At 44.2% G+C, this 72,089-nt stretch overlaps 1 protein-coding gene across 2 annotated transcripts; it reads left to right on the forward strand.

The window, feature by feature from the left end:
• Positions 1 to 26,930: 26,930 nt before the first annotated feature.
• CD34 (CD34 molecule) lies at positions 26,931 to 50,025 on the forward strand. 2 transcript variants are annotated; one of them, XM_067032522.1, is made up of 8 exons: positions 26,931 to 27,414; positions 37,289 to 37,471; positions 38,127 to 38,380; positions 39,410 to 39,490; positions 46,941 to 47,091; positions 47,325 to 47,377; positions 47,698 to 47,862; positions 48,413 to 50,025. In XM_067032522.1, exons 1-8 carry the CDS (start codon positions 27,336 to 27,338, stop codon positions 48,425 to 48,427), a joined length of 981 nt encoding a protein of 326 aa, XP_066888623.1. In that variant the 5' UTR covers positions 26,931 to 27,335; the 3' UTR covers positions 48,428 to 50,025. The 2 variants fall into 2 exon arrangements, with proteins under 2 accessions (XP_066888623.1, XP_066888618.1); XM_067032517.1 differs by having other exon boundaries at positions 27,008 to 27,414; positions 48,566 to 50,025.
• Positions 50,026 to 72,089: the final 22,064 nt, after the last annotated feature.

Here is a 72,089-nt window from a genome sequence, read left to right on the forward strand (position 1 = left end):
ATATATAAATATAAATATAGATATAGATATCAAATTTAGAATCAGACTGCCTAGGTTTGAATCCTACCTTCACCCTTTACCAGCTTTATGTTCCTGGGCAGGTTATGTATCATCTCATTGTCTCAGGTTCATCATCTCAAAACTGCAGATAAGGACAGTTGAGATACTTAGGATATGATGAGCTCTCAATAAATACTTTTAGCTTTTACTCTTACAACTCCCTTTTTCTCACAGTGCTCCTGACAACGTTTGAAAGTGCCGTATTCAGAAGTTGAACAATAGGCTTACATCTTTTTAGGCAGGATCAGGTATCTTCCCCAAATGCAAAAGATTAGAAAGTCCTTGATTTTGCCTCCTGTAGATGTTGCCTCACTTAAACTCCAGTGATCTGGAACATATGAAAATCTTTAACAGGCCCATCTGGCCAGGGCAGGAGCAGCTGTGATCATGGAGAGTGGCTCAAGGCTTGGGAACCCATAGGATCAGGGAGCCATGCTGCCCCCTTCCTTGACCATCCCTCCCCCCAATCCCCACCACAGAACACTAGGGATACAAAGGATAATGTGGGGAAAAGGAGATCTCTTTCCTTGCTTCCAAAACAATAGCTGATTGAAGGCTTGATCTTCTGTTTCCTCCAAGCTCACCCATGAGTAAGGTCCTCCACTCAGTGGCCTGCCTTCCCTGTGGTCAGAGAGGAGGGGGCCTAGCAAGATACCAGCTTGGGGGGATGACCTCATGTGGTGAACAAACTCCAGACCCTGGCAGTCAAGGGATGGGGTCAAGGGTTGGGGAGAAAGATGGTGACAAGGACACCTGCTCCCTTAGAAGCCCAGCCTCAGCTCTCAGCCATCACCTTCGGTCACCCGCCCACCCCCAGCAGCAGCAAGAGCACTAAACTCTTAGGGCTCAAAATCATCATCAACCAGATGACAGAGGGGAAAAAAACAAATAAATGTGTAGCTTATTATGCTCCAGGCATTGTGTTAAATGATTTACATGGACTATCTATCTAATGTAATATGTAATATAAACAGAAATGTGGAACATGTGAAAGCTAGATTTCTGAAAGGTGAGATTTTTAAATTCTTAATGTATATTATTATTTCATTACATCCTTATTTAGAAGAGTCACAATGAATTATAGCATAAGCATATGTTTTAAACATCTATTCATGTGTGTTTTTAAATATTCACTTAGGGAAATGGAATCAAAATCCCTTTATGGAGGGTTTTTAGATTCAGCTAGGTGTCTACCAGGTCTAGTTAGTGATAATCTGAGGCTGCATTATCTAGTACGGTATAACCACCAGTCACATGTGGCCAATGAGCTCTTGAAATGTGTTACTGTGATACCACACTTTTAATTTTTCTTAATTGTAATTTTTCTTAATTGTAGTAATTTACATTTAAAAACTGAAGCAGTGTGAAATATTTTTCTAACAATGCAACTTGATTATTTTGGCAGGACAACATTTCACCTTCACCATGAAACTTTACTCTCACCTTACTGGTATCATATGCATTGTTTCTAGTATTGCATGTAAACACTTGACTGACAGAGTTAGTGTCCATGCACTGATCTCAGTTCCAGTGATTTTTTCTATACACCATAGTACAATTATAATGTGTTTATTTGAATGTTTCATACAGACAGCACAAGTTCCAGTGATACCTATATAAGTCACAATTGGTAATTAAATCAAATATTATTATTTTAATTGTAGCACAATTAATTACTTTTCTAGTTAAAAAAATAAGAAAGAGCAAGTTTTTTTAATTCAAAATGATGGCAGATTACTGATGCAGAATTGCATACAGGTGCAAAAGCTGGTACTTTGATGGGAACTCTAAAAAACGATTGGAAAATGTATATTGTAAATTTCACAATGAATGACCATTGTAATTTGCTGACATGGAGCAAAATGAAAAAGATTGTTATACAAAAATTTTTAGAGAAAATAAAGTATACAATTTAAGAGACTTTTCAGAAAATACATACTGAATTAGATACATTTCCTCTAATATTTGAAAAAGAATTGATGAAATTATTTACCTGAAATCAGAATCAAATATCTAAGATTTTTTCTTTTTTTTCTCTTTGTGGACAATTTATTTTCACTTTCTCTTTTACAGCTTTATTGACGTATAATTGAAATACAAAAAAAACTGCACATATTTAATGTACTCAATTTGTTGAGTTTGGACATATGTATACATACTTGCAATACCATCACCACAATGAAGGTAATAAACATGTCTATAACCTCCAAAAGTTTCCTTGTATCCCTTTGTGTGTGTGTGTGTGTGTAAGTACACTTAAGATCTACCCTCTTAACAAAGTTTTTTAAGTGCACAATACCATGTTGTTAACTATAGGCGTTATGTTGGATAGCAGATCTCTACAACTTATCTGTCTTGTATAACTGTAAATTTATATGAGTTGAACAGCAACTCCCCATTTTCCTCTCCCCCCACCCTCTGGCAACCAACATTCTATTTTCTACTTCTATAAGTTTGATTAGTTTATATATCTCATATAAGTAGAACCATGCAGTGATTGACTTATTTCACTTAGCATAATGTCTTCCAGATCTATCTATGTTGTCCCAAATTTTTAAGACTTTTAATAAAATCTGAGCTTGTCACTTTGACCAGATATAAAATTGCTTTGATTTTCATATACACATACACATAAATTTTTAGATGGAGAGATGGTAAAAGAAACTATTATTTCAATTAGAGAAATTTTTGTTAGAAAGTTAAGAGAAAAATACTAAAAAGATATTTCACAAAAAGTAAGAACTTCAATTAAGCCACCAAAACTATTGCTTATAAAATACAAGATCTTTTTAATAATATCAAAGATCAGTTGATTCAAAATCTGAAAGATTGCAAAAAAATGTTTGGAGGGTAGGGTTAGCTTTAAAGGAGTCACAAGATATAAAAGACACTGTCCACTTCGTACTTTGGGTATGTTATGTCTCCAAAGATTTCTTAATTTACAAGAAGTATTGTCCAATCGTGGCGTAAAATATCAAACTCATGGTATACATATTTTTTAATATTTTACATATGTCAAAGAAGTTTGGCTAGATATTAAAAAATTAGTTTCTAACACAACAAACAGTTTTTCACCTGTGTTAGGCCAAAAACCCAGTTTATTGGAATTTTTAAAAAGGAAATGATGTTTCCTTTAAGTCTTTGTTTCACTGTATAATACATCTTATGAATATTTGTGCTCAATTTTCTGAAGCAGACTCCATGAAATTTGTCATGGATACAGTTGTTAAAATTATTCATTGTATATATGCTAATACAATGAATCATTACAAGCGAATAGAACTGTTGAAAGAAACAAAAGACAGTGAATTTAATGGTCTCATGACTTCTTTGCCAAAGCTCTTTGGTCGAGTTGTGAGGGTTTTGCTGTGCTGTTAACTCTAATTCAATATTTTCTTGAAAATAAAGGAATATTTGCCAAATATCCAATAATCAAAGACAGAAAAAACAGCAGTGTGATTTACATTCTCACACTAATATCACACTGCATATGAATGAGCTAAATTTGAAGTTCCAAGAAAAAGAAAAACTTATCTGTGACCTAGCTAGAGCAATACAAGATTTTAAGTTGAAATTGAAACTTTTCATCATATGATTAATTAATAATGATTTTACAGTTTTCTTATATGTGTAAATATGAAGATGATTTTAATTGTAATTTATAGCATTAGGTGTAAATAGACTACAGCACTACAAGAAAAACGTGAAGAACTGAACACTGATAAAGAGTTGCTTTTCAATCTGTCAATACCATTTTGAGTTTAATGTTAATAATACTGAGCTAACACAAGAGTTAATGAATTTACTAAACTTAGACCTAAATCTGAAATTGATATCTTTTGCTTTGAAGTCAAAGCAATTACTTTTAAAAAGATAGACCAGTTTTGTCAATGTGGCTGCAAGTATTAAAGGACAATGATTTTTCGGTTAAGGGAAAAATTTAATTATGTTTGGAACACCTTAAATATGTAAATATATTTTTCCAACTGTGAATTACATAAAATCATATACTTCACCTATTCCTCATAAAAACTGAGCATCCAAATTTGGTGTGCTATAAGTGTAAAGTACACTTAGTAAGAAGAAAAATAAGTAAAATATCTCATTAATATGTCTTATATGGATTATATGATTGAGTATATTGTGTTATATAAAGTATGTTATCAAAATAGTTTACCTGCTTATTTTTACTTTTTTAATGGGGCTACAAGAAAGTTTTAAATTACATATGTGACTTACAATACATTTCTATCAGACAGCGGTGGCCCCGGGGGAGTCTGCAAACTGCCTCCTCAACAAATACTGCACTTAGGTGCCTCAAAGGCGAGGAGGGGAGGAAGTCAGCCTGGGTGAATTACAGGTCCCCCGACTACTGGGAGAACTTTTTGCCCTGTTGGGTATATAAGCGTTTGTCAGTGTTTGCCATTGTCTTTCTGCTCTTTCCTCTTCTAACCACAGAAAGAAAAGAAAGAGGAAGGTCACTTCTGGAAGCTTAAAGCCAGATTTCCTCTGGAAGTCTATCTGGCCAGTTAAAATACGTCAGAGTCTATTCAGAGACCCAAGGAGTGAAATAGAATACCCTTACCCTAGTTAGTGTGAGTAAATAGCTACAGGCTTTTTGACCCCAGATCTGTCAGAAGCCCTGAAGCAGAGAAAGGGAGAAACTCTGAGCTTCTCAGACCCTTTTTAACACTGGAAACTTCATCTAGGAAAGTAAAAGGTTGTTTTTGCAAAATAAGAAAAGTGGGGTAAGGTGAAGAAGTGATTAGGACTAAAATTGAAGTTTAATAGGAGAAGGATATTTAACTTGCCCTTGTGTATTTTTTATTTCTTTCTATTTTTCTCTAAAATATACAAGAATCATACACAATGATTAGTGATTTTAGTCATAACCTAATAATTCATGCTCTTATTTTAATAATCACATTTTGGAGGAAGATCAGTATAAATGATCAGATTGTTTGCCACTTTGGCATAGTTAGGAAAAGGTTTTGTTTGTTTGGGGAGGTAGGGTGCTTTGGAGAAATAACCCATTTACCTGGTGGCAGATACATAGAATATGCACATGGAAACTGGGAGGAAACAAGCACTTTCTGAGCAAGTTTACACACTCAGCCATGGTGCTCCGTCTGTGTCATAATCAGTTCTCTGCCTAGCGCACTGCCTGCCACCATGTAGGTAGCCAGCATCATTTGTTGGATTGAATTTTAAAATGAGGTCATTTCCACAAAGAGGTTTGTTGTCTAATCAGAAGACAGAATGCAAACCATGAAAAATTAAATAAATACAGTTGGTTTTATTTTTGTGTATTTTTGTATTGTGTTTGAATTTGTTTTCTTAATTATAACAACGTTTTTACTGTTAGGGTTTTTTTTTTTTTTTTTTTTTAGAAAAGACAGTGGGTACACAGGACATAATACAGACATTGCATTTATTACCTGAATTCTCACTCTCCAAATATTCCCTGTAATGACTTGGAACCATTTCTACCCTACATACATTACTCTAATTGAAAACCTTCTATAAAGTATTTGCATGCTTGGGCCAGTAAAAACTCATCATTTGAACACAAGTCTGGGCAAGAGGACTCAGGATGCCCTGCAGTCTATCTTAGCTGTTTCCCCTGCAAGACCTTTCTCTCCTGCTTGCACAGTTGATTGCATTGTTTAAACTTGTTTGTGTTATCGCCATCATCTTCCCTACATTGTTAAGCAAAAATGCCTTCTAAGAAAGTGGAAAAGCCTCTGAACCAAGTACATGAACCAAAGAGGCCTAGAAAAACCCAATCACTAAAAAGAGAGTTGAGAGTGAAAAAGCATTTTGAGAGAAAGAGAATGAATAGAAAACATAAGCATGTAGAAAGGACAGCGTAATATGTATAAGCTATTGAACAACATGGTTGCAGAGTGTTAGTCTATACTCACTAACGAGTTCATTAAATGCAATTGTTGTTTTAAATCCTTTATCTTTATATTTCAGAAATCCTCCATGGATTATTATATAGATTTCTAAGAGGGTTTTAGCGATAAATGGGGGAAATTGGTTGGGGTTTCAGGAAATGCTTTTTTAAATTTTTCTCACTTAAAAATCATAAAATATGGGCTCAAGCTATTTGAAATTTCAATATTCAAAATATTTTCAGGAATAAATTGTGTTTTTTAACACAGGATGCCTGAGGTCACAGAGTGAAAACAGAATTAGATGGTGTTATGAACAAATCTGTTTTAGAATTTTCTTATCTAGAAAGGTCTTTTAAACTACAAAGAACTTAATATTTTTATGTTACTTAGAGATATTTGGCAAATATATGACTCTAGATAATTTCCAAACAGAACTTCAAAGCAGTCCTGTGATGTTGAAATAAAGTTGGAATTCTAAATAAAATTTTTTTAAAATACATTTGAAATTTTTGATATCTTTATAAACTCTTCTCTCCCTAAAAGAAAAAAAATTGAGTGTGGAAGCCATAGCTGGTCCATGGACCATTGTGGCTGTTCCTAGCTGGTTTCTTTATCTCTAGTTATCCCTATCCCTCCCTGTTCCAGTGGTCAGCACAAAGCTCTCAGAATTTTCTAGCAAAACACTATTTAATCATAATAGCTTCTGGCTGAGGAAACATCAACTTCCCATTTCTTTTCATGTTGGATTGAAATGTTTCTTTCCAATCATCAAGTTCCCACCACATTGCCAAGTCTCCCCTCAACGTGGGACTGGAAATGAGACCCCTGGAAAGCACTATTGGTGGAAACATAAAGGCTATTTTCTTGGTGAAGGAGAATCAGAAAAAATGTACTCTACTCCTGGGTGTATACGGAGGATGAATACATCATTTACCGGTAACCTTTCTGAAACTCAACTAGAATTAGAAAAAAGAGAATTTTTAATGAACAAACTACAAGAACAATGAGTGAAGGAAAGAATCAGTAACGGTAAAATATTGGAAGTTTGAAAACATATGGAAAAGTGGTAATTGACTAGGAGATCCTTAGAAGACTGAGTCCTAAACCAGCCTTAAGGAAAACTGAGAAACAACAGAATTTTTACTTCAAAAAGCCTCCAAAAGCTCAGAATTGGTGTGCAAAATCTCTAGGAAGTGCAGGGTAAAGTAGAGGTTAAAAATGAAATGATTGAAAATACCTAGGGACAAACTTAACCAGGGAGGTAAATATCTATACGCTGAAAATCATAAAACATTAATAAAGGACTCTGAAGATGATTCAAAGAAATGGAAAGCTATCCCATGCTCTTGGATTGGAAGAATCAATATTATTAAAATTGTCATACTACCCAAAGCAATCTGCAGATTTAATGCAATCCCTATCAAAATACCCAGGATATTTTTCTCAGAACTAGAACAAAAATCTTAAAATTTATATGGAAGCACAAAAGACCCCAAATTGCCAAAGCAATCCTGAGAAAAAAGAGCAAAGCTGGAGGTATAACCCTCCCAGACTTCAGACTATACTACAAAGCTACAGTAATCAAAACAGTGAGGTAATGGCACAAAAACAAACTCATAGATCAATGGAACAGAATAGACAGCCCAGAAATAAACCCATGCACCTATAGTCAATTAATCTACAACAAAGGAGGTAAGAATATACAAAGGAGAAAAGATAGTCTCTTCAACAAATGGGAAAGCTAAACAGCTACACATAAAACACTGAAATTAGAACATTCCCTCACACCATATACAAAAATAAACTCAAAATGGTGTAAAAACCTAAATGTAAGAGATGACACCATAAAACATAGGTGAAACACTCTTTGACATAAATTGTAGCAATATTTTCTTAGGTCAGTCTCCCAAGGCAAAAGAAATAAAAGCAAAAATAAACAAGTGGGACCTAATTAAACTTAAAAACTTTTGCACAGCAACAAAAACCATCAACAGAACAAAAAGACAACCTACAGACTGAGAGAAAATACTTCCAAATGATGTGACCAACAAGGGGTTGACATCCAAAATATATAAACAGCTCATACAACTCAACATCAAAAAAGCAAGCAATCCCCCTGGTGGCGCAGTGGTTGAGGGTCCGCCTGCCAATGCAGGGGACGCAGGTTAATGTCCCAGTCCAGGAGGATCCTGCATGCCACGGAGCGGCTGGGCCCATGCGCCATGGCCACTGGGCCTGCACATCTGGAGCCTCTGCTCCACAGAGAGAGAGGCTGCAGTGGTGAGAGGCCAGCATACCGCAAACAAAAAAAAAAAGCAAGCAATCCAATCAAAAAAGGGCAGAAGACTTGAATAGATAAACATTTTTTCCAAAGAAGACATACAGATGGTTGACAGGCACATGAAAAGATATTCAACATCGTTAATCATTAGAGAAACACAAATCAAAACCACAATGAAGTATCACCTCACATCTGTCAGAATGGCTATCATCAAAAAGTCTACAAATAACAAATGTTGGAGAGGATGTGGAGAAAAAGGAACTCTTGTACACTGCTAATGGGAATGCAAATTGATGTAGCCACTATGGAAAACAGTATGGAGGTTTCTTTAAAAAACCAAAAATAGGGCTTCCCTGGTGGTGAAGTGGTTGAGAGTTCGCCTACCGATGGAGGGGACACGGGTTCGTGCCCCGGTCCGGGAAGATCCCACATGCCACGGAGCGGCTGGGCCCGTGAGCCATGGCCACTGAGCCTCCGCGTCTGGAGCCTGTGCTCCGCAACGGGAGAGGCCACAACAGTGAGAGGCCTACGTACCACACAAGAAAACAAAAAACAAAAATAGAACTAACATACAATCCAGCAATCCCACTCCTGGGTATATATTTACAAAAAGCAAAAACTCTAATTCAAAAGATACGTGCACCCCAATGTTCATAGCAGCACTCTTTACTATAGCCAAGACATGGAAGCAGCCCAAGTGCCCATCAACAGATGACTGGATTAAGAAGATGTGTTATATGTATATATACACAATGGAATATTACTCAGCCATAAAAAAGAATGAAATATTGCCATTTCAGCAATGTGGATGGATCTAGAGAATATTATGCTTAGTGAAATAAGTCAGACAGAGAAAGACAAATACTATATGATATTGCTCATATATGGATCTAAAAAATAGTACAAATGAATGTATATACAAAACAGAAACAGACTCACAGACACAGAAAACAAAACTTATGGTTACCAAAGGGGAAAGGGAGGGAGGGAGGAGGGACAAATTAGCGGTATGGGATTAACAAATACATACTAATATACATAAAATAGAGTTTTTAAAAATGAAATGATTGGTTGAAGATCAATTTGGTTGAAGAAGCAACCCCAAATTTTAAGATTCCCAAATTTTTATCCTGCCCCCCTTGTCCCATCCTACCATACCATGAGATACTGCCCCTTCTAAACCACAGCAAGATGCCTGGAGATTTGGTGAGTGAAGGATATAAAACAAAGAGTCTCTGGACTGTCAGACACCAGCCCTTGTTCAGGACAAGTGAATCATTCTGAAAATAGGGGCACGAATTGAATGCTGGAGTGCTCACCCAGCTCACTTCTCCCACTAGTTCCCAGGTTGCAGGTAGCTAGGATTAAACACTCTAGGCAGGAGGATGGAAAATCTTCTGGGGCCTCTTACAAACACAAGAGGGAAGGTCTGAAGCTACTGATGCCGGTATCTTTTGAGTTCTCCAAAGATACATCCCAGCCAGAACACTCCCACAGTAGAGACCACAGTTGACAAACCAAACCCTCTCTCTCACAGCTTACAATCAGCTTGCTGGTGCCCCACTCATATCAGATAGCAAAGAAAGCCTCTGTCATGAATGACATAAACCAAAACAAAAAAGCAAACAAACAAACAGGAAGAAAAAAAAAATAAAGGAACTTGGAGGAAATGGATACCATGCAGGAAGAAGAAAATTTAAAAAAATTAAAAAGAACAATTCCCTATATCCTCAGAGAAATAAGAGAAGACATTATGTCCATCAAACAAAAATAAAATGCCAAAAAACAAAAAGAAAAATAAAAGAAACAACATTTAGAAAACAAATTAAAAAGTACTCTGGGGCTTCCCTGTTGGTGCAGTGGTTGAGAGTCCGCCTGCCGATGGAGGGGACACGGGTTCGTGCCCCGGTCTGGGAAGATCTCACATGCCGCAGCGTGGCTGGGCGCGTGAGCCATGGCCGCTGAGCCTGCGCATCCGGAGCCTGTGCTCTGCAACGGGAGAGGCCACAGCAGTGAGAGGCCCGCGTACCGCAAAAAAAAAAAAAAAAAAAAAGTACTCTGGAAATAAAAAAAATTCTAGTAGAAATTAAAAATGTAATAAAAGAGTTGAAAATCACCCGGAATAGATTAAAAACATGAGATGGAAAATATTATTGAAAGGATAAAGCCAGAGGACTTGTTTCAAAGTCCAACATCGAAAGAACAAAATAATTCAAGATATTTTCCCCAAATGGATGTTACATGTTTCCAGAGAGAAAGGACTTATTGAGAACCCAGCATTATAGCTGAACATAGCCCACAAAAGGTGCATTAAGGCTTCTCAGAGTACTGAGGAACGAAGAAAATATCCTACGAGTTTCCAGGGAGAAAACATGTCACATCCAAAGATCAAGAATTGGAATAGCTTTGAATTTCTTAACTGCAACCCTGGGAGCTAAATGACAATGGAGCAGTGCCTTCAAAATTATAAAGGAAACCAGTTTACAATCAATAATTCTATTTGTAGCTAAACTAAGTGTGATAGTGGAATAATGACAATATCAAACATATAAGTGAAACATATGAACATATGTTCATATGAACATATATGAAAAAATTTGCCTCTAGTATGTCGATTCTCAGAAAACTGGTGAAGAATGTGCCTGTTACAAATGAGGGAGTAAACTAAGAAAGAGGGAGATGGGGCACAGGAAACAGGGAGTCCAGCACAGGAGAGGACAAGAGAATCCCTGGGGTGATGGTGAAGGGAGAACCTAGTAAGAGAGTTGTGCTTCAGGCACTGGGGGCAGCCAGTCCAGACAGGAGCAGATTCAACTTTAGGTTTAGTACAAGAAAAAAAAATCGAATTAAGAAAAAATGACCAATCTAAAAGAATGAGGAAAAAAAAAGAGAAAAAGTAGTATAAATAGAAAACATAATATAAGATGATAGAAATAAATCATAATAAATGTAAGTGGACTGAAAACTTACCAACTAAAGGGCAGAGGTTATTAACATGGACTTAAGAAAATTCAACTTTATACTGTTTATAAAAGGCACATCTTAAAGTAAAGACAGAGAAATGTCAAAAGTAAAAGGATGAAGAAAAATCTTTCAGGCAAATATTAATAGAAAGAAAGCTCATGTAGCTACATTAATATCAGGCAAAACACACTTCCATACAAAGTGCATTACTAAAGATTAAATAGATTAAATGTTTCATTCACCATGAAAATATAAAAATTGTATTCTTTTCTATATCTAATAATATAATTTCAAATATATAAAGCAAAAACTGATAGAACTACTAATAGAGCAAAATTCACCTACCCAGTGGAAAATTTTAGTACAATTCCCTCCAAAAATAATCAAGCAGTAAGAAAATTAGCTAGAAATAAAAGAATTGAATGACATAATTAACACACTTATTCCAAAGGCTGTATATAGAACTCTGAATCCAACCCTTGTCAAATACACATTGTGCTCAAGCACACATGGAACACTTATGAAAATTAAATTTGTATCATTAGGCTGGTAAGCAAGTCTCTATAAGTGGGAAAGCTGTCATATCATTGACACTATGTTTTCTGACTGAAATGGAATTATGTGTATTATTTTTTAAATAACATAACAAACCCAATATGTTTGAAAAATTCTAAAACAAACTTCTGAAAATTCCATGGATCAAAAAACAAACCAAGGTAGAAACGAAAATGCATAAATTCAAAGGACAATAAAATAGTATATATCAAGATATATGTAAGGAGTAAAGTTGTTACTAGTGAGAATTTTACAAATTTTTATGTTTATTTAGAAAATAAGAAAGAATGGAAATTAATGAACTGAGTATTAAAAAATTACAAAAAAACAACAGAATGCACACAAAGCCAAAAGTGGATATTTCTGAAAATCTTAAAACTGACTAGATTTATTTTTTAAAAAAAGAAAAAAGGAAAATAATATTAGGATTTAAAAATCATTCATAACTATAGATATGAGATAATTTAAAATATTAAGAGAATAATAAGAACAATTATATCCCTTTAAGTTTAAAAACAGATGAAAAGGAAAATATTACATACCACAACTGACTCAGGAAGAAATAGGAAATCGGCACACGACTCTATTAAGTAAATTGAATGAATCATTAAAAATTGACTCCCGCACATACTCAGTATCACTCGCAAGACTCACACATTTTAGTGGTGAGTTCTATAGAACAGTTAAGAAGCAAAAAATTCTAATTTTATACAAACACTTCCAGATAATAAAGAAAGAGGCAGCAATACTAACCAACTTACTATATATTTTTAATACAACTTTAAAGCAAAAGTATACCAGGACAGTAAGAAAAAGAATAATAACATATTAACCTATTGCTAAACAGAGGTGCAAAATTCAAGGCAAAATGCTAGCAAACAGAAGCCAGCAATGTATTAGACCTCACAGTTACATTCACACATACACATACACATAAATGGTACAAAAGGGGGTCTTCAATTGTATTAATAATGTTCCATTTCCTAGGGTGAGTGGAGGCTCACAAGTTCCTTACATTACTCTTTATAGCCTTTTTTATGCCTGAAATATTTCAAAATATATTTTTAAGCAGCTAAGGCTTTTGAGATATAACTGAGGATGTCCAAGAATTGGCCTATTTTAAACTGAAATGTTAATGCAATCGTTTCTGGAGACATTTAAAGACTCATAAAAGGTAGTTTATCCCATGTGTTATTCTCAACTCTTAATCTTTCTCCCCAGAAATACACCGAATTTCCTCTATCAATGTAATATATCTTCAATGGGATGTATGTTCTAATTTTTCCTCTCAACTTTCACCATTTCCTTAGCTTATAAACACACTCAAGCCTCCGCTATCGTTAATAAATTTAAAAATGAATTCCTATCACGGTTACCTGCTGTGAATTCCTTGCCTCCCCTCTTACCAGAGTTCTTGGAAGAGCAGCCTGCACTTCCGTTCTTTAACCCATCACTTCTCCTCACTCTGAAAACCACTGCAATCCGGTTCCCATCCACTTTGGCAGAAGAGCTCACACTCTGGTCTCAACAATTGCTTAAAAGTCAAATTCAAAATAACCTTCCAGTTTAATAGACCTCTGCTGTCCTCGACGCTGCTCATCTCTTCCTCCTCCCTGAAGCTCTTTCGTCCCTTGATTCTGTGATGCTCTACTTTCCTGGTTTTCACACCTCTCTCTTCTGCTGTTGTATTCTTCACAACCTCTGAGATGTCACCTTTGTTATAAATCAGGAGACCAAATGCGTGTGGGAGTATTTCTGAACTCTATGTGTTCCATTCATCAGTTTGTCTATCCTTGTTCCAAAACCACACTATCTTAATTACTGTATCTTTATAATTCATCTTGATCTAGACTAACATAAGGTCTCCAGCTTTATTTCTCTTTAAGATTGGCTTGTCTATTATTGTCTCTTCGAATTTTCACACACATTTTAGAAAATTGCTTTTTTTGAAGTCTTTTGACCCCTAAATCTACCCCAAAATTTTTCAGAAATTTTTGAAATTCAAAAGTCTAAGAATATCTAACCTAGTTATTCTTACTCATTTTAAGGATAAACTCAGGGGGCAGTTTCATCAGAAACCTTCCTGTCTTCCCCACCACAGATTGCTTAGCTTCTCATTTTATTATTATCCCACTTACTATATTATTAAGTGATATAAATATTTAATATATTATTAATATGAGACATAGAATAGTAAACCTGTCTTCCACACAACTGGCAAGTTTTTAATTTGGAATTCAAATCCAGATTCCAAAGCTTGATTTTCTTTTTCCAATATTTATTCTTCCTCATCTAGTGACATAATAGTTAATCATGGGATTTAAATTTAATTTGTTAGAGATTTGATGTTTACTTTTTAAAACCAAATGAATTATTAACTTTATAGAAAACAATATTTACTACCTGTAAATAAGGGTTCAAGATAAACTTTCATTTTTTAAACACCTTATCTATATTTTCTTATTCTAAATAAAAATATTTTTTAAGGGCTTCCCCAGTGGCGCAGTGGTTAAGAATCTGGCTGCCAATGCAGGGCACACAGGTTCGTGCCCTGGTCCAGGAAGATCCCACATGCCGTGGAGCCACAAAGCCTGTGCACCACAATTACTGAGCCTGCACTCTAGAGCCCACGAGCCACAACTACTGAGTCCGTGAGCCACAACTACTGAAGCCCGTGCACCTAGAGCCCGTGTTCCACAACAAAGAGAAGCCATCGCAATAAGAAGCCCGTGCACCGCAACAAAGAGTAGCCCCCACTCGCCACAACTGGAGAAAACCCACGTGCAGCAACGAAGACCCAACTCAGCCAAAAAAATAAATTAATTAAAAAATATATATATATATATATTTGAAATTATTTATTGCCCCAGAACACGTGGCATAAAACTAGTATTTTATTATATTCGTGAATTCTGTGGGTCAGAGCTCAGCCCAAAGGTCTTGTCTCTGCTCCACCAGGCCTGGGGCCTCATTTGGGAAGACTGGAGTGTCTGGACACTCCTTCGTTTATAGATCTGGTGCCTGACTGACAGGCGGGGCTCCACTGAGGCTGTCAACCAGAGAGCCTAGAACGGGCCTCTCCTTGTGGCTTGTGGCAGCTGGCTTCCAAGAGAGGGAGCATGTCAGGAGAGCAAGCATCCCAGAGAAACAGGAGGAAGCTGCAGGGCCCTATCTGATCCAGTCTCAGAAGTCACACAGCAGCTGTTCCATCATACTCTATTGGTGGAATGAGTCACAAGCTAGCTCAGCTTTAATGGGAGGGGACATAGAGCCTGCTCTCAATGGTAGGAGTGTCAACAAATTTGGGGCCATATCTTAAAACCACCAAAGTTTATAAAAATGTCTAGACTTGAATCATGTTTTTTATATCTGCATGCTTGTTTCTCTCTTTACTGTTAGTATTAGGTCTGAGAGTGATACCTTTGCAGTATCCATAGCTAGATCCTTTCTGCAGGAGAGATGTGACAGCTCCACAAGATTTCCCATCACCCTTCACATCAGGAGGATTTGGGGATGATATTAGAAACAAATTCTAAATCTTCCATTCCTCTCTTCTGGAATTTTCCCATTAGCATAGACTGTGTAAAGGACTGGCCTCGTGTGGTACCCAAGAGATAGAACAGGGAGTGTTTCCCTGACTTAAGAAATTTTCTTTTAGCTTATGATAATATGTCATATATGGGGAGATATCTAAATGAAGATCAATGAACATTTTAGTATTTCACTTGAATAGTAATAGGGCACATTTCTTGAGCACTTATCATTTGTCAGCTCTGTGCTCCGCACTTATTTGATCTTTTAGCATTCTATGCCCTTGCCATACAGAGTGTGGTTCTCAGATCAGCAGCACTAACATCACCTGAGAGCTTATTAAAAATGCAGAATCTCGGGCCCCAGCCCGGACCTCTTGAATGTGAATGTACATTTTAACACGTCCCCCAGGTGATTTGTGTACACTTTAAAGTTTTAGACCTACTGTTTGATGAAGTAGGCACTGCTGCTATCTGCCTGGAGAAAACTTGCTGAAGAGTGCACAATTCGTGAGTTAGCAGAGGCAGAATCCAAGTCCAGGTTTGACCGGCTCCAAAACCTGCGCTCCTAACAAATGCTCCAAAATGCCCCTCAGTAAATTTCATCATCGTATTAGCAAGGATTTTGCTGTCCGTTTAAAGGGAGGTTGTGAACGTCTTCAGTGATTCTGAGAAAGAGGCTCCTGGGACATATTTCTCTACCAAAGCAGTATTACTCCATCACTCCGCAAATTATGTGGCCCTCTGTTTTTCCTGCTAGATTGGGAGTTCCTTAAGAGGTGGGACTATTGCTCTGTTTGTACATCTCTAGAAACTAACACAGAAGCTGGCATGTAACATATGATTTGCTCCTTACCTGCTCATTAATGAATCAACAAATGGACCTGTCTGTTCAAGTGAGTTGTATAGATTATGGACACTTAACTGGGAGCTGAGGTTATTTTGCAGTAAAAGAAGATGCAGGGGTTTTCTCTGGGGTTTGTTACAATACCAGGGTTTCAGCTGCAGAAAACCAAAGCACAAAGCTGCTGCTCTTGGCTTGTCGGTGAAGCTTATCTCTCCATCCAGGCAGCCCCCCCACCCCAGCCAAGCAGTGGACTTCCTGAGAAAGTTCTCCTTTCTTTCCCAGCTTCAGAGCCCAGCTTCTCAGTGGCTATAATTAACCTCCGCATGATTTATGAAGGACAGGACCTGTGAAACACAGAGAAGCTTGATCATAATCCCCAGATTTCTGTGGTCCCTCAGTTTCTAAAGTTCTCTTTTATGTATTCCATCTCAACTCTTCTTATTGAGAAATCGAGAGAGAGAAGAGCATGGAGACACAGCAATGTCTGGTAGTTAGAGCAACCAGATGTCTGCTTTTTTTTTTTTTTTTTTGCGGTACGCGGGCCTCTCACCGTTGCGGCCTCTCCCTTTGCAGAGCACAGGCTCCGGATGCACGGGCTCAGCGGCCCTGGCTCATGGGCCCAGCCGCTCCGCGGCATGTGGGATCCTCCCGGACCGGGGCACAAACCCGCGTCCCCTGCATCGGCAGGCGGACTCTCAACCACTGCGCCACCAGGGAAGCCCCTAGATGTCTGCTTTTTGAGGGACAGTTTCCATTACTCTTGCTCTTCTGGCGTAATCATTAACAACATCTTCTTTCACTGTCAAAAACACTCATGTTTGGATGATAAATTATATGGTCCCCCTAGTCACTGGGACCTAGTGATGGTCCTGAAGTTACTTCAGGAACCAGAACAGGGCCAGCCCATCATGCAGGGAACTGCTTCCTGGACTGGTAAGGCATCGGTCATTGGTTGTTTCTCAAAGAGTGGTCTTCAGGTCAACTGGTTCAGCCAGCTTTGAAGCTGGGTATCCATGCTGGTGCCCAGGGCCCACCTTGGTCCTTGTCACTCAGAACCAGGAGGCCTTTTCCCTCAGGGTCTTAGTCACTCTAAGACACTTAAGACACTCTCTACTGTAACCTTAGTTTGCCTTGAAGACCCCTGATAACCTTCTGTGCCCTCAAGCGCACATCCTTCCAACCCTTTGCACCTAGAATTGTTCGTTTTCAGGTTCCAGACCTCCTGCTTCCCACCAGCTTTCAGCGGTGGCCTGACTACCACCTTCCCCACACACCAGAGCCCTATTATTAGGTAGTAGCATCAGAAACTAGAACTGCAGTCCCAGCGGCCCTTTGATCTCCAGAGAGAATCGCCGGAAGGGACAGCCCAGCCTGAGGTTATATAGTCCAGCTCTCTTTCCTCTGGGCTCCGGAGGCCTGAAGGCCAGCAGGAAGGAGCTGGACTATTCTTAGCCAAGGTGTGGGAGCCTGGCAGGAGCTTCAGGCACTGCCCCGAGGGTCAGAGACAGGAATTGGCCACCCACTCTGGCTGCTTCCCCTCTCTCCCTTGGCTGCCCCTCACACAAGGAAATGGCCCCCACGCTCCCCCTACCCGGCAGCAGCTTACGGCTCAGACACAGGCCACCCCCTCAGTCCCCTCAGCAGTAGGCATGGCTCAGCCTCCCTCTTAGAGGGAAGCTTCTGGGTACAGTTAGAGCCAGGAGGTGCCTTGGTTCCTTCACTGAAACCTATCACTCTACAGATGCCAGGACTGAGCCCCACAGAGGGACAGGGATTCATTCAGGTCCATCTGGATGTTTAGGGTCTGAACATCTAACCAGTGTCGGCGGGGCGGGGGGGTGTCATAGGCTGTAGGAGCTATGAGATTGGGCTAAGGTTTCCAGATGCCAGTCAGAAGACGTGGGCTCTCTGTGACAACATTTTCACAAGCCCACCAAAAAATGAAGAAAATTAGGGTAAGATCATCAGCACTTCAAGACCTTCTCACTCTTTCTCCAGTTCTAATCCTCTGGCTTCACTCTGGGGTCTTCAGACGGTTGCTGGGCTAGCTCTCCTAGGTCAATACATGCTCAGGGGAATCTCCCAGGCCCCATCCCTACTGTCCCCAAAGAATCTTCTCAAAGTTCTTCCGTTTGGATATGGCCATCTCTGGAGAAAACACACATCTGGGAAGCAGCTGCCTGGCCACTCTCACAAAATCATCTCTGTCTGAGGCAGTTGAAGCCAGAGTGGAGAATAGGCGTGGAGGTCTAAGGAAAAACATGAAGTCTGTCCAAGATGGGATCTGGGTAGAGTGTCGGGGTACCACCCCAAATGTTTGGAGCCATGCCTCCAGGGTAGCCACTGGGATTCCAACTGGCCTTTGTGCCTTCCTCTGATCCCTGCAAGACCAGATGTGACCCACAGCTGTGTACCATCTGCTTCCCCCTACCCCAAAGGAAGCTATAGTTTGGAGGTTAAAGACGTGAGGAGGAAGAGAGTGACTCTTCCTTGGCTCTGGAGGGTGAATTATGGGAATAAGCATCTAGACTTCCCACAAAGCAGGCAAATGGCCTGACATCCATCTGCACAGTGGTTCCCCCAAAACTCTCCTGGCATGAGAAAAAATTTTAAAGAAAAATCAATATGCTGGGGTTTCCAAACTCTTTCCCTACTAAATGTTTCACTGACTCTAGCTTAGAAACTTTACCTTTCCTATTTATTCTATTATCTGTCCCTCTCCCTTCCTCCTCACCCCAAACACTTGCACCCCGAGTTCCCAACCTGGGTCATGACGAGTCTAACAGCATCTAGTCAAGCTGACATTCAATCCTCCCCAAAGGAAGAGAACTGTACACCCATCCAGCAGATGATGTTATCGGCCCCTCCCTGAGCTCAGAAGCTTGGTGCAGCCCAGACATATGGATCTTTTTAGAGACTCATGCAATTTGGCAATCCTGTTTCACACCCTCCAAGCCCTGCTGCTCTGACACTGCTCTGCTGGGACTGCACCAGCAGAGGGAAGAAGTGGATTCATGTAGGCTCTTTTATTCTTGTTCTTCCCTTGTCATTTCTCCTGGCAACTTCTACTCGATATGGAAAACACAATTGTTTCTCTCCAGGTCCAGTCTTTGGCTGAAAACAGGAAGGAATTGAGAGAGACAGACAGAGACAGAGAGAGGAGGGAATGAAAGAACACAGCAGCACGATTCTGGTTAGTTTTCCAAGACCAAAGGCTGGGCACCCCTCAACCAACTACACACTTGGTCTTGCTCCTCCCTTTCTCCACTGCCAGCCACTCCTGGAGGAGCCATTTACGTCCCCACGGTCTGTGTAAACAGCGCTGCTGGTCCGTGCAGCGCTCGACCAGAGCACTACATGTTGCCCCTCTGCCCCCATCACATAATCCACCCTGAGGCTCTGTGGGTACATTCAGCCTTGCTCTGTGTGCTCAGAAATGATGGAAAATGCTTCTGCTGAGACGAAAATATGTCCCTGCAACTTTGTGGGCACACTTGCCCCTTTCCCTCCCCAGCCAGACACACAGGAGTCTGCCATGTCTTGAAGGAAAGGGAATGATTTTGCTGCCTGCTCAGAGGCCAGAAGTCAGAACTGCCAAGGAAAGTGTTCTGGCACTCAGAGGTCTGATTCTCCCAGCACGAGACCTCCAGTGATCCCCCCAACTGGGGAGTCTGCAAAATTTGTACCCTAAAGGGCAGGCCGTCTTGGATGAAGATGTCAGACTAGGAGGGTTCCAAAAAATTCACAGGAATTGGGAAGTCCTTGACCCATTCCCTCACCCTCTGCCTCCAAGGTGGTCTCTTCGAGGCATAAGCCTCACTCGGAAGATAAGCAGTGGGTAAAGGGAGAAGGGAGGAATGTTCTCAGAGTCAGACCCCTACCAACCACCTTACTTTATGTGATGATTTCAAGACAGAAAAGACCTCTATATAAAGTGCAACTGTCAATAGTTTGGGACAGATGTTTCCTTTCCAGCCACATTTTCCTGCCCCAGGTTAAAAATAACCACCCTCTCTGTTTTGGCCTCCATCAAATGTATGCCGTTAAAACTGTCCATTTGGGTTTCCAAAGACAAAGACTGATAGGTTCCTGGATTTTACAGCCTGTTGGCCCATGAACTAGATGCAGTATCGGGTGCAAGATGATTCCAACCCCTTGAGGCAGTTCTTGGACCCTCTAGTGAAGGAAATTGCTTCCTTGCTCCTACCTTTAGGTAGCACCAGAGAGAGAATTTCCAAATGAGGAAGCACAGTTTGCCAAGTAGCTCCACTTTTGTTACTCCAAATAAATCCTTCATGTTGGAATTTCCTTGAATCCATTATACCCCAACCCCCAGGGTAGACTGGACCCGCTTTGGTACTCTGGCTTTAATGGAAATATAAATGTTGTCTGGTAGCACTCATGAGCGAAGCTGAGATAGGCCTGCCCTTGCAGGAAGATTTATTGAAAGTCTAGAAGAGACAGAAGGGAAATAAGCAGAGGCAATATCAGAAGTACAGACACACTCACATTCACAGACCATGGATTTCTGACCCATTCTCAGAAAGCTGCTTCCCAGGGCTTAAAAATTCTTTACCCAAGTTGCCCTCATCACTGACATATCCACTCTTTTAGCTAAGCCGTTTTCGGCTATCACGTGGCTGCTCCCTCAGACGACCCAGGTCCTAACGAATCATAAGAAAAGAACTATAATAATTAATAATCGCCACAGCTTTTACCTTTTCACAATGAAAATAGCTTTATTTGTTATTTTTGTTTGTAAAAGTAATGCACAGGTATTGTAAAATAAAATAAGGTCCATGCTGCACACAGAAGTGAAGAAGAAAAACTGACATTTGCCCCTAATTCTACCACCCAGAGATGATCACTGAGTATGTATGTGTTGCATGTTATCCCCTCACACCCTGACCTTTTCTCCTCCCCACAAAAAAATAGCATCACACCGTGATATGCTTTTTCCTCACTTACATGTCACATCGCCAGCTCTTAATAGCTATAGCAATGCACAGAAAAGCTGTGGATTATGTGCAAGTCTAGATGAAACACCATGTCCTTCTCTCTTACTGAGAAGCCTGTCTCTTAGGAAGCAAAACTGGGATGGCAGTCCGGGGCCAACATCGAAGGGAGGGAGAAATGAAGCACTGCATTTTATGCCTCTTTATTGAACATCATTACATTTTTGCCTTTAATGATATCCCAAGGGGCCTATGAAAGATGCCAACAGATTATCTTGGGCGCCTGCCCTGGTTAATCAGCCCAAGCTCACTCCTCTCTAAGGAACAGCCCCACCTACTCAAGTGCAAGAGAGGGATGTTATCCCAACATAAGAATACTCTCCAACCCCACTTGAAAAATTTTAAAAAAAAATATATATATATATATGCAATTTGAAAACTTTTGTAATTTAAATTTTTGTAACAAATTATTCACAAACAAGTGATGATATGAATGAAAAAGAAGATACACTCTAAATATTAAAGATTAACAAGATAAAAGGAATTTTATCAATAATAAATTTGAAAACTTTAGTAACTAAATAAATTCCTCCGAAAATAAAAGTTTACTCAAGAGGAAATGTTTTAAAACTGAGAACTCATAACAATTAGAAAAAATGGAAATAGTATTTTTCAATGGTCCCACACTACATATCAGGCCCAAGCGATTTCATAGGAAAGTTCTAACAAATCTTTAAAAAAGTGATCATCCCAATCTTACAAAAACTCTTCCTGGGACTATAAAAAAAGAAAATATTATCCAACTCACTTTATAAGGACTTCATAACCCCAATACCAAAATCAGACTATGACACACTGATGAAGAAAGAAATACAGACCCATTTCATTTATGAATAGAGAAACAAAAGCCATAAATAGAAGACTGCATTAGCAACTTAAATTCTATAGTGTATAAAAATGATAATAAGCCATGACAAAGTTGGGTTTAATGCAAAGTTGGTTTAATGTTAGAAAGTCTATAAATGTAATTCACTAAACTCCCATATGTGTAACTGATTCACTTTGTTGTAAAGCAGAAACTAACACACCATTGTAAAGAGATTATACTCCAATAAAGATGTTAAAATAAATAAATAAATATATAGGTTTTCAAATTTTTGAAAAATAATAAAATAAAATAAAAGAGGAAAAACTATACTTCTCTTCAATAGATGTAGATATTTTTAAAACATCATACATTCATTATTTTAAAAAGAACTCTTTTAATAAATTAGGAATAGAAGGGAATTTCTTCAGCATGATATAAATAGCACATTTTTTAAAATAAAGCAAATGTAGTCCTCAGTGGGGAAACATTAGAATATTACCCTTTAAAATCTGAAATGAGGTAAGAATGTATAAGATCACCCATCTTTCATTCTTGTAGCAGATGTTCTTGCCAGTACACTAACTTTAAAAAAAAGGAATTCAAAGGGAGAAGAAAAAATAAAATTATCACTATTTGTAGTTGATACGATCATTTACATAGAAAACCCCAAAGAATCTACAAATACTTAGAAATAATAGAATTTAACAAGGTAGCTCAATAGGGGATTAATATAAAACAATGAACTGTCATTTCACACACCAGCAACAAAAGTAATTAAATAGAAGATACTATTTACAACAGTATTAGAGGACGTCAATCACCTAGGAATAAATCTAACAAAAGATGAATTAAAACCACTACAGGGAAGATCATAAACTTTAAAGAAGAACCAAACAATGGAGAGCTATGCCAACTTCACTGAATGAAATATTCCATTCTCTCCAAATTAATCTACGGGGAAATTTTTATCAAAATCCAAAAGGTTATTTTGGGGAGGAATCTGATAAGCAAATTCTCATCTATATGGAAGAGTAAAGAGCCGAGAATAGCCAGGCCACTTTTCTGAGAAAAATTTGAGTTTTCACTTGACCTAACCATATCAGGACTTATTTGAAGCTGCAGTAAATGAGGCAGTGCTAAAGGCCCTGGGATACATATGGTGACCAATGAATAGGGAGCCCAGAAACAGGCACATATATATGAAGTGTTGACACATAACAGAAATGGCATTCCAGATGAGTAAGGAAAGGATAGACTATGCAGTAAATAGAGCTGGGCAAGTGTTTCTCTGTATAAAAAAATACATGAAACTGGACTAGTGACAGTTATTCCCCCTGCATCTCTCAGTCCCAGCCCCACGCTTCTATACTCTTCTCTATAATGCAGCGTATAATGTGTGTTTGCTCTATTATGCGAGAATATTCAGTTCTGCTACAGAGGACAAGGAAAGCAGACAGGATGGGTGAATTTCATCAGATGTACTAATTATAGGTGATAAGTAAGCAAGTGGTTTGTGAGACATAGGCAGAAGTCACATGTGCTAAAAATAGGAGCAAATTTGTGATCTGTGAGACATGCAAAAATAGAATAAATTGAATATATTATAAAAAGAAGGGACCAAACAAAAGTGTTACTTACAGGTAGAAAGGAATAGAAAAATCAAGTCATGAGTCACCAAGTGTAGAGAGCATGCCTCCTCGGGCTGACAGCCAGATCATCCCTAAGTTGTCTACCTATAGGTAGACATCGTTCTGGCCCCTGTATGCTCTGCCCCATAAACGCTGACAAAAGGGATGGCTGCCCAGAAGAACACTTACAAGCTGTGTGCATAAACCTGCCACCGGACCAACTTGCCCTTGCATCTCCCAGTAGAACAAGTATATGTTGGTTCCAAGCATTTTCCACCTACTGATCCTTTAACCTCAATGCTGGTCCTCACAACTGCACTACTGGAGCACAACATAAGATTCAGAGAGTGTGTGGTCCTTTCACCCTACTTGTACCCATCCCAAGCGGGTTAACTTACCCCAACTCTTTCCTCTTGGTTCTAGCTGTATGTTTCAAATAGATTCAGTAACCTTTGTGATTTGATCACCGTAATTTGGTCTGAGCCTTCCTGGTCTGTGGCCTCTGTAGCCTGCCTAGAGCACACTGGAGGTTTCCACTGCATGGAGCCAATTTCCCACAAGACACTAGGGCTGGGAATCTATATGCCACATTTCCCAGGCTCCCTTGTCAGCTGGTTTCTGGTTATGTTCTGCCAAGAGGAAGCACTGGAGAGAGACTGGCAGGTGGGAAGAGGAGAGAAAGGGCTCACTTCTGACCTCAGGTTCTCATCACCTCCCTCTAATATCTGTACACCTCCACTGCCAAGCATCCCTCCTTGCCAAACTGAGCTCCAAACCCTGAAAGCTTTCAAAGACCCAAGACAAGTTAGCAACGTGGGAAAAAAGTCTTGGTTCCAAAATATGAAAATGGAAAATCAAAATAAACATATGTTTTATTAAATGCCTCTAAAAGGTAAACTTAGCCAACTTGTAAACCGCAATTCAACTCTTTAGCACTTATATCAGTATATAAATGTAATAAAGCTTGAATCACAAGAACAAAATGAAGAATATATCATAAAACTCAAAAAGTTTTTAAATAATTTCCCTTATTTTTTTAACATCAAAGGAGTTATATTTAACATGGGATGAGGGTCTATTTTAAATGGATTAATACGACATGTGTGTTTTGGGGGCTGGGGTGGGGGATGTTCAATGGTAAGGGTGGCCATGACCTAGAAGTCTATCAGGGCCCAGCAGAGCCTCTCACTCTATAGATTTCTGCTGCATCTGACACAGTGTGCGGTGTAGGGTTTTTTTTTTTTCCTAAAGACTTTTTTTTGATGTGGACCATTTTTTTTTAAGTCTTTATTGAATTTGTTACCATATTGCTTCTTTTTTATGTTTTAGTTTTTTGGCCACAAGGTATGTGGGATCTTAGCTCCCCAACCAGGGATCGAACCCGCACCCGCTGCACTGGAAGGCGAAGTCTTAACCACTGGACCACCAAGGAAGTCCCTGCGTGGTGTAGTTAACATCCTCTTTCAGCAACAGCTCATGTGATGAAGTAGTGGAGCAGAAACATTGAGGAGCAGCCAAAAAAGGCTAGAGCTTTGAAAACCCTTGCTAGCTCAGCTCTATGTGGTCCGTGAGGAAACGTAAGGCTGGGGCCCCAGGGCAGACATGTGTCCAATGGCCAGAACCTGAGTTTGTGGGTGGCCAGGGCAAGGTTATGTGTGCTTGGAGTCATGAGTCTCAGTGGCCTTGGAAAATAGAAAGAGTGGTCAGTTATCACCTAGTGTCATGGTTCTGGTGTCATCCATAGTCTTGTAGGCCAGAGAAGAACAGCTCTGGTTTCCCAGAGAAAGTGATTTGTCAGCCTCCAGTGCCTCCTACTCCTATTTCCCTCCCTGAAGTCTGTCATCCACTTTGTACCTAACATGTCTTTGTTATACACCAGGGCTTCTTAAACTTGAGCGCGTATAGAAGAGAGTGCCTATTAAAAGTGCAGATTCCCAGACCTTACCCTTGATTCTGTATAGACCATGCTTTGAGAAGCTCTGTTTCATAGGATCATTGTCTCCTCTGCCCCCAAAGCTAGTTAAGAAATTCAGGTCCTAGGGACAAGTTCTTGCTCCAGCCAGGGAAGACAAAGGGCATTTGAAGTAACCAGAAGAATTTACTGAGAATGAAGGAAGAGCCGAGAGGGCCAAATTGGTTTTCACATGGGGTTTTCAACTCCACATTTTGTTCACAACCTCTCATTGGGGGTAAGGCAGATCCAGCTCCTGGAGCTGAGAGAGCTGGGGGTCGGCGGAGGGCAACTCTTTTTCTCTGTTAATTGGGAGTTCCAAGGACAAAAGCCTGATTTTTAAAATGTATCTTGTAACCCTTTCTGTCCCCATCTGCAGGCCCTTGAGATCACAGTGTGGTCAGATCTGAATCACCATTTGCACTTTGAAACAGATACATACCATACCACCATGTTCTACCAAGTCTGCATCAGAAGGCTTTGGTTTCATTATGTGATGAAAGGCTTTGTTTCCTCTGTAAAGGAAAGTTAGGCAACGTGATCAGAATGGGAGTTTGGGTTGCTTTTAGACCTGGACACCCTTCTACTTTCAGAATGCTAGGGGGTCTGCGGAGAACTAAATCAGAAAAGAGCAGTGTTGGGCTTTCCTCTCACTCCCTTTCGGCTTTGTGGAACAGACATCATGGAAGAGACTGGACTGGGTATTTGTAATCATGTGACCCCACGCAGGATCTCAGGGCACAGTCTCCAAGACTGTGCCTTCTCTTACCGCCTCCCGGCGCCATCATCTGCTCCCCCTGGCTCCTCTTTCTTCCAGTATCCATCTCCCCAATCCAGTCCTTGACTAGGCTGACTGCCCAGTTCAGAGTTTCTGTAATTCAGTTTACCAATATCCAGAACAACTTGCGAAGAATACACAGCTCCAGGATCAATTAGGTAGAAGAGGGTGGAGTCAGGGGAAGTCTTTTTTTCTGATAAGGGAGCAGGATGAAGCCCCTAGAGTCTCAGCCCCAGGACTGGAGAGAAGGCACCCCAGGTGCTAGGGGAGTCCTTTGTCTTTATGATGATGGTGATAGTTTAGATCAAACTATGTGGGAAAATAGGGACGGTCACAGGAAATAACCCTCCAGATTAAAATAAATAGATCTTGTAAGAAAAATAATGAAAAGAAAGTGAATAATTACTGTCATTTATATGTCCTGCTCAGGCCTTCTGCATCATTAAGACACAGCATAGTCTCTGGTGGAGTATCACTAAATGCTTCAGATTTGACAAGTGCTAAATTTTACCTGATTAGCAAAATGCTCACACTTGTAAACTCAGGTCCTTACTGGTAGATTCCATCTGCAAGATTGTTCTCAGCTTAAAACTTAAAGAAAAGCAAAAAGGAAAGGAAATGGAAAAAAAAAAAACAGAGGAAACTCGCCCCCTGCCCTGGACACCGGCAAGGCTGACACAAAGTGGTTTAAAGTTAAGTGAAGTCGAGCTTTAAGAAGATGGGGCCTCTATATAAAGTTGAACAAGACGTCTGGGGCCCTCACAAAACCTTTTTTGGCCTCGACAGCGGCAACCCCAGCCTCCCTCCTAACGTCCTCCGCCTTTGGGACCAAGCGGGAAGCTCACGTTAGTGGCAGCCAAGGAGAGGGGTTGGCCGTGCCAGGACTAAAGAGGGAGGGGAGGGGAAAAGCAAGTTTCGCCCACCCCACGTTCGGGCGGAGGGGCGGGAGCTGCGCGTCCGGGCCTGGCCAAGCAGCGTCTCGGGCTCTGTGCATCTCTTCGGGAGCGGCGCGGGAAGGATGCTCGTCCGCAGAGGCGCGCGCGCTGGGCGCGGGATGCCGCGGGGCTGGACCGCGCTCTGCTTGCTGAGTCTGCTGCGTGAGTATGGGCCGCGCGCCCGGCCCGGCCGACTTGGTGGCGGGGAGGGTCGACGCTCTCCCGGAGGCAGAGCGCGCACAGCCGAGTTAGGCGGAGCGAAGGGACCCCTGCCCCACCCCACGCCCCCACGCCCACGGCTGCTCCTGGCTTGGTGGGACCGGGGCCGCTTGAACCGAGCCCAATGGGGACTGGTGCCTCCGCTGGGAATGGGTGGGGGTGGGACGCGCCGGGAAGGCGACCACACTGTGAGCGTGAACTAGCCCAGGTGTAAATCGGAGGGCGCGCCGGAGGCTTCCCAGAGTCAATGAGGCTCTTCTCAAGTCGTCTCTAAAGTAAAGCTCTTTGAAGATGCCAGTGTCCTTTCGCGTTGCCGAAGGAGCAGAGTGCAGAGTTGGAGCCAGAGCCAGGAGACAGGGGAGGAGAGAAGCAGGAAAGTTTCGTGACTGATGGTTGATTCAGAAAGCTGCGGCCTGAGCCGGTTCCTGGGAAGAGAGCGTTGGTACCCACTGACCACTAGGACAGGGGGAACCAGAATTGGACGTTCAAGGAACCAGAGCGAAGCCAGCCCGGGATGAGGCCCCAGGTCCGAGGTCCAGAGGCCCAGGAGGCAGACTGAGTTAGGTGACATGGGGAGTTTGGAATGAAGAACAGTCCGTGAAAATATTCTTGCATTTAAGATCGGAAAGCTAAGTTACACTCCGTCTTCTGACACCCTCTTCTCCATTCCACTGGAGAGAAGCCACGGGGTAGATGGAGTTTGTTCTGTGCCCTGCCTTCCTCTCCCCACTGCAACCCCTCACCCTGGCACAAACTCAAACTTGTTACATTTTGGAGTTTTCTTCCCCTGCCCTTCTTCTCCAAGTTCTAAAACGAGTGGACAGATCAGCAGACTGGTGGACACTCCTTTGCTTATCCACATCCTCCCTGACTTCTTAAGCTCTTGCTCTTACTTTGGTTAAAAAGAAAAATTAGTAGGCACTCAATAAATGTCTATTCATAATTGCTTTCATTTGGGGATAACATTCTCCATCTCATCTCATTGCACTTAGAAGGATTTAAACATTGTAAGTTATTCTCCCTTTGGCTCAAGATTCTGCTTCCAGGCCTCTAGGACTCCCAATTCCCTACTCTTATTGCTTCCTAAAGGCCACCCACCATGGCCCCCCAGAGTGACCTGGGCCAGCCAGCTAGGCCTCTTTGCTCTCAGTCTCCTCTGCTGTCCCCCTTTGGGTCCACCCAGTTGGGAGACCAACTGGTCTCCCAGTTGGAGAAAGCTCTAAGGCTCTGGGTTGACCTGTTTGACAGCCCCAGACATGCCCTTTGGGGCAGGGAAAAAGCTGTCACTAAGGTGTCCGTTGAAGCCCTAGAATGGGGAACTGCCCTGGGGCCTGGCTGCATCTCACAATGGGGTGAGTTGACCAGCGGCTCAGATTCCTATCCGATGCTCTACTCTCCTTTGGCTTCACAACTCATGATGACCTGGTCCTGGGCCGAGTGAGGCCCACCCTTTTCTTATTTCCTCAGCTGGCCAGTCTCAGTCTCTCCTTGGCCTGAAACAGTGGGGACGGGGAGAGCGATTTAACCTCTGCAAAACCTTGGGCAGATATGCTGAGAACTTCAGTGTCTCTGCTTTGGGGATGAGCACTGGGGCCTGGGTCCCTATGCTTAATCTTGCCAGACTGCTGAGGCCAGTGTGTAGCTTTATGCATTCCCCAAGAGCTTTCTAGGGTTTGTTTTTATATAATACTAGGAGTCATTTTCTATTATACTGTGGGGTGACTGGAATGGGTGAGTGACTGTACCTTGAAAGGCTAACAAAGGAGCATTGCAGAAACTCTGTGCTATTGTTACTGTGAACTTTAGGGCAGAAGAGGGTTCTGTGGTTTTCTCCTCACTGACCCTGACCAAGAGCTTTGTTCTGGGAAGGTCTTTCTTCTGTCGCTGTGAGAACTTGGCCTGGGCTTGGGTACAGCAGCCAACCAAAAGTGGACTTTCTCTGTTGGAGATGGGGTGGCTCTGGGTGGTGACCAGAGTCAGGGTGGGCACTGAGAGGCCACCAGGTAACACTGCCACACCACCAGCTGGAAAGAGAAATCTTTCAGGTAATCAGGGAACCCCATTTGTCAGGCCCAGGGTATCTGTTTCCTCCAAGTCCTCCAAGGCTGTCCTTCCTCTTTCCCTAACAAGTCCCACCCCTTCACATTCCTCTCCTTCCTTTGGGTCCTTCGTGTCTGCTGACCCCACACCCATATCCTGTCTGGGGCTACGTGTAAGAGGGGAAAAAAGAAAACGGAAAAGAATTTTATCAGATATTTTCCGGAGGGGAGAGGACTCCACCCTTTGACTCTCTGCCACATGGCGACCAAGAAGGAGCAGCCTTGGGACCTCTGACTAATTCCGTGGTCCCCAGTTCTCCCCCTTGTAGGGCCAAGCCCAGCTGGCATAGCCTTTGCAAATGCAAATCTTCGGCAACATTCCTGTTTGACTGATAAAACGAGCCTGGGCATCTTTTTCTTATCCCTTTGGCTCCACCTCCTGGGCCTGTTCATTCACTAGTTCTCATCTCCTTCCTTCTCTGAGTCTTTGTCTCCAAAAGCTCAGGGCAAGAAGTGCCAAACTGCAACAGATAAACTCGGACTCAGAGTCTTACAAAAACAAATCAAAAGGAGCCACAAATTCCACTTCTTACCGTCTCACTGCCTGATTTCCTTTAGATCCTGGGCAGGAGGGCCTGGGCTTACTTTCAGAGCTGGATAGTTACCCAGTTCCACCCTCAGGGTGCCTGGGCCTCCTTCTCCCATTGACTTTGCTGGATGTCACTAAATGGCCCTGAGTGTGGGGAACTGAAAATGTGAAGGTGTGGAAAAAGAATAAAACACACCCTCCAAAAGAAAATGCTTGGAGTCGCCAGGGCAGAATTTCCATATTTTTCTGGGCTTTGACTTCCCTAATGAGAACATTCTCTTCCTTCCTTAGCTAAGAAATAAAAACACAGTATCTACGATTTTTAGTCCCAAGGGCCCTAGACTTTGCTAAGGAGAAAGACTCATGCATCCTGGGAGAATGCGATACAAATGAACAGGGATGTATACCAGGGTGTACTTCCTAGGACCTACACTCTGGAGACCACTGAAATGAATCACTTCCCTTTGGAATACAAAGGAAAAACCTCTGGCTTCATTGGGAAGTTTGCTCCTGGTTTAAGAGGGAAAAAAAACCCCAAAGGACCCACCACCGATACCTTCTTAGCAGAGCAGCATCTCTAGGTAGCCAGCTCCATTATTTAAGAAAATGCCTTAATGAGTATCTGGGTGAAAAAACCTAGACCCCTGGACAAACCTTTGATGTGCAGTGGCAGACAGGAGGCTGAATTGCTGAACATGATAAAATAAAGTAGAACTTCGTATTTGATGGGCCCTAGAGACAAAAGGCTAAAGGACTCCAGAGGCCAGGAGAACATAGAGAGAGGAGGGGAGGTGCTGGGAGAAGTAGGGAACAGTAGTGAGTGGAGGGTGGAAAAGACCTGGCTGGGAAAATTCCTTATGTTGTGGCCCGGCTGTTTAGCATAGGAATATCTAGCCTAGGATTTCAAGATTATGCCTTTGTCTCTTCTGGGCTGTGCTGTAATCTCCCTCCATGATCTCAAACCTTCAGTAAACATACACTGGCTGGGCTTCCCTGGTGGCGCAGTGGTTGAGAGTCCGCCTGCCAATGCAGGTGACCGAGGTTCGTGCCCCGGTCTGGGAGGATCCCACATGCCGCGGAGCGGCTGGGCCAGTGAACCATGGCCGCTGAGCCTGCACGTCCGGAGCCTGTGCTCCACAATGGGAGAGGCCACAGCAGTGAGAGGCCAGCATACCGCAAAAAAAAAAAAAAAAAAAACCACACACCAAAAAACATGCACTGGCCTTGTAACACTGTTAGTGGTGCTCTGGGGTGGGGTGGGGGGAATAAAGGAAATAAAGGAATGGGTGTTTGGCAAACCCATGGTGCAGTAGTGTAGAACGAGAACTCCTGCAGCCTGAGGACAGAGAGGCACAGAGCTGTGAGACAGGGGTCGGTGGCAATTAGGAAAATGGAGAAAGAGGTGACTGGGAGAAACGTAGGCCCCCAGGGAAAGCTCAAGATATTGGGGTTCCACAGGAAGTGGATGGCGGCTAGGACATGCTATTTGAATATTAAAGGGGAGTCTCAGTACCCTGGGAACACTCAGGCCACAGACACTTTTTTTATGCTCATACCTCAGCTTAGCCTCTGCAGTATAGGAAGGCATCAGCCCAGTTCTTTGATCTAGTCCAACATGACCCAAACCCACCGAGACCCATAGCAGGGATGCTTCCTGAATGCTCCCAGGAAAGATGGGTGGCTCATTATCTCCCACAGTAGTTCATTCTATTTAAAAAAAAAAAAAAATCCCATGATTATTAGCTTTTTTTGTACTGCAATGAAATTAGCCTTTATATAGCTTCTAATCATTAACTGCAATTCTATTCCTTAAACTCTCACAGAATTCATCTGATCTTTCTTCATGACAATCCTTAACAACCTTTCTTGTCTGCTCCACTAGATTATAAGCTCCTTGAGGACAGGCATTTATTTAAATTCTAGTGACACTAACACCTAGCAGTAGAAAGGTATCTTCTCTTAGCCTGTGCTCTGCACAATGCTGAGTTTGGTGGCGCTTCAGGAAAACAAGAATGAATGAATGAGTGAGATGAATCTTGAAGAAAGGTATTTATTCTCTCTCCCCAAATTCTTCCTTTCTGTATCAAAAATCAGCAAATTTTTTCTGTAAAGGGCCAGATAGTAAATATTTTAGGCTCTGGAGTCCATATGTGGTCTCTGACGCATACTCTACTTTGCTTTATTTTACAACACTTTAAACATGTAGAAGCCATTCTTAGCTCACTGGCCAAACAACACACAGCCCATGGGTTGGATTTGGTCCACCAGCTATACTTGCCAACCCTTGATCCAGATGAAACAGCACTAAGCCCTCAACCATATGACTTGGTTTCTAGAACTTTCCTAGTTCTGGTTATCCTCTCGTGGACACTCCCTTAATTAAATAAATTCCCTCTTAAAATATAGCATTGAATGACAGGGTTCTACATAGAAGTGGTCAGTGTGAACACTCCTGATGCAGTTGCCATTCAACCCAAGTGCTTATTGTGAACTCAGAGGACTGTGCTCAGTGTCCTGAGTAATACAGACAAGTATGAGAGATGGTTCCCACACTCAGGAAACCTATGATGTAACCAAGGTGACAAGACCTATACTCAGGAAGCAGCATATATGATCTTGTGCCAGATAAGTCATGGAGATATGTGTCTTAAGGTCTCTGAGAAGCAGGAAAAAAGGGACCTCTCCTAAAGATAACCACTGTTTCTTGAGCATTTACCAGACAGGCAACTGCTTTACACCCTCCATCTCCTTTATTCCTCTAAACAACAAGGAGCTAGGGACTATTTTCTCCATTTTACAGGTGAGGTATAGAGAGGTGAAGAAGCTTCCCGAGGAGGCCATGCAGCTAGAACTTGGTAGAGGAGCCTTTCAACACGGTCCAATTACAGAGCCCGAGCTCTTTGTTTTGAGGCTCTCCTGTCATCTCATCAACCATCAACGCAGGCTGTGGGCTCCCAGCAGAGGCCAGCTTGTTCCCTCTTCCTAGTACTGCATCTAAGATACCCAGGATCTCCTCCAAGAAACTCCTCTTGGGCCAGGTGCTAGAATTTGAATGAATGGGCAGAACGGTGCTGACTGGCTAGGAGATGAGAAAACAGCACCAGCAAAACCTAAAACTCAGAGGGTCTGTGAAAAACAAGACCAAACATAGGGGGAAAAAACCTTCTCCTAAAGTACAGGAATTTAGTAATTTAGGTAGCAGAACTTTCTGGATCTCTGGGAATTTGTAAACCCCCTTTAAAGACTAAAAGAATCTTTAATTTACTAATTGTAGGTAGAAATCTTTTAGAAACATGTTACATATGTTTCTGCTTTCTTAGTGTATCAGGAAAAAAAGGGCTTTAACATTCAGACTCAGTTGTATCATGAAAATAATTCGGTTATGGTGCAACTCAGTGACATCATTAATGCCTATGAAGGTGTATATTTTCATTTACTCCTACCATAAATGCTTCCAGACTAGTGTGGTGTTTGATATTCATGTCTGTTTTTCATTTATTGCTGCTTATTCATTTTCAACTGTTGCTTCTCCTTATTGTTTGCTTCTATTGTTTGCTTCTCTTTCTAATTTTTAGCTTTAGCTAGGATATCAGATAAACAAGTTTGTTAGAATTGCATGTAAAACAAGAATAATTGCCTCTGAAATAGGTACCTGTAAGTTAAATGCATGACTTTTACAACATGAATTTTGTGGCATCTATTTGGCTTCTTGGAACCCTCATTTTGCTAACTTCCTGATACCTTGTCTTCTTTTGTCCCAAGTTCATGGGTTGAGATCAAGTAGGGTAGGTAGAGGCAAATAGGGTACTTAGGGAGACACAGTTAATAAAGATGGAGTGAGAAGTAAACAACAGAAGATAGCCTTTCATTCAAATTTAAATTGTAGTATAATGCTCTGTTGGGTTGGGGGTAAGGGCTGTTCTTCCAGTCTAGAGTGGAATAGGGTGGAGGTTTCATCGATTGTCTCTTGGATCTGGCTGGTAGGCTGCTATGACTTCCACGCAGAGTTGGGGATAAGAAGCTCAGATAAAGAAAGATCAGCATTGGATGGTTTAATGTCATGGGTGTGTGGGGGGGAATATAGGATAAGAACAAACCTGTGGTCAGTCTTGATTCTTATAAATGTCATTCCTCCAAGACCCATCTCTTCATGGGAGCACGAGAAAGGGAGCCCTAGAGACTGTGAAAACAAGAGACTCCAGTCTCTACTGACAGCCTCTGCTGTGTAGGTCAGGATTGGCTCCCAGGGCTCTGCCAAGGTGTCCCCTTGCCCAACACCAGCTCATATGTACCCCATTGCTCAGCCTTGCCTTTCTGCCTTTCCTCTTTGTCCTGTTTCTCTAGGGTCTCAGAGGCTTCCCCACTCACCCTGGGCTCAGGGACATAAATCTGAGATTGGGGTTCCCTTTCCATTTGCAGACAGATCCTGCAACCTGTTCCTCAGTTCTTGGCTGAGGGGCGGGTGGGAGGGGGCAGCTGCAGCCGGGAGCCTGACCCCGGTGGCTCAGTAGCTGGCCTGGGTCCAGGATTGCTTCACTCATCTGGAACAGACACGTCTGTCCTCAGAGCTAGCAGCAGGTCTCTCTTCACATCTGGAAAAGTTCAAAACTGTTTGTCTGGGTGAAGGAGGCCCTGGGGGAGGGGGGTTCATAAGCATGACATCACCTCAGCCAGGCCCAGCTTTCTCTGGGGAGATAAGAGGGCTGGGCCAGGTTGGGCCAGATGGGATTCCCAAGAATTGATGTATTGGTGGGAAGAAGAAAAAAGGGTGGGCAGGAAGAGTGATGTCAAGGGGGAGTTCCAGTGGTGCCTTGGAATAGTACCTTGAGAGGATGGTCCTACGGTTCAGTGTCCAAATGTTCCCACCACCTGTCCCCTGAGCTGAACTCATACCTTAGGGTCAGATTGCTGAGAGGGACTTATTTAAGGACAAGAAGACTGGATCTGCTTCCCCATCTATTTTATTTTGATAAATCCACTCCCCACCCACTACTGCCCCCTAGCCCAGCCAGACAGGAGCCCATACTTTTCTCTCCAAAATATGGAAGATGCATCCTGATCCTTAGCAGTTTGGACCCCCTGACCCTCTTGCTACTTCTATTCAAGAGTCAGCTAAACCTCAGTGGTCCCATTGCTCTTGCCCTGCATGAATGATGGCCTTCCCTCTTGGCCAAAACCTTGGTGATCCAGGTTCTTACCTCTAAAACGGAGATAGTAATATCACTTGTTCCTCCTCCTCACTTGCCCTATAATTTTGAGATATGAGTTTTGTACTCACCATGAGTATCAACCTACCGGCAGCAGGCTGGGAAGAGAGGCAGATGAGGGAGAGTGAGACTTGCCACTACCTTTAGGGGAAACTTTTGGCCTCAGGTTCATTGCCTTGAAACTAATGCCTAACTTCCACCTTGACGCTGAGGGAAAGAAGAGGCGTCATTTTGCACTGCTATTTACCCAGAAACTTCTGTAAAATGTAGGCCTAGGTTTCAATCAGTAAAGTTAGAGATGAGCTTTAGGGTGGCCTGGGACCCTCAGGTGCCTTTCCTTGAGGATGCTACTGCCGGGTATGAGCTCTGAATACCAAGTCTACTGCTAATATTTACAGGGCTCAAGCTAAGAATACAATGGAGTACCACATATTATATGTTTAAATACTTCAAAGTTATAAATCAGGCCAACCATATGGTAAATAAAATATCGTCTATCCTCTTACCTTGAAAAACTTACCTTCATGGCCACCTGGAAGGCCAGATTTGTATTTAGGACTCTCAGAGCCTTGGAGTTCAATGCCACAATGTGGCTTAGCAGGAAGAGATGGTCGTCGGCCCTTGCCTACCCTCTTCTCTTCTTCTTACTCATGGCTCTGGTCCATACTGTAAGGGATCTTGCATGAAGGCAAGGGACACCCCACCTACAAGGTGGGGCTAGATCTTAAGCTCTAACCCTTCTCCCTGCAAACAGCCACCCATTGGCCACCCTTGGGCCTTGGAGTCACACACCCTGGTGCTGCAGTTCACATTTGGAAGGATGGACTGGGAGAAGAGGCCCATGCAGGTCCTCAAGTGAGCAAAGAGCCATTTGGGCAAGAAGTTCTAGGACTTCTGGTCCCAACACATGATCTAGAAGAGAGGGTACACCTCTCTTGGCCCCATGGACTCCTCGTAGCTTGGGGACAGGGAGGGCAGGAAGAGGAACAGAGTGTAGGCTCTAAAGTGCAGGGTCCAGACAGGTAGCTTCTCCTTCCTGGGTCTAAGGATGGCACTGCTGGATACCACAGGAAAAATGGAAGGGTAAGAACCTGCAGGAAAATTTTCAGAGAATAACTAGTTCCAGGAACGTTATACTATAGCAATTTAGCCTTTGTTATCTCATTGATTTTCCCAATAATCCCTCACTTTAAAAATTAGTAAACTGAGACACACACACATTAAGTTACAGAGTTATTGACAGAGCCAGGACTAAGCTCTCTGTTCCCAGGACATTTGTTGAGAAACCAAGCGTTATGCTCTCTAGTCCATCAGCTAGATTTCTAGGTCGGAGCTTCCCGAAAGAAATCTTGGGGTTGCTAGCTGCAGTTCCTCAATAAAAGGAAAGAATGAAAGGATTTGGGTAATGGGGGAATCTAGGGAGGATAGAAGATTTTTAAAGGATTACATAGAGATGGTGTCAATCTAGTGATTATTCCAAGAGTTAATACATTGGCTGAAGAGAAGGATACATTAAAAAGGATATAGAGGCACATCTTTTCGCACATTTTAGATCTTGGCAGTGTTTATTCAGGTGTAATTTGAAATTTTAATATTTTACTTAGCATGTTATGAGCATTGCCTCATATTCTCATGCTGCTATAGTTTTTGCATTTTTTTATTTGCAATGATTATGGTATGTTAAATGCATATAGCATCTATCCTATTGTAATTCATTTAGCTGCTTGCAAGTTTTCCCTCCTATAAATAATACTATACTAGATGTTTGATGCATGCAAACTTTTCCTTCTCTCTTTCTTTAGGAAAAATTTAGTGAGAAATTAGTCACATGTCCAGGAGGATGTCCTTGTTCTGCTCTGTTGCCAGGGGTGGCAGGGGATGTTCTAGATGGATTCTACCTAAAGTCAATAAATTGAATCAGGTGATGCCATGAGGCTCCAGGATGATTTGGGTTCTGATATTTCTTCTTTGTTTCTCTATAGCCTCTGGGTTCACAAATACAGAGAACTTGACTACTACTGCCACAAAGTCATCTACCCCAGGAATATCTTCAACTGTCCCTACAACTATATCCAACCAGGAAAGCACAATATCAACTACTTTTGGAAACATCAGCCTCTATGCTGTCTCTCAGGACAGCAATGGGAACACAGCAGCCATCTCAGGTAAAGAGTGTTTGTCTCAGGCCCCAGAAGAATGCTGCTGGCACTAGGGTAAAGTATTAGGATATATGCAAATACCCCCACCCTCTATTTCCCTCACAGATGGAAACATACAAGCCCCTTTTAATAGTGGCTTGAGTATCATGCTTAGGGTACCCTGAAGTAAGTGCTAGACAGTTCTTCCTGTAGTGACAGCTTTCTCAAGTCAACGCCTTGGCTGCTGATCCTGATTTGTAATGCGCCTTGCACTCTTTGAGTTCAGCTTAGTGATAAAATAAGGATCTGATAAGGACTCTGTAGAGATCTCTGATCTCTTCTAAGTGAAGCAGACTGTGTACAGGTTCAAATTGGTGGCCTTTGACATCTCTAGGGTGGACCAATTTCCAGTTCAGTTTCAGAGTCCTGAGGACATCTCTAATACATTCTATGATTATAGCTATGGTTCCAACAGCTGGCTGGAAGTGAGTTGGTAAGGGTTAAGACATGAAGTAACTCTTAACTCCCCAAATTCCCTTTTCTGGGTTGAAGTCCGTGCCTATGTCAATGAACTGAGATGTGTTTGTGTGTGTGTGTGTGTGTGTGTGTGTGTGTGTGTGTGTGTGTGTGTGTGTTTATGCCAATGTGCATATATTCACATTTCTGTTTTGGTCAATTCCAGAGCCTACAGTCAATTTCACATCTACCTCTGGGATCACCCCAGTCCCTGGAACCATGAACTCTTCTGTCCAGTCACAGACCTCTTTAGCAACCACAGTGTCTTCTACCCCCATCAACTTTACAACTTCAGAGATGACCTTGCAGCCCAGCATGTTACCTGGAAATATTTCAGATTCCCCATACAATAGCACCAGCCCTGTGACATCTCCCACTAACCCCTATACATCATTTTCTCCTATGCCAAGTACCATCAAGGTGGGTGAATCAGGCCAAAAATGACAGACTGCCCCCTCACTTCATATGTATGCAAGCTCTCTCTTCCCCTTAATGTCTGCTTATCCCAACCAATGAATTTGGGTCATACAGGAGTTAGCATGAAAAATGTACAGCATAAATATTGCTGGAAGGGATAGAAAAGGGAGGAGAGGGGTAGAGTTGGGTAGCAAGGCTGATCTGTGCCGTGGGTACTATATTTCTAGGAAGTAGAGAATAAAGAGGATTCTCGGAAATCCATCCAATTCTCTGTGGTTCTTTCCGGTACCTCTTGGTCTAATCTTTGACTAGGGTACCACTCGCCTTTGGGCATATTTGGAAACCATCTTCTACTTAATGGCGCTGCTTTTCCCAAAATGTTTAGGGCAAACACCACTTCCTCTATGCAAGAAGGTTTGGTGGTATGCCAGTAGTAGAGAGGCAGTGAGGAGGTAGGCAGACCAGGGATGTTGAGCTCAACCTGCCTTTCTCAGCCTTGGGGCCTGCTGCTATCAACAGCTTTTAGCAGGGAGAGTAGAAAATGTGAGGGCATGGAGCCTGGAGGCAGGCATGGGGGACCTGCCTGGTTTCTGTTTTTAAAGGAGCCAGAATAGAAATCTGGAGAGTCCTAAGGGACCAGGAGGAAAATGAGCATCACCAGGATCTGCCTGGCCTCCTCATTATCTGTTTCCCTGCAAGTGTGTAATTCACTGGAGGGAAAACAGCTCAAAGGGGAAAAGATCCTCCCTTCTTCCATTTCTGCGCCATCCAAGCTAATGTTTACTAAGGTCACAAATAGCTACTTGCCTGCAAGCCCAGGCTAGTAACAAAAGTTTTGATTATCTGATGGGTTAGGAAGTGAGGTAAAAGAAGAATATGACATAAATTTCTAATCTCCTAACAAAATGTTTAAATTTCCTTTCTTTAAAGCCTCTTTAAAGAGTATCTCACAGAAATCAAACCAGAAAAGAGGTGGGGAAGAAATGAAGGGCAAAGATGCTAGCTTATTTACTTTTTTTTTTTTTAATACAGGGAGAAATAAAATGTTCCAGAGTCAAAGAAGTGAAATTGACCCAAGGTATCTGCCTGGAACTAAATGAGACCTCCAGCTGTGTAAGTCAAAGCCCCCACCTCCATCCCCAATTCCTTACTCGTCCCTCTCTTCCCAAAATTCCTTCTGAATGTCCTGAAGGCAAGTCTTGGACTGACTGGCTTGGGAGAGGGTAGGGGACTGACTTGGGAGAGGGTAGGGGGGAGTTTAACATGGACAGGCTACTTTGAGTACTGAGCTTTGGATTTAAGGAGTGAGAGGCCCCATCTGGTGGACAAAGAAGGAAAAGACAATTTTATTTAAATTTACTTTTTCCCTCCTCTATTGTACATTTTATATATATATATATATATATATATATATATATATATATATATATTCAGATTTAAGTTTGCTTTTATGTTAAGAAAGTTCTTCATGAAATATAAACTAGTCACCTAAAATATCAATTTATTTATTATTATTTTCATATAACTCTTTAATATACAAAGAATTTTTTTGCTGTAAATGCTGCATTCTCCATATAACCATTTCCCCTAGCATTATTTATTGCATGATCCTCTCCTTTATTGATTGGAATGCTTCCTTTACTTTGTATTAAGTTTTTATATGTCCTAGGGCATATTCTTCAGAGAGATTTTATTTGTTTAGTTTGTCTTTTTTTTGTCTGTTTTAAATTTTTAAGTTATTATACTTTTATATTACAGCACTTTTAATATCCAGCCAAGCAGGTCTTTGCTTATTACACTATAAAAATGTAAGGCATTTTTCATCTGTTCTTTTAGAAAAATTTTAGAAACACCTATTCAAGATTCAAAAAAACCACAAAACCATTAAAATTTTAATTGGAACTGCTCTAAAATCCCTCTATTTTTTTCTGGTTTTCTTTGGTATTGTTCAGTATCTTCTTTTTTTAGTTTTTAAAATGTTTTTTCCTTAGGTTTTATGGATTTCTTAAGGTTTATTTATAATATAGATTTTCCATGATATATTCCAATTGATTTTTCTGGTATATTTGAAAGTTCATTGAGTTTTTAATATTTATCTTGGGTCTAGTCATTTTCTTTAACTTGTTTATTGATTCCAGAAGCTTTTTAGATGATTATTTTTCATTTTTAACATAAGCTATTATGTTATTTCTCATAATATGTTGCTTTTCTCCTTCTTTTTAGTAGTTATACCTCTTCTTTCAGTTTCATGTCTTATTGCATTGGTAAACTGTACAGCATGGTGTTAATTTTTAATGATGATAGCAGACCTCCTTGCTTTGTTTCAGTAAATCCAATTTCCTGACAGTAACAATTTCCTGGATGAAGGATAAGATGACAGGAAGAGTGGTATTTACTCATAAAAAAAAAAAAGTTTTCTTACAAGGTGGGAATCCATTTAAGGGAACCATATATATGATGTGTGACATGCATAGATTGGAAAGAGCCTGAGCAAATACTGTAGTCTGTAGAGGGCATTAGGTTACTTATTTTGTCCACTCTGACTATTGGTGTCTTATTCATGATTATCAGTTGGGTCATTGTGACTCACAGGTCTTTTAAAATAATACCTAAGAAAATTATTTAACTTACAATTTTAAAAAAACAACACAAATTTTGAAGACACAGGTTCACACAATGGAATAACTAAGTGCAATCTGCAAAATAGTTAAGCATGAATATACAACGTACAAGTAACATTCTGTGTGTTTCTGATGCTGATTTTCAACTCTAGTCATTTAAAAAAATTTTTTTGCCCAACACTTTGCTAATTATAGCCAAGAAAAATGACCATCTTCTCCCTCTCTTTCTTTTTGTATCATCTTGGTTGAGCACTTATTTTCTTGTGCATCACAGTGGTCTGTGCCAGAATGCTAATTCTTTGGACGAACGACTTAGAGCTAACTGCAGAGAATTCATTCTAAACGTCTGTCCACTGCTCTTCAAAGTTCACATTTAACTAGGGTCATTGTACAAGACAAGTGCCAGAAACTTACTGCTACTCCAGAAATAACTCCTCTTTCTGTGCTGCAGTCTCTTTCTCTCTGAGGTCCTTACTGTCTACTCTATTCTGTGCCACAGCTAAGGTCTGCACTCTACTCAATTTGGAGAGGATCTGCAAGTAGGGACGTGAAAAGATAGCAATTCCTCCAATATCCTAAAGAAGGCTTCTGCACTGCCCATGATGAATCAACTCTATGGCAGCACCTGTGTAGTGCTATTGTTTTCCTTTTCCTTCCACCACCGTTGATACCCCACCGTTGATACCCCTGTCTTCCTGAGGGTTCCTCTGCCCCAACCCCCAAGCAGCATTGCCTCACAAGGTAATTTTCCTCAGTCAGCAATCCTTGTTCCAGAATTTTTGGCCACAGCTCCTGATTGTGTCCCAGATTCCTTTTCCTTGAGTCCTACTGCATGCTTGTCTGATAATCAATCTGTTCCAAAGTGGTGTAGTGTCTCCTAATTTTCCTTAGGTTGCATTTGTACCTTTGGTGTCAGAGAGCCTTACCACACCGGTTCTAATCGAGGGAAGCTCAGGCCTAATGAGAAGCATGAAAGACATGGGTTCCTCTAACATCACATCCTTGAGTACTTATGTAATGTTGTCATGCTCTTCCATCTAGTATATTCCCATAACAGAAATATGCATGCATTGTTCTCAGCTATCCACTCATTTTGTACTGGTACATAGTGAGTATCCAACCTGTTAGCTCTTGATATGGGGATTATTTAGGCCTGTCTTCTGTACATGCATTCTGTAGACATTTCTATCCCAACTACTCTCCTTTTGCTCCTCATCCTTCACCTCTAGGCAGCAATCACCTATTTCAGCCAGAGGGAGGGAAGGTTATCCCACATTCTTGTCAAGCACCTGTTACCACATCTCAGAATCTTCATTAGCAGAATGTGCCACCCTATATCTGACTTTCATTCTCTCCACTGAAATATCAGGTTAATTTAGTTTTTGTGGTTGTGGTTTCCCACATAATTTCCAAAATGTGAGATTACTTTATTCTCGTATGCTATAGCTATTGGTCCACCATAAGCTATTCTCTTATGCTATAGCTATTGGGGAATCTACCAAGGAATCATTTTAATGGTGGTAAAATACACATAATATAAAAATTTACCATTTTAAGTGTACAGTTCAGTAGTGTTAAGTACATTCACATTGCTGTACAATCAATCTTTAGAACTCTTCATCTTCCAGAACTGAAACTCTCCACCCATTAAACAACTCCCCATTCCTCCCTGCTCCCAGCCCCTGGAAACCATGATCCTACTTTCTGTCTCTATGAATTTGACTACTCTAGGTACCTCATATGAGTAAAATCATATAATGTTTATCTTTTTGTGACTGTCTTATATCACTTAGCCTAATGTCCTCAAGGTTCACCCATGTTGTAGCATGTGTCAGAATTTTCTTCTTTTTTAAGGCTGAGTAATATTCCATTGTATGTTCATACCCCATTTTGTTTATCCATTCATTCACCTATGGACACTTGAGTTGCTTCCACCTTTTGGCTATTGTTAATAATGCTGCTATGAACATGTCTGTTCAAATATCTCTTCAACACTCTTATTTCATTTCTTTTGGGTATATACCCAGAAATGGAATTGCTGAATCATATGTTAGCTCTATTTTTAAAATTTTGAGGAATCACCATACTGTTTTCCACAATAGCTACACCATTTTGTATTCCCAGCCACAGGGCACAAGAGTTCCAGTTTCTCCACATGCTCACCAATATTTGTTATTTTCTGCATCTTTGATAGTAGCCATCTTAATGGGCATGACATGTGTTTGATTGGCATTTCCTAACGATTAATGATGTTGAGCATCCTTTCATGTTCTCACTAACCGTTTGTATATCTTCTTTGGAGAAATCTCTGTTCAAGTCCTTTGCCCTCCAGTTTGTTTTTCAGAACTACCTTTCCTCAGAAACACATATGTTTATACTCAGAAGTTGTATTTTCTCTGCTAGCTCACATCACCCTTGTTCTGTCACATTTACTTCATTGGAGGCAGGCTGCCTCCGGCCTCCAGATAATATCCCCAGCCCTCACCTTCCTTGCCCTCTGCCCCAACACTAAAGGTCACTTTCCATGCAGAAAAAATAACTTACAGATGGAGGACTGATGAAGACAGCGTGTCTTCTGGAAAGAGCCTGAGATCTGGGACAGCCTAACTTTTGGTCAGCTGCCCACTTGCGTGACTTGTAACAGGTCCTTTAATTACTCCAGTCTCTATATGAAAATAGGTGTTTTAGCTGCATTGTCAAACTGACACCACAGTCAATACATTTATTGAAAGAGAGGGTGGGAGGGACAGAGAGAGGCGATTTAGCCTAGAATCTTAACATTGGGAAATATCTTAACGTTCATTTAGAAAAAGACCTGTCCCTCTCTCTCCCAACTCCCATACTTAATGTGCTTCTTTAACATGTTAAGAGTCTTTGCAAAGTTTGAGAATGCTACTCTAGAAAAGTTAGGTAGTTTTATTATGATTATTATTTTTATAAAGTAACATGTGCAAGCAGATGTAGTTAGGGGTCCACCAATCTGATTCTCATGAGCAAAATGGTGAGGCTGTGGCTTCCTCCTGCCTACTCTCCCATGATGACTGCCCACAGCCTCCCTTGGGGGAGGATGTTTATTTCAAGCATCCGGAGGAGCATATTGTGCTTTGTTCAGGACCCACCTGCTCCTCTCCAGGCCCAAACACAATTCACTGATGCTGTTGGATTCCAGAGTGGGAGGGAGGCTGGACACTGGATTCCCTTGAATTGAGTCCAAGAAACTAAACAAGGGGTGGAGGGACCCTGTGTAGAAGCCAAAGCACCTGGGATGTTAAGACGAACAACAATTCACTGAGTCCTTGTTTGTTTGGTGTTATGCTTCGTGCAGTCTGGGTTCAAAATTATGTAATGTACACCCACTCCCCCCCCCCTAAGAAGTCTTATAGTCTAGTCACAGAGAAATGACAGTAGCAGTAAGACAGAATGTGATTAAACATCGAAGTGTGGACAGTATAGTCTAGGAGGTATTGCTATTATTAATAGTAATAGTAACAGCTGCCATTTATCCAGTGCCAATTTGGCTCCAAGCACCTTGCCAGGCACTCTTCATACAGCAGCTCTTCAGTCACCACCCCTACTTAGTCTTCAGCTGAGGAGCCTGACACTCAGATGAGTTGCATGACTTGCAAAGAATCTAGTTAATAGCAGAACAGGGGCTGATACCCAGTCTAATGGAAGATAGAACTGGCTTCACTGAGGAGGTGCGATGGAATTGAGTCTTGAAGGATGGGAATCCAAGGGGGAAAGCCATGTTCTTCATTGCAACCAGGGTTGTGAAGGTCACAGGCTCACACACTCCTGGGCTTCCTCGTAGTGCTACCCCCACTCCCAAGGCCCTTCCCTGCCAGCTTCTCCTGCATACATGCTACCCATTCTTCAAGGCCTATTTCAGGATGCTGCTTCTGATAATCCCAAACCAGATGTATGCTCACCCTCCTTTGAATGTCCATAGCAGTTGTCTGTGCCTTTCTTAGGGTTCTTACCATGTAACTAGCTCTATTACCTCTTAATCTCTTTGTGCCTCAGTTTCGTCATCTATAAAATGGGGAGAATAATATGATCCACCTCGTAGGGTTGTGTGAGGCCTAAATGAGTCACCATGCATAAAGCACTTAAAATAGGGCCTGAGACATAGGAAGCATCGTTTATCTTCATGGCCATGCATGGCCATGAGAGCTTTGATCATGTGGAATTCATTGCCACACCTGTCCCGCCCGCTCCCCCGCTCCCATACCTGACACACGCGCAGAGGGTTTCACACAGTGTCTCATATTCGGGTCCTGATCACTGTCAGAACAGCTGAATCTGGTTGAGGAATAGCTTCCTAGGACTCAGCAGACTGAGGAGGTGCCGCCTTGTTTGGCTTGTTTAGATTATGCAGGAGCCCTGCCTCTCTCAGAAACAAGACACATTTCCACCAGAGACACTTCGGAAGCCCAGAATCATCCAGGCAGGAGTTTCCCTCCTCCTCATCCAGAAGGCCCGGTGCTGGGGAGGGGGAGGTGCTCACAGAGAGGCAAGGCAAGGCTCTCCAAAGGGGCACGGGCCTAGAGAGGGAGAAGACTGCTGATCACATCCAGTGTGGTACCCAGACTCCCCACAGCAAATGCTGTTGTGAAGAGCCTCTATCCAAGGACTTCCTTGGATACCTGCATCATCTATCCTTTTCCTGAGGGGGAAGCAGCCATGGCCTGAGAATTGATTTCTCTGTAGCTTTGGCTCTTGGGTACCTTCTGAGGCTACTGTTGGATTCTTCTCTCTGTGATCTGGAGGTTAGGTAGTCCTGCTCTCTGGCCTCCCCAAAGCCTTGAATTCCAGCTGGCAGGAGAAAGCTGGATCTGAGGTCAATCTTGACCTTGTCTTGTGCAGGAGCAAAGGAGCCTGGGTTTTCCTGCCTTGGGCCATAGCAGTAGGAAAATACCCAGGCTGCTTTCCAAGCTGGGAGGGCCCTCTGGCCTTGCCCTGAGGAACAGTACTGCTCCACAAACAGGAAGCTTTCTTCTCCACGGAGGCTCAGTTCTGATGCCCCTCACACGCCCCAGCAGTTTTCCCCTAACAGGAAAGCTGTCAGAGCCGTTCAGGCATTTCCTCCCCTGCCATCTGCCATCTGGACAGAGGAGAAAGTCTTGGTTTTGATTCCTTTTCTGTGCAGGGGAGGCCACTCCCTTTGGAGGCTATTGGAATAAATCCTGGAGGTCTGAGCACACGGTGCCAGAGGGGCACAGTCAGTGATTCCAATTCATCCCATTTCTGGGACTCAACTGTTGAAGGATAATCAGAGTTTGTCTTCTGAGTCTGAGTGCCTGAGTCCTCTGTCAGCCACCTGGAGCAATCTGTCACCCTCATGTAAAACTGGGTTCCATGTTTCTAATGGGAAAGGGGAAAGGAAGACTAGACAAGAACACCCCTTGAGTTTGAGCCATGCTCTTTGTGAGACCCCTTGGAGAGTAAGAGGGAAGGGACCGAGGATCCCGTTACATCTATAGTCGTAAGTGTGTTCTCTATTCCTCACCTCCCTTAGCTTTTCCTTCAATATTTGAGGCTATTGTAACCTTGAAACAGAGGATTTTCTCTTCATTAGTATTGCATTATTAATATTTTCTGTTATTGGTAATTTCTTTTGAATTTACTTTGAATAGTATGTTTACATGGGCAATCCTTCAGTAAGATGATGTTTCCTAAATTCATCCTCTGGCATCTTACAGTACCACCTAAGACCACCTTTTGGTCCTGGAAGATTTTGGAGTTTTTATCTTATTGGGTTTTTGCATATAAGAAGTTTGCAAGGTTTTTTTCTTCAGTTGGAATTTTAGAAAAAAAGGATTCTTCTTGTTTTGAGGGTAATAGTGTGACTTTAATCAGAACTATTGCCTGAGACTCCGGATGCAGTTCAGAGTATACTAGTAACCTCATCTCCTTCTCACCATTTTTCTCTGTTGTCCCAGGAGGAGTTTAAGAAGGACAATGGAGAGGAACTGACCCGAGTCCTGTGTGGGAAGGAGCAGGCTGAGGCCAGGGCCGGGGTGTGCTCCTTGCTCCTGGCCCAGTCTGAGGTGAGGCCTCACTGCCTGCTGCTGGTCTTGGCCAACAGAACAGGTAAGGGGCACATCTGTCTTGAAGTCTAGGGAAGGAGAGGGGCTGAGGTTAGAGGACCCTGGGTAGAAATCAGGCATCTTCACTCAGAGAGCACAGGTGCTAGGGAGCAGGGCTATGCTGGCTTTGGGAAAGACCTTCCTGAGATGTACCCTCACCATCAGAGCATCTTCTAGACTAGTACAGGATGAGCTGTTCCAGCTTCTAGATTCAGCAACCTCTGTTTCTAATTCTAGAACTTTCCAGCAAGCTCCAACTTCTGAAAAAGCACCAGTCTGACCTGAAAGAGGTAAGCTCTCTGAGATGAGGGGTCTCAGGGGAATTCACTCGAGCAGGGGAGAAAGTAATTATCTTCTCCAGACCTGCCCTTCCTACCTCTCCACCCTTCTCCAATAGTCCTTTCCCTTCTATGTTTGGAACAAAATTTTACAGTGCAGCTTAATTAAGAGATTGCAGTCTTAAGTCCTGTTTAGAAAATCCCTGAGGTCCATGTCTTCTTGGGTTTAGTCACTGTTGAGTCACACACAGGGTCTAGCATGGACTGGGCTCCTTGTCTAGAACCCATGTTCCACAAATGACAGGCTCTCTTTTTTGTCTCTTCTCTTCAAGCTGGGCATCCAAGGCTTCACTGAACAAGATGTCGGGAGCCACCAGAGCTATTCCCGAAAGACCTTGATTGCACTGGTCACCTCGGGGATCCTGCTGGCTGTCTTGGGCACCACGGGCTATTTTCTGATGAACCGCCGCAGCTGGAGCCCCACAGGAGAAAGGCTGGTCAGTTCTAGGGTCCAGGGCAAAGAAAATGGGAAGCTAGGTCTCCTGGGGAGGTCCATGAATGTCATGGAGGGGGAGGAGAAATACCAACAAAGGCAGTTCTGTGCCCTCACACGGGAATATGCGTGTATGCACATTACTGTATCCATGGACAAGTCAAAACAATATATAGCAGATTGGGGAGGGGGCACTAACTGGGGCCCTGGTCCCTGTGGTAGCGGGTGGTTCATGCCATCTATTTATTATTTTCCCTCGGGTAGTTTAGCTGGGTACAAACCAGAACAAGCTGCTAAATCAGCCACTTATTTGCAAGCATGTTAAAAGCCCACGGGCACCGAGTGGCTCACAAGGGGACACATGGAAGGAAAATCTACTCTTGACATGTTCTGGATGAGAGAGGACAAGGCCAGGGTTTGACTCTTGGCCTCTGGCCCTTCACCTCCTCTGGGGAGGTTATTGCACCCTGGGGACTGCCTAGTTTCTGGCGGGAGCTGGCTCTTGAACTGCTGTGGCATGGTGTGGTGCCTCTCCTCTGTCCTTTCTCCTCTAGGAGCTGGAACCTTGATCGCTCTTCAGGAAGAAAGGAGTCTGCACATGCAGCTGCAACCTCCATCTTCCCCTCCTACTCCCTTCCTCTTCCTCCCATCCCCCTTCCTGCTGCCCTGCTTACGAGATAATGCTCCTTTATTTATACACCATCTAGGGCGAAGACCCTTATTACACGGAGAACGGTGGAGGCCAGGGCTATAGCTCAGGCCCTGGGGCCTCCCCTGAGGCTCAGGGAAAGGCCATTGTGAATCAAGGGGCTCAGGAGAACGGCACCGGCCAGGCCACCTCCAGAAACGGCCATTCAGCGAGACAACACGTGGTGGCTGATACCGAACTGTGACGGGGGGCAAGTGGGTGGGGCGAGACTGGGCAAAGTCTGGGGAAGGAGCCCCTCCCTGCACCTGAGCACGTGCTGTCTCCCTGCTGGAGGAGCCTCCCTTACCCTCCACCCTTTCCCACTGCACACCCCCTCGGAGTCCGTTCCTGGGACCCTGCCCTGTTCCAGGCCAAGGGATTCTCGCCACCTTGGGGAGAGACAGGTAGCTCCTGCCCTTTCCACATTCAGCTCCCTGCACCCAGCCTCTGGGCTGCTCTGCGTAAAGGTGTGATAGGGAAAGCCAAGGTGCAGAGAAACTCCTTGCGGGGGCGGGGGGGTTGATGGGCTTGCAGCTTCCACACAGGGGCCCCTTCCTTCCCCCTCCTCTCTGCCTCATTATAGGAACTCCCAGGGGAAAGCACAGGCTTTTCTGGGTTGTAATTTCCTCCCAGGAGACTTTGCCTTTTACTCTTTCATCGTTATATTTTCTTTCTCTGCTTTAGGGAAACCAAAGCAACCCCTTTCACCTGCTCCTTTGTAATGGTATGGCCAGAAAATCATGTTGTCTTAAACCATCTCCCTCATTCCCCCTCTGAGGCACTGTGGAGTCTGTCACCAGCTCCCCTCTTGCTCTCCAAGTTCCCTGAGCTCCACAGGCCCCGGCCCCTCCCTCCAAGTTTTAGAACAATGTCCTGTGTCTGTGTGTTTGGGGTCCATGCACACACATGTTCACAAATGGACACACACGGACACAAATGGGTGAGGGCACGTAGCTTGGCCCTCATCTCTGTGGGGCCACGCAGAGCTTCTGCTTGGGCTGCTGTTTCTCCCTGTGGTTCAGAGTAGACAGGACCGTGGGACCAGATCTCTGAGCCGTGCCTCTTGACCTGTGTGCTTCTGAGGAAGACTCTTGCACTGAGGCTAGGTTCTGACCTTAACCTCTGTCTCAGAGGCTTCCTCCTCTCCCTGACTCCTGGGCTGAGCTGTGGCCTCAGCCTCCCAGCAGACTCCTTTCTGTCTCTGCCTTCCCAGCCCTTAATCCTTTTACTGCCCTGCAACCCATGTGGTCAGGGCCCCAGCATGTCTCCAGAGGACCCTCACCACAAGCGACCTTTTCTGTGAGTGACCCAGGTCCTGTTTTTGTTTCTGTTTTATTCCAGAGGGGTGAAAAGGGATCCTGGTTTCAATGACGATTGGAAATAGAACTTTCCAGAGATGGGAAGATGGGGTGGATTTTTTTTTTCCTGAATAAAAAATGGCGTGTGTAAATACTGTAATTAAAGTGATACGGAAACATATCTGTTCTGTGGTTCTGTCCCAGCCGGGTGTGCCTGAAGACCAGAGCAGCGGTCTCCCCATGAGACCTGGCCAGACTACGCAGGGACCCGGTAGGGAGGGGCTAGCCAGGGAAGAGGTGGGACCAGCTCAGGGGACACAGGTACCAACCAGGATGCTGCTTTTTGTCTAAGCCTACTAACTACTCCCCTCTCTGGGGGGGAAACAGGGATGCCCTCAGGGAAGCTGATGTTTCTAGTCGCAGAAAGAAAAGCAGGCAGAATGCGACGGGGGTTTCAGATTGGAGGGTGCTGAGGACTTAGGAGCTGTACCCTTCATGAACACCTTTCTGAGATAGAGGCACATTTTGGTCACCATATGCAAAAGATGCCAAACAAAGAGAAGGAGCCAGGGCCTGTGCACCCTCTATTATAGTCACACCGTCCCCATCCCCAGCTGGGGGCAGACAATGAAGGACAGTATGGGAACTTCTGTCTAGAGATCTGGCTGCCAGCTCCTGGAGGGGATGCTTTCCACCTCTGCATGAAGACAGCAGCCTAACTGCAAAACCATCTGTAAGCCCCCCTACCCCAGAGCCCAGACACCCCACCCCCAGCCCCTACCATAGGAAGTGGGGGAGGGAGAGCTGTTGGACAATCAGGAGCTTCAGGAAACACTCCTAAGTGTGTCAACAGTGGTGGCAGCAGTTGGGGCCAAACAAAAGATCCTTCGATTCTTATCTGGCCAAAGCCAGACCTTTCCCCTCAGCAGCCCTACCCCCATTTCCCCGTTTCTTTGCTCTAACTGCTTTAACCAGAGGTTCCTCCCCAGGACTCAGGGGAGGCAAAGGGAGGAAATCTTGAGGTTTCCCTAGAAGGTGATGGCTGGGGGTTGGAGAAAGGGAAGATGGTAATCAGAAAGAGAAGTCAGGTTGGCCTCTTTCTGGTCACACAACCGGCCATGAGAGGGACAGGAGGAGAGTCTGGCCAGGTCAGGCTGGTGGTACAGGGTACAGACTCCCAGGAAACAAGGGAGGAGAAGAAAAGGCAGCTGGGTCTTTGAAATGCCTTCAGCCTCAGGCCCAGCAACCTGTAATAGTATATTGCCCCGAGTTTGTCAGAGAGAGAGAGAGAGAGAGAGAGAGAGAGAGAGAGAGAGGAGAGAGAGAGAGAGAGAGAGTGTGTGTGTGTGTGTGTGTGTGTGTGTATGTGTGTGTGTGTGTGTGTGTGTGTGTCTTTAGGGGGTAGGGTTGGGTGGCGACTGGTTCTTTTTGATGCTGGACAGCTTGCCCTGAAGGACTCATTGCTTTCTAGAAAATCAAACTTTCCCGCCTTTGGTGTGAACATCCTGGTGTGACAATGGCTCCACCTGCTGGCCATGCTGGGCTCCTACCGCTCAGCTTCAGTTCAACTGCCTCCATGTTGGGTTTCTCTCCACTACTGCCCTGCCCTTAAGCAGCCTAATCCCGGCAGGCGGGCAGTCCCACACCTGAAGCTCATTTAAATATGGACAGTCACTGCTGGAGGAGACTTGAAAGATACTTTCAACTCGACTCCCTATGGTACAGTTAAAGACAAACTAAGGCCCTGATAGGGGCTGTAGCTGGCCCAAATCATGTAGAATTCAGGTGTCCTGAATCCGAAGCTTTTCCCACCCTTCTGCAGGGACCTCAGGGTTCCTCCAGTTGGATGTCCTGAAGCTGGAGAGGACAGTGTCAGGATAGGTCTGGGGCTTCACCTCTGGAGCATTTCATCAGTGGGTGCTCTCCCAGGCCTGAGCAGCCAAGCAGGTCCCAGGACCTTTTATTCTGCTGTGCCTGAAGTCAGCCCTGGAGAATTGACCCTGAACTATTACATAGTTCATTATGGAAAAGCATACCTAGATGTATCTTCTGCTAGATTTTCATTTAATGGATAAAGAGGAGGGTCCCCTAAGCCTGGATAAAAAGGTCGGTGACAGAGTGGCCCTTTTTCTTTTCCTGAAAATGCTTTATAATAATGCAGAGCAGTTATATATAGCAAACACCTTTAAAATGTAAACCTTTTAAACATTTAATTTTCCGGCACAAATACACACAAATGCTACTACGGGGGTGGGCTGGGAATGGGGACAGGGTGGGAAGGGCAGATTACAGCCTCCATAGGCATTAGAGTTTCAACAGTGTTACTTATAAATTATAGTACATCGAATTTATTTACTGACCTAGGCAGCCAGAGGATGGAAGGATATACTATGTGGAGTAAACACATTCATACCAGAGTGAGGGATGCTAGAGGAGACACAGCTTTTTAGCATTAAACATGTATAAAGTATTTAGCAAAGGTTACAGAAAACAGAGCAAACAAGCAAGTGTATTTTGGTTGGGAAATTCCACTTCCATGGGGTTTGCTACTGTGCTCCTGTCTGTGAAAGGTCTGCTCCCACCCCCTGCCCCATCAACTCCTCTAAGTGGAACAATCCTGCCTTTCCCCTTCACGTAAAACCAGTAGCAGTTGAGCAATTTACTGCAACAGGATGCTGCCTCTACTCCTACAGCCCTCACCCAAGAAGCCCACAGCCAGCATTCAGTCATTCAGCAAGTCTTCTGAACACTTACCATGTGCCAGATACCATTCTAGAGGCTGGGGACGGAGCAGTGAACAAATCCTCAGGGAGCTTACAATTCCAGTGCAGGAGAAACAAACACATTTATCTAAGCAAATCTATCCGTAGGTTTTCAGGCTGTAGTAAGAGCTATGGAAAGTGTAAAATAGATTGAGAGTAACAGTTGGTATCTACGTGCGGTTGTTACCCTCCAGGAGGTAAGAATTGAAAACACAGTTCACTAGAATGAAGTGGGGGAGAGATCAGGCCATGCAGAGGGAAGGCCAAGTGCAGGCGTCTGTGATGCAAACTCTAGCAAGTGCAAGAAGCTGTAGGTGAAGGAGGACGAGAAGGCGGCTGAGGCTGCATCAGAGGGAGTGAGGGGAAGAGTGGCGACAGGCCAAATCGCATCAGGCCTTTGAGGCCTCAGGAGTTCGGGCTTTATTAGCAGATGGGGAAACCCACTGGAGGATTTTGAGCAGAGAGGTAACATGATCTGATTTATATTTTAAAGGGATTGTGCTGGCTGCTAAGTAGAGAATAGAGGTAGACAGGCAAGAGAGGGGAAGCAGGGAGACCAAGTAGACTATAGTGGTGGTATCAAGACGAATGCTCACGGCTGGGAGCAGGGTGATAATAGTGGAAGTGGGGAGGTGAAGTGGAATTCAAAAGATGTTTTCAAGGTAGAGCCAATAGGACTTGCTCCATCATTTATTCCTTTAAATCATCATCATCATCATCATCATCATCATGGCTAACACTTATTGAGTACTGACTGTATCAAAATTGAGATGCTGTATCAAAAATTAAATTAAATCCTATGAAGTAGGTACCATGACCTCAGAAAAAGAAATGGAAACTCAGAGAGTAACAGGGGACTGTGCTACGGGCTCAGTGGCAGAGGCAAAGATGAACAAAATATGAGTTCATTTGAACCCACAGATTTTGTTTTTTTGGCTGTGCCGCACGCGGGATCCTAGTTCCCCACCAGGGAAGAGGAAAGTCTTAATCACTGGATTGCCAGGGAAGTCCCAAACCCACAGATTTTTAAATCATGGGGAGAATACTACAAGTGCATTCAAACAAACAAACAAACAAAAATGAATGCAAGGCAGAAAGTGAGAAATAACACAAGAAGAGACTAAATGAGGTGCCAAATATCCAGAGGTGGGCAGGACCCCTTCTAGTGGGGGAGATCAGGGACTGGGTCATGGAGAGGTGATATCTGAGTGGGGTTGCAAAAATGGATAAGAATTTGATGGAAAAAATGGGTGAGGATATTTGAGGCTAACAGAAGTACATACATATGTGTACGTGGAGATAGGGATGCAGAAATGTAAAAAGTACTTTGAAAACACTGTGTTTTCCAGTGTGGCAGAAAAATAGGGTATATGCAGGGAAGCCGGGTACCAAAAAGATATGTATCACTGTTTGTGTAAGGTGTTTAATGCCAGACCACAGAGTTTAGATTTTTTCAATAGAAGAGAGAGGGCCACTGCAGAGCTGGCCTGTCGCCACTCTTCCCCTCACTCCCTCTGACGCAGCCTCAGCCGCCTTCTCGTCCTCCTTCACCTACAACTTCTTGCACTTGCTAGAGTTTGCATCACAGACGCCTGCACTTGGCCTTCCCTCTGCATGGCCTGATCTCTCCCTCACTTCATTCTAGTGAACTGTGTTTTCAATTCTTACCTCCTGGAGGGTAACAACCTCATGTAGATACCAACTGTTACTCTCAATCTATTTTACACTTTTCATAGCTCTTAATACAGCCTGAAAACCTATGGATAGATTTGCTTAGATAAATGTGTTTGTTTCTCCTGCACTGGAATTGTAAGCTCCCTGAGGATTTGTTCACTGCCCTGTCCCCATTTATTCAACAAAATTTTTTTGAGTGCTTATTTTAAGCCAGGTACTATGCCAGGCCTGGGATAAGACACAGTCCCTCTGTCAAGCCTTTACACTGGGTGGGTGTGGAGGGACAGATGACAGAATAATTAGTGTTGAGTGTTAGGGCTGTGGTGTAGGGAACCTTGAGGAGGAAGGGCATGGAAGTCATGCAGGGCTACCCAGAGGAGGTGACATCTCAGCTGATTCTGAGGGACAAGCAGGATTTAAAAAGAAGAGGAGATATGGATGTTCCAGGGAGAGGTAGGCACCTTGGCGCAGGCACAAAGTGAGACTGGTCATTCCAGAAATGTGAGTGGTTCTTTTAAGGCCCAAGCAAAGGATATGATTCTTCTTTGAATCTTTTATTTCTATACTGAGATTTTCTATTTGTTCCTTTATTTTAAGCATATTATGATTGCTCATTGAAGCATGTTTATAATGGTTGTTTTTAAATCCTTGTTAGATAATTCCAACATCTCTGTCATCTCAGTGTTGGCATCTGCTAATTATTTTTTCTCATTCAAGTTGAGATTTTCCTGGTTCTTGGCATTACGGGTGATTTTAAATTGTGTCCTGGACACTTTGGGTATTGTGTTATGAAACTCTGGATCTGTTTCAGCAGGGCCCCTTTTGTACTGCACTGGGTGGTGGGTACCTCCTGGTTACCACCAGGTGGGGGTAAAAGTCCAGGATCCCCTTTCAACTGTTGACACTTGTGGAGTGCTGGGTGCCTCATTATTGCTGGACCAGAGTGGAAGTTCAGCATCCCCTCTAGGTCTCTGCTGATACTACCTTGATGACATGTCACTCCTTGAGTCCTGAGGTCCCTAACCTTCTTTTCTTTACCTTTCAGATTTTTATTTTATATATGATGTTCAGTGTTTTTAGAAGTATTTAGCCAGAGGAATAGGGAGAAGTGTGTCTTCTTCATCTTGTCTGGAACTGGACATTCACACAAGAAATATGAGGGAGGAGTGATTTCCTAATCACTAGCCATGATGCTGGAGAGTTAGGCCTGCTCAAGACCAGTTTTTCTCAAAGCCCTCTTACACCATCGAGAGGTGTAATCTAGAATTTCAAAGACTTTAGATTTTGAGAATTATATCTATCAATAATTAGTGTATCAGAAAGTAAAACTGAGACCATTTCAGATTATTCATTAACTCATTTAAAAATAATAATTACCTCTTTAAGTGAGTGTATATCACCCATTTTAATGAAAAATAATTATATTTTCAAAAAAAAAAACAATTAGGGAGAAGTGAGGCATTGTTTCACATTTTGGTAAATTTCTTCAATATCTGGCTTAATAGAAAACTGCTGATGCTCTCATATGTTTCTTTATTCAATCTGTTGTCATATTACATGTCTTTTGGCCTCTGGAAGACTCCACTGTACTACGCTTGTGGGAGAATGAAAGTGAAAGAGGGCAAATAACATTTAATATTATTATGAAAATAATTTTGTCCTTAGTTACCCCTCAGTAATGTCTTGGGGACCCTCAGGAGATCCTGGACCACACTGCTGCTTTAGAATTCACTCTTTCAGGAGCCACTAGCCTATGTGGCTACTGAGCACTTGAGATGTGGCCAGACAGAACTTTCCACTTTATTTAATTTTAATTAATTCAAATTTTAAGACTGGAACAATATAGTTTTTTTTTTTTTGTTAAATGTAATCTTGTTATTTTTGTAGGAATACATTTCACTTTAACCCTTGAAAATTTAGCATCTGAATCAAGGTATGAAATAGAAGCTGGATTTTGAGGACTTAGAAAAAAAAGTAAGACATCTCATTAATAATTTTTTATATTGGGTTTATGTTGCTATGATAAGATTTTGAATATATTGGATTAAATAAAATGCATTTTGAAAATTCACTTCACCTGTTTTTTTTTTTTTTTAACTTTTTAAAATGTGGCTACTTTTAAAATGTAAATTTAAAGTTACTTATGTAACTCATATTTCTACTGGGCAGTACTGCTCTAAATGAATCTAGATGAAAGTTTTATATGCCATGTGAGGTCTATTCTTTATTTTGAAGGTAATGTGGAACTATTGACAAGTCTGAAGAAGGGAAGTGACTCAATCAGATTTGCATTTTAGAAAGCTCACTTTGGCAGAAGTATGGGGCATGGATCAAAGGAGGAACTAGTTAGGAGGCGACTGCACTAGTGAAGATAAGGGAAACATGTGGCCTGAAGGAAAGTGGCTACACTGGAGACAGAATGGGAGGATGTAATCTTAGGTGTAATATTGGCATTGTGGTTATGTAGGGAAATGAACGTCCTTATTCTTAGGAGATGCGCGCAGAACTCTTTAGGGATGAAGTGTCATAATATCTGCCACTTTCTTTTATTATCTACACTTTATTTTTCTTTAGTTTAATTTTTATTGGCATAGAGTTGATTTATAAAGATGTGTTAGTTTCAGGTGTACAGCAAAGTGATTCAGTTATACATATACATATATACACTCTTTTTCAGATTCTTTTCCCTCCAACTTACTTTCAAATCCACCGTATTTACATGGAAACTTTACACACACACACACACACACACACACACACACACACACACACACACAGTACCTCTGTGAGAGAATAAGAATGATAGGGCAAATAGCATCTTAGTATTATGATGAAAAATATATATATAGCTATGGAGAGAGGAGGAGGGGAGAGAAAGCAAATGTGACATGAAGTATTAGCAATTGTGAACCTATATGAAGTAATCTAGTAAATAGGGGATCTTTTTACTCTTAACTTTTCTAGAGGTTTGACATTTTTTGAAGCAAAAAGATGAGGAAAATAATGAAAAACAAAGAATGCAGCAATTGGATATGAGAGATAGGGAAAAGGGCAGAGTGAAGAATGACTTTCTGTTTCTCTTTGGGCAACTGAGTGGACCCTGTTGTCATCCTCAAGATGGAAACACAGGAGGAGAAACAGGCTCGTGGGGCCAGGATGAGTTCAGTACGGATCTGTGGACTCAGAAGTGCCTTTGGGATCCAATAGGTAGTGTACAAGCTGAAGTTTCTGAGAGGGAATTGGGCTAGAGATGCAGACTTGGGTGACATTAAAATCTAGATAGTAATTGAAGGAGAGCACCATGGTGTCAAGGGTGTGCGTGGAGACTGAGAAGAGGAGGCAGGTGTGAGGATAGAACACTGGGGAACACTGACTATTTTCTTTTTTTTTTTTTTTATTTTTCGCGGTACGCGGGCCTCTCACTGCCGTGGCCCCTCCCATTGCGGAGCACAGGCTCCGGACGCGCAGGCTCAGCGGCCGTGTCTCACGGGCCCAGCCGCTCCGCGGCATGTGGGATCTTCCCGGACCGGGGCACAAACCCGTGTCCCCTGCATCCGCAGGCAGACTCTCAACCACTGCACCACCAGGGAAGCCCTGAGCACTGACTTTTTAGGGTCAGCCAAGAGGGCTGCCATGGTAGACAGCCTCCAGGATGGCCCCCAGTGCTGCCTCCTCATCTTCATACTGGTGTGTGCTCCGCCCCGACATTGTACTAGTATTGGTCTGTGTGACAAGTGATGGTATAACACTCCTGAGATCTCGGCCACATATGCTTATTCTTCTTGGATCACTCACTCTGGGGAAGCCATCTCCATGTCACGAGCAGCCCTGCACAGAGGTCCATGTGTGAAGAACTGAAACTTCCAGCCCCATAGCCCTGCGAGGGAGCTTGGAAGAGCTTGGAAGAGAATCTTTATGAATGAAAGAATGAATGAATGAGATTGCAATCTCATGAGAAATCCTGAGCCAGAACAACTCAGCAAAACTGCTCCCAAATTCCTGACCCTAAGAAGCTATGTAAGATAATCAATGCCGTTTTAAGCTGCTAAATTTGGGGGTAATTTGTTATGTAGCAACAGATAACTAATACAGATGCCTCACACGGAGACTTAGAAGGGTGGTCAAGGAGACATGAAAACTTTGAGACTGGCACCATAAGGAACCTGGGAAAAGAATATTTCATGGAGGAAGGTCTGTTATACAGTGTCAAATGCTACCAAGTGGTAGAGAAATGGAATTTTCAACCAAGGGGTGATTGGTAACCTTGGTGAAAGCAATCAGTGGAGTGTGGGAGGGTAGAAACCAGATTATAATAGACTGAAGAATAAGTAAGGATAAAAGCTAGAATTTTTCCATTATCACACTTAATTGCGGGGAAAATCCCCTGTGATAAACACCAAATCCCCATTTTGGGGATGAGAAAGCCAGGGTCACATTGCTCCTATGTGGTAAAATCCGTACGCCCCCGCCTGCAGTGGCTTGTTAGAGAATTCTAACTACATTCATTACTCTTTCCGGGAAGCGTTCCGATAATTCCATTTTGTAACCTCACCGCACTTGCAGCGATGTTCTTGCAACGTTACAATTTTGGTGTCCCAGCCCGCTGCCCAGCTGGGATGGACGCTCCTTCCTCTGGCTCCGCCTTACTCACCCCTCCTGCCTTGGGAAGAGAACTGACAAATTAAAGTTAGTGAAGAGCCATTCTTTCATTCATTTCAAAGCTATTTATTGAACTCTTTGTAAGAGCCTCAGCTACAGGTCAGACTTCTCAGACAAGAATGGGCTACCAACGTGATGTTTTACATATGAAGTCAGCACTCCACAAGCAAAAGAAAATCTTCTTTATCTTCCTGGAGTGAGAGCCCCTACCCAAGGTTGAAAACGGAAAGCAAAATTCAGCAACTGCAGCATCAACAAATTGAAGCAATCGTAGTAATAATTCAGCGGTGATTAATAGCAACAACTCCTCTTGGGTCTCATACATGAACCTATAGATAGGTAGCTATTTCTAGGTCTAAATCTGTTTCCATGTCTTTGGCCTCCAGTCAATCAATTCGCCTTTCAATTACCCACACGGCCTCCCTCACAGAAAGATTTCCTGAGAAAGCTTTGCCCTGGGAGTAGAACCACTTCAGACCAGCTTGAGCTACATTAAGTGACCACATGGTGTCGTGATCCACCTCCTGGCTTTAGAATCAGATAGGCCTGACCTGGGAGTCCAGCTCTGATACAAGGTATGTGACTTTGAGTGGGTTTTTTTTTTTTTTTTTTTTTTTTAACCTCTTTCATTCCTAGGCTCCTTATCTGGAAAAAAAAGGGGGGGGGGGTTAATCATATCTACCTCATAGCATGACCACAAGTTTAACAGGAAGCAAAAACTTTCATGTTAAAAATATTACTGCCGTATTTTTTCGTTCTAAGTGAGGCAGGATTCACCTCAGAGGCACTCGGCTCATTTTCTGGGGAGAGCACTGGGGTAAACTTGTGAGGCTGAGAAAACCAGCTGAGCAACTCTATACATACCCATCTCCTTAGATCCTCCTTTGACCCCAGATTGAGAATAGCCCAGATTGGAGACATTTGTTCAGAGAGCTAAATTTCTTCGTGTGATAAAGTTATAGAAAGCTGATATTTTCAGGGAAAGGTGGGGAACAGTAGAGAAATGGAGGAGAAGGCTCTCAGGAAGGAAAAATGGCTGCAGGCAGGGTTCTGGGTAGCAAAACAGCCAGGAGGGAGGGCGGGGCAGGTGAGGAGCTTTACTGTGGTGATTCCCAGCTATTGCTTGCTCTAAGTGGTGCTATAACTGTCCTATCTTGCCTCTGACCTTCAGTAAAAGTCTTCCACACAAAATGACCCTGTGTTCTGGGAGCTTTAAGGACAGAAGGAAGGAAAGAGTTTAACTTGTTATGAGAATAATAGGACGAGAGGATGCCCTGTCACGAGGCAGGAAAATGACCTTGAATTCAGCTGGAGCAGGAATTCATAAGAAAAAGGGAACATGAAAATGTCAGCCCATCCCCCAAGAATCCTTGGAAATCTTGGGGAGAACAGGGACATCCCACAGAATTTGGTACGGGGACTCGGGCTGTTTAAGGAAAACATGTTCCTTCTCTCATAAGGATTAAATGAGAGAATGTACAGGAAGCAATTAGCTCAGAGCCCAACCTGTGATCAGCACTCTAAACTAAAGGTAGCTTCTTATTACGATTTAATGGACAATTTCCTCTTTTCTTCACCGTTTTGAACTTCAAGGACTCACAAGCTACTTGAAAATTATGATATAGTCATTCATTTATTCTATAAACATTTATCAAATTCCTTCTACGTAGCAGGTAATTTGAATAATTTCAGGCAGTAGGAGTGATGATCATAGTTCATGTATGCAGGCTTAGCATGTGCTAGGTAGTGGGCTAAGTGCTTTACCCGGCTTGTTTCATTTAATCCTTGTGACAATCCTAGGGAGGAACGATTATCTTCCCACTTTATAAACGAGGAGGCTGAGGCACAGTGAGGTTAAGCGACTTGCCTAGACCACATAGCTAGCCAGTGGGAGAGCCAAGGTTTGAACCCAGGCAGTCGGATTTCAGAGCATTCTCTAAAACTCTATACTGCACTGTTTTTGAATGCAACCGACATGTGTGTGAGTTATAGCCTATGAGGGGGAGGGGTCATGAGGGAGGAATCATGGGGAGGTAAACCTACAAGTATGGCTAGGATTTTCTTGCCTTCTTTTTCCTCCTACCTCCCATTCCCATTCTAGCTCTCACTGTCAAGATGGGGGTGGCACCAGCATCCCAACACTTACATCTGTTCAGAGCTTCTCATCACCTGGTTTGAGGTCTCCCATTCTACCTGTGCCCACCATTAGCAAGGGGAAACACGAAAAGAGAGAGAAGGAAAAGACCTGTTGAACTAACCGATAGATAATTAGAAGCTGACTATTTTGCCGTAATGCAGCACAAGAGCAATCAATCAATCAATCACTTGGGGGGTAGGGAAGGACTTTCCTATAATCAACATTTAAAGACTTATACCACTTAATTAGTCTGTTAATTAAAACTGTTCTCCTCCTTCCACATGTTATCAGCCTGCAAGGCAGAGAAAAACTCAAGCCCCAGGCAGGGGTGGGGGGGGGGTGGGGGGTGCGGTGCAGGAGATAAGAGAAGTAAGAAAGAACTGGAGTGCATAGCAGATTCAAACAGCTGGGCATGTGTGTGTTTTAAAAGCACAACGCTTAGTGCCCGGGGCAAATCTACCTGCTAGTAGGAAGGGAACATTTATCAAAAACCAAAAGGCTGTTGTCTTTGTTGAACAGAAAGGGGAAAAAATGATTTAATCTTTAAAGAGAAAAACCCCCCTAACCGCACACAGGGATCTGCGAAGGGCAGGTGCACTGCGTGTTCTCTGGGGCACCGCATACAGTGAGAAACAAACATGCTTAGGGCAAACGCAGCATTATCAGAAGACTCTGGAGCTCGGGGACTATGCCCTGATGCTGATGTGTGCACTTCTTAGGGAACTAACACACATGGAGTCCCTACTATGTGCCAGGCACCACGTCCATTCTTTATGTCTGTAACATCGTGTTTGGTGATTTTGTCGACATTCTTAGAGTGCGCTCGCGTTATTTCTGGGAAGTCCCAAAAAAGGAGCCTCATACGAGCCTTCACAGCTGTGGTCACAAAAGACTGGCTGCTCTGCTCTTCTCCTCCTGTTCTGGCTCTCAGTGGTCCATGCCTCCTGCCCACCAAGAGTCGGGAAAAGCCTCTCATCGCTGTGGCTGACTGTGTCATGCAAACTCATAGGGCCCAGAAACTCACAAGTCATTCTTGAGCAGTTCAAATAGACTCCGAGCCCCACAGCTCTCTCCGTGCTCCTGGGAGGACTGTGGCCTTCATACTCCTTTCCTCTCTTTTCCAGCCCCTCCACTGGCCTCTGTCCTCCCCACCCTGGTTACCAAACACACACTCTGGTGCACTCAAATGAAGACGAGCAGACACAGAGTCTTCACCAGCATCAGCCTACCAGCAGCGGTTAGGTTACCTTGTTATTACAATCCTCACAACAGCCGTGTGACAGACCACTAGCAATCCCATTTTACAAAATAGGGAAACTGTGGCTCAGAGAGGGTAAACCATTTGGCTAGGACTCCGCAGGTAGTGACAAAACATTTAGATGAGGGCTTCCCTGGTGGCGCAGTGGTTGAGAGTCTGCCTGCCGATGCAGGGGACACAGGTTGGTGCCCCGGTCTGGGAAGATCCCACATGCCGCGGAGCGGCTGGGCCCATGAGCCATGGCCGCTGAGCCTGCGCGCGTCCGGAGCTTGTGCTCTGCAACGGGTGGGGCCACAACAGTGAGAGGCCCGCGTACAGGAAAAAAAAAAAAAAAAAAAAAAAAAAAATTTAAATGAGCTCAGTAAATATATGCTGACGGACAGAATTGGAAATGTGGAAGCATGAGAAGATCTCCAGCTTCTGGGAACTTTGGGGCCTGCAGGGGTCCGACTATGTGGTAAAAGGGAAATGTCAGTTGAGGCCACCCTTCTAGGGTGGGAGAAGGGGCAGAGATGGGGAGTATAGGGTTAGCTCCAAGGTCAACTGCTCCTGAACCCAATTCCCCTGCTGGACACCTGTAGTTATCTAATATACTTTCTACCAACAACCCATCACATTCCAACCACCCCGCTAGCCACCCCCCCCAAAAAAAAAACCCCTTCAGAAATAGTAAGTGATGGCATTTGTTAGCTGCATGAGCCTCTGGATGTCAACATGTACAAACATTCCCACTTGGGGATGGAATGGAGGGGCAGTGGTAATGTGATGGAAAGAGCCTGGGCTTGGAACCCAGTGACAAACTGCTGTTCCCCGGAAACTATCTAGGTGAATTTAGGCAAATTGCTTCCATTGTCCACCTTCAGTTTCCTCATATGCAAAATGGGAAATGTCAGCCACCTTCCTCAAAATGTTATTGTGAGGATTAAGCGAAGTTAATACAATACTATAATTATATAGAGAGAACTTCAAAATTACAAAGTGCTTCCACATATACCTCTGGCAACCCTCAGAGCACCCTGAGTATTATTATCCCCATTTTTCAGTTGAGGAAATCGAAGACCCAGAAAGATTAGAATTCACTAGAGAACAGTGAGGGGTGCTATTTTTCAAAAGCAGTGGGCCTGGCCCCAGCACGTCTGACTTTCAGATCCTGCAGCACCACAGTATCCGTCCCAGAGTCCCTGTGTGTGTCATGTTCAAAGCTTTCATTCCTCTGGTAAGCAGTAAACATTTGTGTTCCTATCAGGATACTGCTGCAGCGCTCCTATTGTGGCGGGGTAAGTGGACATCATCTAAGTGAGGAACAATCTCTGTGATGAATGTTACAGCTGGGGAAAGGCAAGGTGACATACGTGGAGACAGAGACAGAGGGAAACCAGAAGAATGAGTAGGGCATAGCCTCACAAATCAGGGACGGGGGTTCTCACCTCACGGTGGGAAAGAGCTTGTTGTTTGGTACAAGTGAAGCACAAAGGGTGAGAGGGAAGGGGCAAGAGAGGAGGCCAGAGGGTTAGCTGAGGGCCAGAGCTTGGAGGCTGAGAGAGCTGGGTGAAGGAGTTGGGACCTCATTCTTAGTAAATGCAGAGCTGCCTACACATTTTCAGCAGAGAAGTGGTTGATATTTTTGGAAGATCCTTCTGGCTGGGATGAGTCTGGAGGCAGGTAGGCCAGCTAGGAGGGAGACAGATGCAGAAATTCAAGCAAGAAATAATGGTGGTCTGAGCTTGGGGTAGGGCCATGGGGATGGAGAGAAGGGCAATCTCCGAAATAAATTTAGGACATGGTGATTGATGGGGAATGTGTATGGAGGAAAGGAAGGGAGGGGGGAGGAGTCAAGGATGACACTAGCTTGTTTCTGGCATGTGCAACTGGTGGGTGGTGATGTCCCTTATTCAACAAGGGGACACTTGGGGTAGAATATCTGCTATTTGTCAAGGGTATCCTGTATGAGCTTGTAACCCAGTTTCACCTAGGGACGTCTAAATTATGTTTGCCTTGCCCAGAGGAGAAGAAATGGATGAAAAGATCCTGCCAATTTGAGAATTCTGCTTGCCAAGGTGTGGATGTATGTTGATGGTGAAGCATCTAGTATGAGGAGCATTCGGTTCCTCTGGAGCAAGGGCATTCATCTTCCTGGGTCTCCAGTGGGCCTCCTGTTCCCTCATCCCAGCTTCCCTTTGATTATTTAAGAGCTATTTGTCAAGGGCATACCACGTAAGCCACCTTCCTAGTTGCAGAGCGGAAACTCTTCTTAGAAGAGTTTATAATCTAGAAGCAGCGTTAAGACAACCAACCACAAAAATAACTACAGGTCCACATGAATAGTGTTAATAGCCATAAATGGCATAAAGAACATGCTCCCAGAAGACCAAGGTCACTTCTGATTGGGAAAACCAGGGAGGAAGTGGTATTCAAGCTGGTCTTAAAGGAGAGGTGGAACTTCTATAGGCATAAATGTGGGACTGAGGTAGGAGTAGGTACTCCTGAAGGAAGAAACAGCATGAGCAAAGATGGCAGCGTGCACAGGGAACCACCATCTCCATCTCTTGCTATCTTGGGGACGGCAGAGAGGGAGTCCTTAAGCTGGGGTCCATGGAGCTTTGAGAAGTCTGAGAATTCCCTGACCGTGCAAAATTATGTTTATGCATGAATGTGCACTTTTCTGGAGAGGGGCCCAGCTCTCTTTCAATTCTCTGAAGGATCTAGGGCCAAGAAAATGTTAAAAAAACAGTACTCCAAATCTCCTGAATTAGAATTTACAGGTGGGTTGAGGCATCTGTCGTCTTTTTGGTTTTTTTAAATTTTTTTTTATCTCTTTCAAGAACTGTCCGGTGCACACCTCGGATCTCTAGACAGGCCCAAGGAGACCCTGAAATGCTAGCTCACAGGGCTTCCCTGCCTTTGCCCACCCCTGATCCCCCCACCTCCATTTTATGAATAGTCACCACCCTCACCAGTCTCCACTGCCCTGAGAGAAATACGGGAGGCAAGGTCAGAGAAGCAGAGGGGAAACTCAGGGACTTATGCAAAGACTCTGGAATCTCCTTCAGAGATGGGGTGGGTGGGAGCCTTTCCCCTCTAAGGCTGGAGGTCAGAACGGCCTGCGGGGTCCCCCGCCCCACTGCAAACCCACGGTCAAATTCTGGGAATTTCCAAACCAGTCGGCGGTGCTGCGGCAGATCTTCCCGGACGTCAGCGTGCGATGCCGGCCGTGGCCGGTTGGTGGCGCGGCTCCGGGCGCCGAGCGTGGGAAGCGCGGGCGCGCGGGCGGGCTGAGCTCACACACCCGGGAAGCGGCCACGGCGGAGCCGGAGTCTGCAGCGGCTGCGCATCTCTCGCCTCCTACGGGGCGCTCAGGGGGCGCCGAGGAGGTTGTGCGGTCTCCTGGGAGGGATGCGGACGCCGGAGGTAAGACCGGGGCCCCGGGCGGGTGTGTGTGAGGCGGGGGGGGTGGGGCGGCGCGCCGCGGCCGGGCCTGCGGGAAGTCTCCGAGAGCCCCGGGCAGGGTGGGCCCCCTGGGGACGTTGCCCCGGGCCCGGCGGGCTCGGGTCGTCCCCCACCTCCGCTGCGGCGCGGCCTTCCCGCGCAGCTGCCCTCGCCGCGTGGGTGGGAGCAGATTCGGGCCGGGAGCAGCCCGGGCCGGTCCCTGGGCTCCGGGGCCGGGGCCAGCAGGGCGGGGGGGGTGGATGAGCAGCCCCCTGAGCCCAGCCCGGGAGCCCCTACCCGCTCCTCACCTTCCGTCTCTCAGCTCCGCAGTGGGCGTGGTGCCACTCTGCTGCAGAGGGGGTGCCCGGAGTTGAGGAAGGCAGTGGGGGAGGAGAGCGCAGAGACAGGTGGTTGAGGGGGCGAGCGATGGTGCACTGAGGCTCGTGATATTAATGCGTATTTCTTTCTCCCCCCTTCTTCAGGGGGCGCGGAGGTGCGCGTGGAGGAGGAGGCGGGAAGGCCAGAGGCTTAGCTCGGGCGAGGCAGGCGCAGCCGGAGATGCCACTGGGCAATGTCTCTGTTCAGTCCCCCCCCCCCCCCAAATTAATAAAGTGGGTGTGGAGGTGCGGCTGGGGGAGTTTGTTGAACTGCCCCAGGCCTGCCGCCTGGCTCTGTCGTTCATATCTGGGAGCCGCTTGCATTGAGCGCTCTGCAGAGGTTGGGGGTGGGGGCTGCCGTCGAATTTCAGAAGCTTCAGCAGCAGAGACAGTTGCAGAGATAGGGGCTGGGAGAAGGCCTGGGGGGTGGAGGGGCGGTGTCCGGAGGTGAAAGGGAGTCTCCAGGCCTGCAGACTAAGTTCATAGGTGCTGGGTTGGCCAGGATACAGTGGGAGGTGGGAGCGGTAGGGAAAGAGGGTGATGTCCTTAGGATCCCCTCCTTCCATCTTTGTGTGTAGCCATAGACCAAAATGTGGGATTCGGCATTTGCCAAATGTGCTTAATTTTTTTTTTTTTTCTTTCCCTTTCTGTTTGTTTTGTTTTTTAGAGGAACGGCAAATGACAGAGCAGAGGGAAAGCTGGCCCAGCCAATCCTGGAGCCGCTGCAGCACTGGTTCCCCAAACAAACACATTCTGGTGCAAGGACAGAGAGGAGGGGGCTGCTGGCACACACCCCACCCCTGCCCTTGGCCCCCTTGCTGCTCCCCTGTGAGAAGGGCAGCTGGACAGAGGCTGCCTTGGGCCAGGGTGGTGATGGTGCTGCGGCCCCTCCCTGCTGCCCAGCTTGGGAAGAAGAATGCAGAACCAGGCAAGTCTCCCTCTGTGTCCTCTGGGGTGGAAGGAGCAGGTAGAGACAGGGCTGGGGCAGGCATGGCCTGGCTGGCTTTGCTTTGGCCTTCGTGGCGAGAGGGCTGTACCTCCAGCCCCTTGGGTTTGGTTCTCTCGGCCTGTCCCTGGCACTCAACAACTGCGTCTATGTGCTCATTGGTGCCACCATGTTATATAACGCTTATATAATCTCCCAGGGTGAGTGCTGTGTCTCCACTCTCAGGTCACACAGACACTGTGTCCGTGCGGAAGTCAGGATCTGTGGACGCTTCTACGCCCTCAACTTCAACCTGGCTCCTCCTGATCCCGACTGCAGGAGGGGGAAATGGGAGAGCAGGGGCCCACTCTACCCCAGCTGTCTGGGGCTGAGAAAGGGGGGTTGGCCAGGCAGCCTTCCTCATGTTCTTGCCCAGTGCACCTTCTGGTGGAGTGGATGCCATTCCTGTGCTCTGAGGCCCGTTTTTTGTTCTTGAGGTCCCCTGGCGTGGCAAATGGGTGTGGTGAGATGACCCCCAGAATGTTGCAGTGGAAGAATACACGGTACATAGGGTTGGATAAAGAGAGTGAGAAATTAACTCTGCCTTTGAGGTTTTGCGCAAGAGTGGCTAGAAGGATGGGATGGCGGTGGCATTCTAAGAAATTTGGAGCAGTACTAAGGGCTAGAGGATGGTCAGGGAAGGGTGTACAGGGAAGTGGATCAGACAGCAAAGATAAACATGGTGTTCTTTTACTGTACTCTCCACTGGGCTGTCCCTGGTTACCAGGGCAACAGAAGCAGTGATGAAAATCATGCCTTTCGTTCAGTGGAAAAATCTGGCTCCTCCTCCCGCCTCTTCCTTCTCTTAATTGTCTGCAACCTATTGGGAGGGTGATGGCTCTAGGGATCAGAGACCCCAGCGTGTTCATATCAGGCAACCCCCTTCCCCATTTTTTGTCATCTTCCACCTTCCTGCATCCCGTGTCTCCCCCAGAGCTCAGTAATTGGCAGTTGCGTAGGAGTTGGACTGGATGGAGGGGGAAGGGCATGGACGTCATTGCAGGGCAGGGTGAGCAGAGCGTGGGTAGAGATGTGGATACAGGAATGACGGGCACACGAGGAGGGTCAGGAATTGATTTGCTGGATGGAGCTTGTTCCTGGGATGGTAAGACCTGGGGTGGGAAGGGTGGGTGAGATGATGGAAGGCCTGCAGAACCTGGCAGTCTGGGCTCGCCGTGGTGGTAGGAAATAGGAAGGCCCTGAGGTTTCTGGTGTGGTCGTGGGTCCTGAGGAAAGTTAGAACTCATTCATTCAGCACTTTTTGGGTGCTTACCATGTTAGGTAAGGTTCTAGGAGCTAGGAAAACACAAGTAGGTAGGACTGGGCTTTGACCTTGAAGAGATCATGGTAGATGAGAGGAGGATGGGTATATGGGGGAAGATCAGCTGGCATTGTTACAAGCCTAGAATCTGGGACTTCAGGCAGGAGATTGGCAATATTCCAGACTGGAGATGATGGATTAGGGTGGAGCATGTGAGAATGCAGAGGAAGAGGTAGTTCAGAGAGCCCCTTTGGCCTGGGGACAGAACATGGGGAAGAGGAGGTGCTGATGTTTTGAGCCTTAATGATTGACAGAAATAGAAAAATCAGGGTTCATACTTATTTGGGGTAGTCATGTTTGATTTGCTTTTAGACATATTGCCCAAGGCAGTGGCAGAATGTCTGGATGGAAATGTTTATGCTCAGGCAAATAAAATTTGCAATGGAAGTCAGTTCTGAGAAGAGGTTTGGAGGAAATTGAATTATGAAGCCCTAAAGGTATGAGGTTGTTGAGAAGGTAGTGTAGAGAGAGATCCCAGGGCCTGGGGCATCGGCCTAGAATTGGGTGAGGCTGTACGCCTTGTATTTGTTTATTATCCCAGGGCCCACCCAGACTGCTGGACCAGTTTCTGCTAATGAACGCCCATGTCTTCTACCAAACCACACCCCATTTTGAAGTTCAGGTTTCTGTTTAAGATTTCTTCTCGCTAATAACTATGTCCAGGAGGATATGTCCTGGAAAGATAGATATATACATTTACCTCTCCAAGCTCTCTCCTTGGCCTTTGCTATACCATTCACTTATAAATTACGGAGAGGCCCTGGGATGTGCTACAGAGATGTGCCATAGGTCCTTAGCCTCCACCAGCAAGGCTGTTCTGATTCCTTTCCAGTCATCATTCTAGAGGAATAAGAGCACTGGACAGAGTCAGGAGGCCTTTGCCAGCTACCTGATCTTGGGCAAGTCACTTCCTTTTCCAGGCCTTAGCGTCTAGTCTAAGGGTCTAGTTTCTTCCAGCTCTAAAGCCTTCAGATATGATTTCCAAAGTTTTTTCCACTTTTGCCCATGTTTCTGATGCAGGTGAGGCTTTTGAAACCACCAGCCCAGATTTCTTTGGAGTCTTGTGGGAGGGAGTAGGAGGAATGGAGGCCTGGTCCCTAGAGCTGCCCCTGTCTCCAGAGTGGGCAGGAGCCCTCCAAGTAGAGGGTGGCCCCTGTTCCTCTTGGGAGCTTGGGAATGCTAGAAGAGCTGGTTTTCCCAGTGACCAGGAGTTGGCAAACTACAGCCCATGGGCCAATGCCTGCTTTTGTAAATAAAGTTTTATTGGAACACAGACATGCCCACTGTTTACGTACATGGCTGCTTTCATGTTACATTGGTATAGTTGGGTAGTTGCAACAGAGACTGTATGACTACAAGGCTAAAGTCTTTACTGTCTTGCCCTTCAGGAAAAAAATGCCAATCTGTGTCCTAGACCACCAGAAAAGTGCTTGGATCACCACTGGGGATGCTTACTATGGCCGGATTCCTAGGGTTCTTGAAGATTCTGCCTTGGGCCTCCCTTTGTGATCCCATGACAGGATGATGTGGCAGTTGAGATGGTAGATTCTTAGAGTCAGCCCAAAGATAGTGGTCCTGGATCTGGGAAACCCCTTTCATTTTCATCTGTTTTCCTGAAGCCCGGAGGGTGCCTGTCCCCCTAGTCCCTCACACATATACTTCTTTGAGCCCGGAGACCTACATTCCTCATCAGGGAAGGCTTGTGGCCTTGGTGTGACAAGCTACCCTCCCTCTCATTTCCCAGGCCTATGCAAAGGAGAATGGACCAACCCAAACCCAGTGTCTGGTGAGGAGAAGGAGAGGCTCATTGGTTCTGCCAAGTCCTACAGCATATTTCCCTTGATACCTTTTTTTTTTTTTTTTTTTTTTTTTTTTTTGCGGTATGCGGGCCTCTCACTGCTATGGGCTCTCCTGTTGCGGAGCACAGGCTCCGGACGCGCAGGCTCAGCGGCCATGGCTCACGGGCCTAGCCGCTCTGCGGCATGTGGGATCTTCCCGGACCAGGGCACGAATCCGTGTCCCCTGCATCGGCAGGCAGACTCTCAACCACTGCGCCACCAGGGAAGCCCTCCCGTGATACCTTTGCCTTGTCACTTCTGGCCTCACTATGCCCTTTAGTTCCAAGGCCCTGGAGGTGCATCTGCAGAGAGAGCCTGCAACCCAGCCTGGTTTGTCTGCCTGAACTTGGCACTCATCCACTGTCAGAATAAGGCCCCACAGCCTGGGGTTTGTGGGGTGTGTGTCTGTGTTGCCTTGAGGCTGGAATCAGTACTCAGGATTCTTGCAGCCAACCTTACAGAGTCCCCTTGTGTCCTGGTCTCCACCTTTTTTGACTCGGGCCTCATGCTGGAGTCTCGGTGAAACTCCTGGCTAGGAACAGGATGAATTTCAAGTTCTTGCTTTTATAAAACACTAGCAGCAGAGCAGTTGGGTCACTTCTGCTCAGGGCTGAGGTAGGAAGTGAGACACTTTGGTAGCAAGAGGAAACCGCGTGCTCAGAGCCGTGCAGGAGGGGGGCAGGGGGCTGGTAACTGAGGTTTATTCCCATTGCAGCTGGAAGGGAGGAGGCTGGCAGTGAGAGGAGGGAGCAGACGACCCAGAATAGCAAAGGAGACAGAAGCTCAGCACACCCAGAGCTGCTTTTAGCTGGTAATGGTAAGCCTGGCTCTAGGAGCCTTACTTCTCACCTCCCCTACACACATTTTCCCCAGAGGCCAGGCCTGTGACTGTTCTCATCAAAGAAAAAAGGAAAAAGGTCTTCATCAGAAATCCTCTTTAAATACCTTTCAGTTTAGGGTGACCCCGGACTACACGGATTTACACGAATGTTTAGACAAGTGCACTGACTTGGAGAAACATTCAGTTACTACAGATTTATTAAGGATCTGTTCTGGGTTGGGCATTGTGTGAAGCTTGGAGGATACAGAGGTCAATAAAGGATTCACAGTGTAGTCTGGAAGGTGTATGGGCAGTTGAACCAATTTTAATAGAACCTGTGCTAGATCATAAGCTTCAGGTGAGCACATCTGTGTGTGTCATGTTCAGTGCTGTGGCCCCGTGTGGGGTCCTGTGCTAGGCGTATGGCAGGCACACACATGTTTAACTGGCTGACCCATCCCTGTTTGGTGTGTTTCCTGGAAATGTGCAGGAGGGATCTGAGGAGGTAAGTGGAGCAAGAGAGGAGCTCACGGCAGCGTGTGTGACACGCTGGGCAAGGATGGACATACCTGGACGGACTGGTTATGCGAGTGCTGTTAAGGAGAAAGGATGTAGACGGGTTGACTGTGTGGGAATGAGAGACACCGTTGGCCTTAGGACAATGAGAAAGGAGGAGAATGACCTGGTACAAAGGAGGTGGGTAACCAGCCCCACATCACTGGATAAAGCCAGGGGCTGGGGAAGAAGAAAGAACCAGCCAGTGGCAGGGAAGGTAAGATTGAGTCGGGAGAGTAGAAACCAGCATGAGAGGAAGGAAGCCTGGAGGCGTCTCAGGCCCAGGGTGGAAGCAGAGCTGAAGCAGGTGAGTCCCAGGTGAAGATGACAGTGACTGTCGGCTCTGTCCTGCAGGTCTCGTCCGAAATGACCATGTCCAGGTGTGACCCAGAATACCACTTTCCCCGCACTGGGGCGGACCCAAGGAAATTAA

Source organism: Kogia breviceps, chromosome 1 (genome assembly GCF_026419965.1).
Source record: "Kogia breviceps isolate mKogBre1 chromosome 1, mKogBre1 haplotype 1, whole genome shotgun sequence".
NCBI lineage: Eukaryota > Metazoa > Chordata > Mammalia > Artiodactyla > Physeteridae > Kogia > Kogia breviceps.

Coding starts and splice junctions, on each gene's coding strand:
- CD34 (XM_067032517.1), top strand. CDS start 27,336: ATGCTCGTCCGCAGAGGCGCGCGCGCTGGGCGCGGGATGCCGCGGGGC. Junction 39,491..46,940: donor TAAATGAGACCTCCAGCTGT/GTAAGTCAAAGC, acceptor CTGTTGTCCCAG/GAGGAGTTTAAGAAGGACAA. Junction 47,863..48,565: donor GCCCCACAGGAGAAAGGCTG/GTCAGTTCTAGG, acceptor TACACCATCTAG/GGCGAAGACCCTTATTACAC.